Source organism: Cynocephalus volans, chromosome 10 (genome assembly GCF_027409185.1).
Source record: "Cynocephalus volans isolate mCynVol1 chromosome 10, mCynVol1.pri, whole genome shotgun sequence".
Taxonomy (NCBI): Eukaryota; Metazoa; Chordata; class Mammalia; order Dermoptera; family Cynocephalidae; genus Cynocephalus; species Cynocephalus volans.
This window is the reverse complement of record NC_084469.1, coordinates 105,372,857-105,433,252: the sequence shown is the minus strand read 5'-3', so window position 1 is coordinate 105,433,252 and position 60,396 is coordinate 105,372,857. Positions and strand designations below refer to the sequence as shown.

At 54.2% G+C, this 60,396-nt stretch overlaps 4 protein-coding genes across 7 annotated transcripts; all 4 read right to left on the bottom strand.

The window, feature by feature from the left end:
* Positions 1-9,893: 9,893 nt before the first annotated feature.
* Positions 9,894-29,018, bottom strand: ZSWIM4 (zinc finger SWIM-type containing 4). Of its 2 annotated transcripts, none has more exons than XM_063111960.1 (14): positions 28,688-29,018; positions 26,378-26,579; positions 24,155-24,511; positions 22,635-22,783; positions 22,394-22,544; positions 21,250-21,417; positions 20,118-20,477; positions 18,610-18,747; positions 18,097-18,351; positions 17,272-17,407; positions 14,172-14,326; positions 12,629-12,792; positions 11,390-11,471; positions 9,894-10,856 (listed from the first exon to the last, which is right to left on the bottom strand). In XM_063111960.1, exons 1-14 carry the CDS (start codon positions 28,838-28,840, stop codon positions 9,997-9,999), a joined length of 3,330 nt encoding a protein of 1,109 aa, XP_062968030.1. In that variant the 5' UTR covers positions 28,841-29,018; the 3' UTR covers positions 9,894-9,996. The 2 variants fall into 2 exon arrangements, with proteins under 2 accessions (XP_062968030.1, XP_062968031.1); XM_063111961.1 differs by having other exon boundaries at positions 22,704-22,783.
* Positions 29,019-36,237: 7,219 nt separating this feature from the next.
* On the bottom strand, positions 36,238-39,766 carry C10H19orf53 (chromosome 10 C19orf53 homolog). The gene is made up of 3 exons (XM_063110688.1): positions 39,446-39,766; positions 39,285-39,340; positions 36,238-36,703 (listed from the first exon to the last, which is right to left on the bottom strand). The coding sequence occupies exons 1-3, from the start codon at positions 39,582-39,584 to the stop codon at positions 36,557-36,559; spliced, it is 342 nt and encodes a 113-aa protein (XP_062966758.1). The 5' UTR covers positions 39,585-39,766; the 3' UTR covers positions 36,238-36,556.
* Positions 39,767-40,151: 385 nt separating this feature from the next.
* MRI1 (methylthioribose-1-phosphate isomerase 1) lies at positions 40,152-45,825 on the bottom strand. The gene is made up of 6 exons (XM_063110687.1): positions 45,663-45,825; positions 45,346-45,584; positions 44,658-44,833; positions 43,383-43,559; positions 43,080-43,304; positions 40,152-40,899 (listed from the first exon to the last, which is right to left on the bottom strand). The coding sequence occupies exons 1-6, from the start codon at positions 45,792-45,794 to the stop codon at positions 40,742-40,744; spliced, it is 1,107 nt and encodes a 368-aa protein (XP_062966757.1). The 5' UTR covers positions 45,795-45,825; the 3' UTR covers positions 40,152-40,741.
* Positions 45,826-46,859: 1,034 nt separating this feature from the next.
* Positions 46,860-59,857, bottom strand: YJU2B (YJU2 splicing factor homolog B). 3 transcript variants are annotated; one of them, XM_063111337.1, is made up of 11 exons: positions 59,785-59,857; positions 57,393-57,595; positions 56,065-56,118; positions 54,883-54,965; positions 53,342-53,397; positions 51,927-51,987; positions 50,831-50,973; positions 50,575-50,747; positions 48,103-48,180; positions 47,697-47,835; positions 46,860-47,567 (listed from the first exon to the last, which is right to left on the bottom strand). In XM_063111337.1, exons 2-11 carry the CDS (start codon positions 57,393-57,395, stop codon positions 47,092-47,094), a joined length of 1,266 nt encoding a protein of 421 aa, XP_062967407.1. In that variant the 5' UTR covers positions 57,396-57,595; positions 59,785-59,857; the 3' UTR covers positions 46,860-47,091. The 3 variants fall into 3 exon arrangements, with proteins under 3 accessions (XP_062967407.1, XP_062967408.1, XP_062967409.1); XM_063111338.1 differs by having other exon boundaries at positions 57,393-57,511; positions 59,785-59,820; XM_063111339.1 differs by lacking the exon at positions 48,103-48,180.
* Between the last annotated feature and the right edge of the window lie 539 nt (positions 59,858-60,396).

Sequence of the window (60,396 nt, the reverse complement as noted above, 5' to 3'; positions counted from 1 at the left end):
CCCAGAGGTCCCGGGTGGGTGGGGGAAGGTGCCGGGAAGCCTGGGGGGAGGGGACCCAGACCCAAGGATCTCCAAGCCTGGGGTCCTAAAGTCTTTTCTACGGTAGCAGGAGAGTGTTGGGTGGGATAAAAGGAGGGACTTCCTAAGGCTGGAGAAGATGCTGTGGAACTGGAGGAAGTTCTGCCAAACAGAATCCCACAACACCCAGGCCCATGCCCTCCCATGAGGGGTCTGAAGTGGCACTATATGACCTGGTGTGGGACTCAGCCCTTCCCAACTTCCATTAACCCGCTCACGGTCTCCTGGGTGACTCCTTCCTGCTCAGGAGAGGACTTAGGCCAACAGGGGCTCTAGAGGTGGGATGGGGGTTAGGACCCCCTGCTCCCTCCCTAACCCCCCGCAGGGAGAGTCTTGGCTTAAAAACCAGGGCTGGGACACAGGTTCAGGGTCCAGAGGGGGACGTTGGGCTCCTTTGGGGCCCAGGCAGATTCGGGACAAGGAGGGAGAAAGTTGGGCCCGAGTTGGGGGACGGGACTGAGTGGGGGGACAGGAGAGAGAAAGTGGGGGCGGGCCGGCTTCGGGGGCACATGACGGCGGCGCCCGCCCCGCCCCGCGCCCGCCCCCTGCCCGGCCCGGGGCGGGGAGGAGACGGGAAGGTTTTAAAAGCGATTCGGCCCCGCGGCGGGCCGGCCAGTGAGTGGGGTGGAGCGCGGCCGGTCTCGGGCCCGCCGCCCGCCTGCGTCTCGGCCGGCCGGGCCCGGGGCGGCGGCCGGAGCCCGGAGCGCCCGGCTCCCCCTCCCCCCGCGGTAAGTCCGGGAGGGACCGGGCGGGCGGGAGCGATCGGCGCCGCGGCGGCGGCAACTTTTCCGCGCCGGGCTCGTGGGCGGAGTGGGGGTGCGCCCGGCGGGTCCCCAGCCCTTGGCGAGGGGGAAGGCGCCGCCCCGCGCCCCGCCGCCGCGACTTGGGGGGGGCGGGGACGGTGCCTCTGGCGGCGGCGGAGTCCCGGGGCGCCCCCTACGGAGCGGGGGAGGGCGACCCAGCCTCTAGCCTGTCCCTGGGGGCCCGCCGCGCCCCCCCCACCCGGAGCCCTCAGGGAACCTCTGAGGACGTGGTGGGGAGGGCGAGTCCCGGCGCGAGTGGGGCAGGTCAAGGTGGGCAGGGGGTGGGCGGCAGGGTGGGAGGGCGTGTGCCCGGCTTGGTCTTGGGGGCGCGGGTGGGGGGGATGGATATGCAAGCGCCTGCTCCCTGGGGGTGCCCGCCTGGTCTTTGGACTGAAGGAACGAGTGGGGGGTCTCCCAGAGTTCTGTGGATAAAGGGGCAGTAGTTCAAGTTCTTGACATGTCGCCCAGTGAGTGCAGCGAAGGCCTCCCACTGGGGAGGGCCTGGTGGGAGCTGGGGAGCTGTCTCCCCTCCTTTCTTCTCCTAGAACAGGAGGGAAGGGCTCCTTCAAGGTTGCAGAGGAAGGAGGGCCAGGTCTGGGAGATTCCTGGAGGGCCGACTCCCCAGCCTTGTACAGCTCAGGGCCCCCGTGCCCTTGGGCTGCAGGAGGAGGGTGAGAGGGCCTAGACTGAGCCCCTACTCCTCTATCCTAGCCCCAGATGGACCTCTGATTCCAGTACTAGATTTGATGGCCACCAAAGCCCCCAGCCATAACTGAGCTTTCTGCCCTGCCCTGGCTAGCCAGGCCTCAGCAGTGGCCTCCTGAATGCCTTGTAGGTGCACTTGGCTCCCTGTCACCTGCCCCCTCCCCAGCCCCAACCAGCTGTCCTACTGCCCAGCCCATGACAGGTAGTGTATGAAGGTGAGGCGGGGGGCTGTCGGATCCCTGGCAGGAGGGGTGTCCTCTGGCAGCCCTGCCCATGCCAGCCTGAGCTGGAGGGCAGTACCCAACAGGTGCCCGGGCTTAGAGGCGAGGTGATGTAGGACACACCCTGTCCGCTCGCCCACGCACCCTCCCGGGCCAGCCTGGGCACATGTGTTCACATGCCGCCATCCTGGGAAGGCACGGGCCCGGAGGACTGGTGCCAGCTCTGTTCTGATGTCCAGGGGGCCACTCATTGCACCTTTGCCCTTGCAGGATGTCCTCTGGGAGCTCCCTCAAGACCCCAACCGGCAGGCCTTGCCTGTGGGCCTAGAAAGGGCCCTAAAATAGCTGCCGACTGGCCTGGGGCTGGCACGCGGAGCACATGCGTGACAGGGCGTGTCCAGGGGGTCGGGCTTGTCTGTACTGGCCTGGCCTCTGAGCCTCCGCAGACCCTTGCTCACTGGAGAAAGACAGCAGAGGCGGATACTCCAGAGGTCCTCCCAGGGACCCCGTGTGGTGCCCACCCCCTGCCTGACTCGAGTGGAGGCCAGATGTTCTGTGCAGGCTGCAGCTGCGGGCAGACCCCTGTCCGTCTGCATTCCCAGGGTAACTAACTGGCCCCATGGGTGCACTGAGATGATCTGCTTGCCCTGGTCCAGGTGGTGCTTTGATACATCTTAAGTCATTTATCAGAATTTGCCCTTCACCTTGGGAGGCTGCGTGGGGGTCTGTCAGTGGAGAATACTCTGGGCGGGCTTACGAAAACTATCTGCCCATCTTTTTCCCGCTTTAGGTGTACTTTATGCGAAGATCAGTCCTGGCTTTTGTTTAAACTTACTGTGTGACCTTGGGCCTGGCTCGGAATCTCTGTGGGCCTCAGTTTCTCCATCTGTAAATGGGGAGCATTGGGGAATCACGTGGAGAGAAGTGTGCCTCCCTCTCAACTTCAGATGCCTTTTGGGGTGCTCTGGCAACTTTCTCTCCTGCTGTCAGGTGTCCTGGGTGGACATGGAGGTGTATCTGGGGAAGGCCCTGTCTTCGGGGCCAGTCACTTGGGAAGGATGTGCGTGGAGGGCAGTGGGCGTGGGTGTGGGAGAATCCTTGGGCAGAGCAGGACGCCGCCATGCTGGGCACGGCTGAGTCACGCTCCAGCGGCGCCTTGCCCCAGGGTGCTGGAGCTGGCGCCACCCTGGGTGTGGTCACTGAGCTGTGGCCCTAGGCAGAGCAGGGCTGGGTGGTCTGGGATGTTGGGCCTCAGTGGTGAGGGGCCAGGAACTGACTTTTGAGATGCCAAGCCCCCTGGCATCCTCCTGGCCTGGCTTCTGGCATCACCATTCAGGACTGTGGTCGCCTACACCCTGGGAATGCCTAGGGGAGCCCAGAGACCTTGGGCCTTGGGCCTGGGAATTGCTGGGGTGTCAAGGGAGGAGGATGGGGCCTGGAAGCCAGTGACTGCTCTTGAGGCCAGTGGCCCCCAAAAGCCAGGCCAGGGCTGGGAAATGGACCTATCTGGGGAGAAGACAGAGGTGGACATGACCATAGGGTGTATCCCTCAATTCGGGGCTCTCAGTGTGGATTAGGGGGCCCCTGGGAATTCCGTGATTGGTTTGGGAGGGATTAAAGGCTAAGGAGGGGTTGGAATATGGAGTGGCTGGGCGCACTGGGGGCTGGGACATGACTTTCATGGTTCCCCTATTTATAACAAGTGATTCAGTCCTCACTTACTCACCCCTTCCTGAGCCCTCCCCCCCAGCCCTGGGTGGGCAGCAGGGCCCACCCACTTGCCAGTGCCCTGGCTTTCCCTACCCAGGTTCCAGCCTCTGAGGGCTGCCCGTCAGGACGGCTGTTACTGTTGCTGCGCTGGGATTGGGGTAAGGGGTGGGGGGCTGGTGGTCAGGCGGCGCTTGGCTGGGCAGCCCAGGTTGGCGGCTGGCTCGGGGCCCAGCCCACTGGAGCTTCTGCTGAGAGTCTGGGCCCATTAGGCAAAGCGTTAGTGACAGGCTGGGAGGGCGGGTGGCGGCGGCGGGCAGGGCGGGGCCTGCAGCCCTTGGTATTTTCCGATCCCAGCTGCTCTGTGAGGGTGGAAAGTATTTGGGGACCAGGCTTGGGGGCGGTGGTGGTGGCGCCCCCGGTGGAAGCTGCCCCTGATTCATTCTGGTTGCATAGGCTGGGGGGGGGGGGGGGGACCAGGACACGTAGACGTGTATGTCTGGTGCGTACACACTGTCTGTAGAGTATACTCAGGCATGCACGCGGGCATACATACATACACGCGCTGGCCGGGTGTCCTGGAACAGCCTGGGGCCTGCTTTGCTCCCCCAGCCCAGGGGCCCACCCTCTCCCCCACGCCTCCAGCCTCCAGGAGCGTGGCCCTCCCTGGACACCATCTCCCATGAGGCTGAGAGGCACACCATTCCTGGTATAGGGGGCCCCGGCTCCTGGGCACCTGTGTGGCAGTGCCCCCTCCACGCGAGACCCAGACCTTTTGTGCCTGTGGGGATGGGGAGTGGCCTTGGCCCTGGCCCTGGGCTCTGTGCAGGGGAAACCCCACAGGAAACGGGCCTGGCCAAATGGCCGCCCTTCCCGTTCTCGTCCCTGGGACACGAATGTGCTGTCTCACTTCCGGAGGCGGCCCAGGGAGGCCAGCCGCCCTGCGGGGCCTGGTCTGCTCCCAATTGGTGCCCCCAGACCCTAAGGGGATAGGGCTGGGCTGGGGCCCAATGGGAGAGAGGGTGGCCAGTGTGTGTGCGCATGCGCGTGTGTGGCGGGGAGGAAACAAAGCAAGACATCACTTGCACCAGTCTCCCGGTGCTGGGCACCACCGGATCGGGATGCTGGGGTCCCATAGTTGTGAGGTGTCCTGGTTTCCATTGTCTGGTAATGACGACAGTAGTGGGATCCTCACCACCACCAATAAGTAGATACTTATTATCCCTCTTTTGAAGATGGGGAAACTGAGGCCCAGAGAGATTGAGTGACTTGGCCAAAGTCACCCAGATAGGAAGAATCCGGGTGGACTTGCTCAGAATCTACTAGCTACTGGGCTGTTATCATAAGAGGCTCCAATTACTGCACACTTGAGACCAGCATCATGGGTGTGGGACCTGTGCAGTCTCAGGGTGCTTGGAAGGACCTGGAACTTGGTTTAATGCTCTTCTGCAGATGTCAGGAAATTCTTAATTTGGGAACAAGCAGCCCGAGTGTTCATTTTACACCAGGCCCTGAAAATTCTGTAGCCTGCCCTGGTGCTGAGCGACATACTCTCTGTTGGTGAAATCTGACTGAGCTACATGGTAGATAGAGGCTTTTGGCTCCATTTTACAGGTGGGGAAACAGGCTTGGAGGGCATTTGGGAAACTGCGGAGCAGACACTTGAACCTCAGGCTGTTTGGGTGGAGAGCTCTGTGTCTTCCAGCCGGGTCCTGTGCTCTGGGTGGGGGGGGTGCATGCCCAGGAAGAGAGCAGGGTGCTTGCTGCTGGCACCCGCTCTGGTGGGGTGTGGGCTGAGGGCTGGCCACCAAGGAGACTGGGCCTTGGGGGGGGAGGCCCTGGTGGTTTCCTCCTGCCCTTCAGGCTTCTAGGAAGTGGCGCCAGCTGGGGTGAGATCACTTCCTTACCCGCCTGCCGCCCCCCCTCCGCTTCCTCTCCCCATGGCCCCATTTGGCTTGCCCAGGGCTCAGTGGTGGGGGGAGCGGGGCGGGGGGGGCGAGAGGGGGGATCTTGGCTCTGGAAGTTCCTGCAGCCTCCTTGACCTAAATGGGTTCTCTGGACATCTCTACCTCTCTGGGGTAGGACCGAGGGCACATCTAGGGGCCAGTGATCCAGCCCTCCTGTAGCTGCTACTGCATATGGATTGAGGGCTTTTCTGCAAAATCTCAGAAGGAAGCAGGTGGGGACCTGGAAGGGAGGTATCCCCAAACCTCATTACCTCCTTTGCTCTCTTTCTCCCCTCTAGATGCCAGCCTCTGGCCCCGCCTGCTGCCCCCCCACCCCTGTGCCATGGCCGGCTGGGGTTCCTGGGGATGGGATTTGCTGCCTGTCACAAATCACATTGCCAGGGATTTCCAACCGACCCTGAGCTCTGCCTCTGGGGCCACCGCTGTCACCGAGGATGCCACCCAGGGATGGGGTGGCCGAGAGGCCGTGCCACCTGTGCATGGCCTGAGGAGCAGGGCTTAGCTGCTTGTGAGCAGGGTCCACACCAAGTCGTGTTCACAGTGGCTAAGTTCCGCCCCCCGGGCCCCCACCTCCACGGCCCTGCCGCCTCTCCTGCCACCACCTGCCTGTCCCGCTGCTCAGGCCTCCCTGGGCTCTGCCTCCCGTGCCTACTGAGCTGAAACACAGTTGATTTGTGCAGACTGGCTCAGTTCAGCAGGAACAGGAGTCAAGCCTCCTTGGAGCCTGGAGCCCCTGCCTTCCCTGGGTGGGCCGATGCCTGGAGGAGACAAAGACCCAGACTCAAACCTGTGTGTGGAGGAGGGACATGGGGAGGGATGATGTGGGTGGGCCTGGCTGGGCCCAGTTCTCTGCTGCAGGCCCCCTCCCCCAACTGTGCACTTGGGGACCATGCCACAGCCACACCTGGGCTGGGCTGTAGTCCCAAGTAGGATAGGTGGGGGTGGGGGGTGGGCAGCCCTTCCATAAAAAGAGAAGTCAGCTGTGTCCCCTGTGGGCCTAGAGCCTCAGCCCCTCCTCTCCCAATCCTGGCAGGGGCATGGGCCTGGCTGCATCTTCCCAGCAGCCAGTTACCCAAGAGGAAGCTGCCTTGGCCCTCCAGACCGTTAAATGCCAACTCTGGGCTTCCGGAATCAGGCTAGTCAGGCCTGGCCCTTTCTCTCTGGGCCCTGCAGCTTCCTAATTCAGGGGGTGGATGAGTGACACCCGCCCCACATGTGGGACAGGGAACAAGGTGCATTTGGGCCTAGAAAGGAGGACACAAGCAGGCCTGCTCAGTCCTGGGGCCCTGGCAGCAGCCGATCCTCCATTGGGTGGTCTCAGGACATAGAAGAGTTAAGACTGTCCACTGTCCCGACATCAGATGGAATGGGGGCTCAGATGGGACGGGGGCTTTTTAAGAGGTGGGACTGAGACTAAAGCCCCCCAAGTCATTGGAGCTGGCCCAGTGTCCCCTTTTCCCCACCCTGGGTAGGGGCAGACAGGAGCTTGGGATGGGAGGGAGGGGCAGAGTTTGTGCTGTGTGTCACATCTGTTGTCCAATTAAATAAAAGTTGCCCTGGCTTCATTCCTGTGGGTCTGGTGGTGTTCTGTGATTCATTCCTGCCTCCCATCCCTGGAGTTCCAGCTTTTGATTGGCCTGAATCTGCTGTCCCAGCTCCCCATCCCTGCCCCACCTGTTCCTTAGGAAGGTGGCAATTTAGTCACACAGATGGAGAGGGTGCCCTGGGCTTGGAAAGGTGTACTTGAGGGATGTCTTGGGGTTGTGGGGTGACCCTGAGGGAAACCCTGGATTGGAGGGACTGACTTTCAGTAATGTGATAGAGGGTGGTTCTGGAAGGGACATAGATAGAGTCACAATGAAGGATGCCCCATCCACCAGGGCCAAGGAGGGGAAGGACCCTGCTCGAGGGAGGATGGAACCCTTGCCTGAGGTGGTGCTGGGGTGACCTTGAGGGAAACGCTGGGCCTGAGGTCTTGAGCTAGGGACATTTGGGGGCAAGTGGGAACTAAGGGATAACTCAGGCCTGGGGGAAAGATTTGGGGTGCCTGATATATGAGAATACTGGAGGGGAACTTGGGCTTTAGATATGTTTCATGAAGGAAACCCTGTGCCCGAGAGAGGACATTTAGGTGTGACTGGGACCTTAGTGGTGCCCCAGGTCCACAGGGAACATCTGTGGGTGGCTGGCAGCTGAGGGGCACAGTAACGGGTGCCCCAGGTCCGAGGACGACATGTATAGGCAGCAGGGACTACAGAGGTGCGCACCCAGCCCTTCCCAAGCCTCCAGGCGGCGCCAAGGAGCGCGCCCCCAGCCCCGGATCCGTCCTCACATACCTGCGGGAACACGCGCGGCGGGGCAGGAGGTGGGGCCGCCTCCCATTGGTCCCCTCGAGCGGAGGGAGGTGCCACGAGCCAATCGTGGTGCCCAGCGCCGCCGGAGCCTCGCCCTCCCACTACCGGCGAGCCCCGCCCCTACAGGAAGCCTGTGTCCTCGCCTGCCCCGGCCCTGACAGTGACCCAAACACACTGTCCATTTGTCCGTCAGTCTCTAAAGGCAGGAAGGCCCCGAGGGAGCTGCTTCTTTGAGACTCAGGAAAGGAAGACGGCCAAGAGCCTTCCCGCTGTCCCCCAGATCTCTCACTAGTGGGGACTGGGAGCCTCATCTACGGTGTAGGAGCCCAAATACTTCCTGGCCACGCCCCCGCTGAGCGTCAACGTCTGGGCCACGCCCACCCTGCGTTTCTCTTAGCGGTCAGAGCCCCGCCTACAAGAGCTTAGTCTAAGCCCAGGGTTCCCGCCTTTAGGCGGGGTGTGTTCCCCATCCAGCTGCACCCAGCACCTGACACAGCCTGTCATGCACAGCAATTTGGAGACAAGTACCCTCAATAGCAGGTGACTGGGGCCAGGAAACCCCCTAGTGGCCATCGCCAGCAGCGCATGGGCCACGCAGCCTGGGGTGGCCCAGGGTCAGTGGCCTCAGAAGGGTACTAAATCAAGCTCCCTTGCTTCCTAGCTGGGTGCCTATCCCTTAAACTTTAGAGCCTCAGTTTTCTCATTTGTAAAGTGGGAATGATCATCCTACCGACTGGGCTGTTGTGATGATTAGACGACAGCTGTGAAGCACTGGACACAGTGCTTGCTCGTGATGAACACTCTCCAACCCTGTTTGCTATTACGATCACTACTGGATGAAACAAGCGATCCCTCCCATTCCACCCCTCGCTTGAAGCTATGACCAGAAAAAAGGCCAGAAGTTTGGAACGGGGTGAGGGGAGGTAGCCCTGGCCCCCGGTGAGGGGTGAGGGATAGGGTGTGGGGGAGGGAAGGGAGACGTACCCCAGTCTCAAAATAAAATTAAGAAGAAAAAGCAGCTGTGTTCAATCTTTAAAAAACAAACAAAAAAAAGGAAATACAATATACGGTTCAATAAATAGAAAAAAAGTTACAAAATGACGTGATCTTTTGTCCTTAATATACAAGAGGGGAGAAGACAGGCGGTGGGGGTGACTGGGGGTGAGACACTCTCTCGTCTCCTCCCTGGGCTAAGGCAGGGGAGGAGAGGGGAGGCCAAAGAGGGACAGCAGCTGGGATTTAAGAGACACACAGATAGAAAGGCAAGTAAATGGCGAGAAATACGGAAACTGACAGTAAGACGAAGGGGTGAAGTAGGGAGACACAAGAGGAGAAAGGGAGAGACAGACAGCCAGAAAATGTCGAGATACAGGCCTCTTTCCTTTCTAGATCAGGGTGGGGTTCCCGGCTCTCTTGAGCCTGTCTCCCCAGACACCAGGTTTGGAGGGCAGTACGAGCCTTGCTCGGTTCCTGAGTTGTATGTCCAGTGACTAGCAGGTGGGGGGAGGGGCAGAAATGATCCCACCCCTCAGCTCACCGTGGGACCCTGGTGCCCAAGGGAATGGGGGTCCTGGCCAGACAGGGGGTGAGGTATGCGGCTGAGGCCTGAGGCCTCTTCAAATCCTTCAGTGGGTGAGGCATTGGTCCCGGCTGGGCAGCCTGGTAGGTGGTAGAATGGGACCCCTGAGCAGTAGAGGGGAGGGGAGGGCACAAGGGATTCAGATGCCCTAATACAAGTCCCGTGGCCACCCAGAGTGGGGGTTCAGGGAGGGTCTGCTACATTGACTTGGAGGACAGGTTTTTGTAAAGTCCTGTTTCCCAGCCCCCCTCCCAGAGCCCAACCCAGGCCTGCGAGTTTGGGGAGGGGGAGCTTGCCTATTGCTCTTGGGGTGCCCAAGGTGGGGTCACACCAGCTGCCCAAGGACACACACCCTTCCAGGCTTCTGGGTAGTGGTATGGCTTCTGCTCCTGGAGTCTTGCACACTCGCACGCACACTCCTAGGCACGCACGTGGCAGGACGCCACCCCCTCCCCTTCCCTTTCCCCTTCCCCCTCCCATCTCCTGACTTAATACTGAAATGCCACCCGAGGTCCCCCAGTGGAGAGCAGGTGTCAGGAAGGGGGGGGCAAAGGGGGATCTCCCTCCCGCGACTGCTGCCCCTCAGCCAAAGCGCTCCCGCACAAGAAGCATAAGTTTCTTCTTGCCCTTGTAGGTTTGTTTCAGATTCTCCAAGAACCGGGCAAACTGAAGGTGCCCATCGGGCGCCAGCAGGAAGGTCTCACGGGCCTTGCCCAGGAACTCAATGAAGTCGCCGTAGTGCCGTGGGCTGATGTGCGTGAGGCGGGAGTGGCTGGTGGCGATGTAGGCCGCCACCGCCGCATCCAGGAGCTGGCAGAGCGGTGCCCGGTCAGCGCCCAGTGGCTTGGCAGCCCGGCGGGCCCCCAATGGGCCCAGGCCAGGTGCCGAGAGGGTCCAGCGGCGCAGGATGTCAGAGAGCATGGGGGCACAATGTATGCTGCGGATGATGAGGGGGACCAGGGCAGAGAGCTCGTGCCGGCCCAGCGAGTGGCTGAGTGAGCAGGCCCACAGCACGTCATTGACGGCGGGGTGGCTGTCCTGGTTGAAGGCGATGCTCAGCTGCGCCAGAGCCAGTGTCGCCAGCTTGTAGGCCCGCAGTGGCAGGCCACGGTGCTCCATATAGCGTGCCACTGTGAAGAGGTGAGCGTGGCCCAGGCCGCCGGCTGCCGCGTCCAGCACGATCTGGTAGGCCGCCTCGAAGGCCGCGTGGTTCTTCTCGCAAAGGGTCAGGGCGGGCAAGGCGCAGTTCTGAGGGTCCTTCATGGCGCACTGCAAGGCCAGGGTGCGGGCGCAGGCCCAGAGCTCCTCCCGCTGGGGCGTGTCCAACTGCAGCCGTAGCAGTGTGGCATGTGTGGTACCTGTCACTGCCACGATGGTGGCCGCCTCCACCGGTGTGAATAAGGAGTACCAGTTTTGCATGATGTTCATCAGGGCTTGTGGGCCTGGTGGGAGGTGAGAAACTGATCAGGAGGGGCAGGGACGTGTAGGTGGGTTTACCCCTCCACCGCCATCCTCCTCCACCAGCCAGGGCTGAAGAGAAACTCCCTCGACCTCTACACCATGCTGGATGGAGACTTCGTTTTATCTTTACAAAGGATTGGGACAGCTGGACTGGATAAGAACTCTGTGTGGCGGGGTGGGAGGGCTAAAGCTTCGGAGTCCTCCTGCTCTTCCCCAGCCACTTTTTATATTTACTTATTTATTTTGGCAGCTGGCTGGTACAGGGATCCAAACCCTTGACTTTGGTGTTATAACACCGTGCTCCAACCAACTGAGCCAACCGGCCAGCCCTCCCCCAGCCACTTAAACCTGGCCAGCCTCCAGGCCTTTGTCTAGCTGCATCCCTTGGCCCGATATTCCCTCCCAGCCTAGCTCTGAGCACAGGCTGGAATCAGGGAAAAGTCTTCTCTCTCATCAGTGGTACCTGCAGAACCAGAACAGGGAGGTGGCAATGGGTCCGGGTGGGGGCTCTCACCGATCTCCGTGGCACAGCTGACCAGCCAGCGCACCATCTCCCTCCGCCGCCAGGTCATGGTGTTCAGGGTCATCCGCATCACCTGCAGGGTGGGAGGGGGAGGAAAGAGGGTCACCTAGTGTCTTGTGCTGGCCTACGGAAAAGGGTTGGGAGCCTGTGGGGTCCAGAAAGGCTGGGAGGTTAAAGGCTGATCCAATGAACCTCGGCAAGTGACCTCATCTCTTTGGGCTTCAGTTTCCCCATCTATAAAATGGTGATAAATATAGTATCTACCTCACAGGCATATGGTGAGAATTAAACAAAATTACATAGGTAAAGGCACAAGGTTGCTTGAAAATACTCAGTTAACATCAGCCATTACTTTATTTATTTATTTATGTATTTTGGTGGTTGTTCGGTACAGGGATCCATCCTTGGACTTTGGTGTTATCAGCACCACGCTTTAACCAACTCTAACCAGCCAGCCCCAATACCAGCCATTACTATTGCTGCTATTGTTGGTAATATTCTGAGGTCAGGCCCAAGGGATCCTTTCCCATGGATCTTAACACTGGAACAAACCAACTTGTCCCCTCTCTCCCCCAAATTCCATGCTTCACATCAGCAGATTCCCCACTGGAGACCTAAACAAAGCACCTGCCCTCCAGCCCCACCTTCAGATCCCAACCCCCAATAAGCACCCTACACTGCAGGCCTCTCCCCTGAGGCCCCGCCCCCAGCTCCTGCCTTATGGACCCTGCCTTCTGCAAGTTCTTAAGTAATGGGTCCCTTCTCTAAAGCTCCGTCCTTGTCTTCCCCCGCCACAGTGGCTTCACCCCCGCATAGGAGACTGTCCAGGGCCAATTCTGCCTCTGCGGGCCCCTAGCTTACCTGTTTTACCTAGGAAGGCCTCACACCATCCTGCAAGCTGGCCCAGAGCTGTTCCTTATTTTCTTATTGAATTTCTGCCACCCTCCGAGGCCCCGCCCCCTAGGTCCATACCCAGGCCCCGCCCCCAAGTAAGCTCTTTATTGGTAGGCTCTGCTCCCACCCTCTGCTTCAACCACGATCACCCATGGTCCTTAACCAATAATACATCAGCCCCAGGCCCCAGCCATAGGCTCTGCTCCTTTTTGTGGCCCAGGCACATGCCAAAGGCGAAGTTAACCCTCAGGCCCCATCCCCCAGTGTGAGGCGGGGCTCACTCAGGCCACGCACCGAGGCAGCATCGCCCTCCTTCATCCACCTGGTGGTCCTCACCTGCAGGCCCAGCTCCAGTGCGATGCCCAGCAGTGTGGTGTCTGGTGGTGCGTTGGCTGGGGTGGCTGTCTTGCAGGCGTCCTGAGCCAGCTTGAAGAGCAGGGCTGGCGAGTGGATGTTCTGCTGGATGGAACCCAGTACAGCGTGCAGCCACTTGGGGTCTCCTGGGTGGAGGGAGGGACAGAGGGAACCATTGGACACACCCCAGCACCAGCCCCTGTAGCTGCACAACCTGTTCATATAGGTTCCTCAACCCAGAGGCTTGTGCATGTCTGAATGTGGAGAAACATGCACCAGGCAATGGTTCTATGAAGACTGAGACCCTCAGTGCCCTCCCCCCGAGCTGCCAGTTCTCTCCTTTTCCCCCACTTTCCCCCTCCTCTGTTCCAGCAGGAGGTAGCCATCTAGGGACCTACTGGATACCTAGTCATCAAGGGCATTGATTCTGGACCCAGAATGCCAGGGTTCAAACCCCTGCCCTGCCATGCACTAGCTGTGTGACCCTGAGCCAGTCACTTGACCTCTCTGTGCCTTGGCTGCCCCATCTGTAAAATGGATAATACTAAGGCAATGGTACCTGCCTCTCAGAGCTGGGTAAGGCCTTAACATAGCAAGGGGCTACACAAATGTTAACCATTATGACTATTACTATCATTGGTTCAGACTATCATTCATCCTCTCTTGGCTCCAGTCGCACTGGCCTCCTCTTTGTTCCTCAAATATAACAGGCGTGGTCCAGCCTCAGGGCCTTTGCACTGGCTGTTCCCTCTGCCTGGAATGCTCTTCCCAGATGCTATGAACTGAATTGTGTCCATCCTTCTTCTCCTCCTCCATACTCATACATTGAAGCTTTAACCCCCAATGTGATAATGGTTTTTGCAGATGGGGCCTTTGGGAGATAATTAGGGTTAGATGATGTCATGAGGATGGGACCCTCATGAGGATATTAGTGCCCCTATAAGATACACCCAAGAGCTTTCTCTCTCCCTCTCTCTCTCTTTCTCTCTCCACCCTCATGATATGAGGACAGCAGGAAGGTGGCCGTCTGCAAGCCAGGAAGAAAGTCCTCATCAGAACTGACCATGCTGCCACCTGATCTCAGACTTCCAGCCACCAGAGCTGTGAGAAAATAAGTTTCTGTTGCTTAAGTCGCCCAGCCTATGGTATGTTATTATGGCAGCCTGAGCTGATGAAGATGCCAGATATCTGCATGGTTCCGCCCTCACCTTTAGGTCTTTGCTTAAATGTTCACCAGCTTTATTTGCTTCTGTAGCACTTATTTCGTTCTCATTTACTGCATCACTCTCTTCTCCACCTTGTCTATTGCCTGTCTTCTCCCACTAGACTGTAACACCACAGGGCAGGGCATTTGGGACAGTTTTGGCACCTGCTAAATCCCCAGCACCTGAGACAGTGCCAGGTGCATACTGAAGGTGCTCAAGGACTATTGGTAGAACTTGGGAATAGTCTAAAAGGAGGTAGGAAAGGCAAGAGGGAAAGGAAGGAGAGGGAGATGGGGAACGGGGACAGCCACCACCCTTACCCTTGGCGGCTGTCAGCATGGTGGAGGCCAGTTCACACTGGCGGGTCTCCAGGTGGCCGAGGATGAACCAGCGGGGGAAGTGGTTGCTCATGATGGAGTCCAGTGGGTTGGGGTGAGGTTCTCCAGCTGGAAAGGCTGTCTCCAGGACGGGCAACCTGGGGTGAGGGGAGAAGTAAGCTTGTGGTGAGGCAGGGCTGCTGTCTCCATTCTTTCTAGAAAAGAAAGTCTTTCTGCCCCAGCCCCAGCCTCCCCTCTTGGGCCAGCAGAGCCCTGGGCACCCATAAAGACAGAAGATGTGTGTGCAAGATGTTAGCTTCAGTGTTGTTTATAAAAGGGGACAGGAAATGATCTAGATGCTCATCACTTGGGAGTTGGTTAAATAAATGATACTCTCAGGGCCGGCCTGTGGTTCACTTGGGAGTGTGGTGCTGATTACGCCAAGGACACGGGTTCGGATCCCTATATAGGGATGGCCAGTTAGCTCACTTGGAGAGCGTGGTGCTGACTACACCAAGTTAAGGGTTAAGATCCCCTTACTGGTCATCTTTTAAAAAAAACAAAACATGATGCTCTCTGCATGCACTGAAAGCCACATGGCTGATAAAGAGGTGAGGGGACTACTTATGTCCTGATGTGGCCCCCCATTTGTCCCTCTGTGACCCCCCTTCCCCTCGCTGGCTCTGCTCCAGCCACTGTTTCCTTAAACATCCCCTAAACACACCAGGCACAGTCCGACATCTGAGCCTTTGCACTGGCTGTTCCCTCTGCCTGGGATAATCTTCCCCAGGTACCCTGATGGTTCCTCCCTCACCTCCTTCGGGTCTTTGCTCAAATATTTTTCAGTGGGCTGGCCCATGGCTCACTTGAGAGAGTGCGGTGCTGATAACACAAGTTCGAATCCCTATATAGGGACGGCCGGTTAGCTCACTTGGGAGAGTGTGGTGCTGACAACACCAAGTCAAGGGTTAAGATCCCCTTACTGGTCATCTTTTTAATTACAAGCACATATGAAATTACAACTTCCCACTACCAATGCTGTTTATCTCTTCCTTATTTTCTTTTCTCCATCACATTTGGCACCATCTAACATACAACATAGTTCACATATTAATTTATTTACTGTCTGTCCCTCACTAGAACATCAGCTCTATGAGGGCAGGAATTTTTAACTGTTTTTTTCACTGCTGCATCTGCAGCAGCCAGAACAATGCCTGGTACACAGGAGGTGAACAACTAATGTTTGTTGAATGACTTAACGTCCCCCACTAAGGTATATTGTTAAGCGGCTCACTGTACATGTGGTTTTGTGTTTACAAAGTTATTCTAAGTTGCTAGATGTTATTAACAGTATGGAAGAGGAGTCAAGATTATTCTGGTTCCAAATATTACCTAAATTGCATTGCTGTGTGACCTTGGGCAGTGGAAGACATCTTAAGCCTGTTTCTTTATGTGTGCGGAGTACACAGACTTATTTTGCTGGGTTGTCTTGAAGATTTTATGGGGTACTATGAGTCATAAACTTAGACTAGGGGTCAACATCTTTTTCTGCAAAGGGCTGAATAGCCAATAGTTTTGACTTGGCAGGCTATTCGGTCTCTGGTACAATGATTGAATTTTACCACTGTCGTACAAAAGAAGCCACAGACAATACACACATGAAATGAATGTGGCTATGTGCCAGTAAAACTGTCTGGACACTGAAATTTGAATTTCGTATACTTTTCACGTGTCACAAAATATCCTTGTGATTTTTTTTTTTTAACCATTTGAAAATGTTGCACTGGCTGGTTAGCTCAGTGTGACGTTGATCACATCAAGGTCCAGGATTCGACCACTGTTACTGGCCAGCTGCCAAAAAAAAAGTAAAAACCGTTCTTATCTCATGGGCTGTAAAAACAGGTGGTAGGCCAAACATGGCCTATGGGCTGTAGTTTCCTGACCATTGGCTTAGAAAAAAGTCTTGCTTATAAAGGCTGTTTTCTAAATCATGGTTCTGATTGGATCCTCATACCAGCCAGCAATACATACAATAAGAAAAAAAAGAAAAAAAAAAATCATGGCTCTGGTCTGGCCACTTAGCTCAGCTGGTTACAGAATGGTGATAAAACACCAAGGATAAGGGTTCGGATCCCCATACTGGCCAGCTGCCAAAAAACAAATAAATAAATCATGGCTCTTGCATGTTATTCTTTTCAAATATTCTGGAAAGACACGTCCCAAATTGTTTGTTTGCTTTGGTGGCTGGCCAGTAGGTGGATCCGAACCCTTGACTTTGGCCCAAATTGTTAATAGGTATCTCTGAAGGATGGGATCAGAGGATAGGGGACAGGTTTCATTTTATTGGTTGGCATAGTTTACTACAGAGAGGACTTTTAAATATTCTGCTTCTGTGATCTGCTAGTACATGTGAGAAATGATAATGTTATTCATTGCCATGTTTTTTTGAAATATAGCATAAATGTCTACTGACTCCAGACTGGTTCTTTTATGGGGCATCCCTCTAGTGGAATACTATGCAGTGAGTCACATAGTATGTAAAACGACAGAGCCTCTAAGATGTAATCGTCAGTGAAAACAAGGCACAAAGAACAGGTATAGGATGTGCCACTGGTGTAAAAGGAGGACCAGCTTTCAATTTCCAGATTACGGGTTTGCGGAAATCTGGACTCTTGCAGGATAGATAAGAACGTGGTAACATTGCTTGTCTCAGGGCCAGCCCGTGGCTCACTTGGGAGAGTGTGGTGCTGACAACACTAAGTCAAAGGTTAAGATCCCCTTACCCGTTCATCTTTAAAAAATAAATAAAAACCAAAAACCAAAACATTGCTTGCCTCCAGAGAGATTTGGGTAGGCTGAGACAAATCTGCCTAGAAAAGGATTTGACATTGTGTACCTTCTGCCAATTTCCTGAATTTAAAATAATATTACACATTTCTATCTAACAATGAAAAGCACGTGGCAGCATCGACTGTCAGGGTAAGGGAGACTGAATTAACCAGGCTGTGAGGTCAGGCTGGAGGGTGGGGCTCCAAGCCATCCTCCAATCCCCCTCCTGCCGTTATCACCCACCTTGTCCGTGTCCCCAGCTGCCTGTCCTTACCTCATGGCTCGGAGCGCGAGGCGATAGGCCAGGTCGGGGTCATGGGGCAGCAGCGCGGTAAACAGGTAGCGGGCACAGGTGTGCATGGGCACGCTCTCCCGGAACAGCACCTCTCCAAAGCCGCTGAAGGGACCCCCTGCAGGGACAGCCCGAATTCAGCCAGTAGGTGTGGGCTCACCTCCGCCCCTCCCCAGGTCTCCCAAGACCCCAGGCTCCAAGTTGAGGATGGGCTGGCTCTGGGATAGAGTGGCTGGGGACAGAGAGGTCCTGAGGTAGAAGCTCAGAACTGAGACTGGGACAAGCGCTCGGTAACCCAAAGAAAACAGGGGACCCCGTGTGGGCAGGACTCAGATGTGCGGTGGGGCCGGAGAGTGGCGATGGGGTTGCACACGCCCCGGGGCAGGGCCAATGGCCCAAGACCAGCAAGGCCCAATAGCATAGAGGAGAGCCTGGAGGGGGCGAGGCCTCACTGCACACAGGCCAATAGGGCGAGACCATGGGCGGAGTCAATGAGGCCTGGGCCGAGTCAGGCGCGGTGCCTTTGTGGGGATTGGGTGGAGTCGTCTCCCAGTCCAGCATCATCCACTAGGCTAATTGGCTCCAAGGTGAGTACGGGGCAGAGCCTCACCACTAGCCGCAGTTATTGGCTGCCAGCACGTGCTAGGGGGCGGGACCAACAGATGGATCGTACCTTTTAGGAATTGCAAAGGTATGAGTGGCCAGTAAGGCCCAGGAGGCGGGACTAGGGGCGGGGCCTCTCTATCCAGTAGCGACCAGGCCACTATAGGACAGGGGGCAGGACCCTCCCTTTCGGGAATAGCTCACCTTCCAACAGCAGCCCCGCCTGCTTGCGCAGCACCTGCACCAACCGCTCGTCCAAATCCACCTCCTCCAGCAGGGCCAGCAGCTGCTCCTCGTTGCGCACCACCTTGTCCTGGGCGTACAGCCCCTCCGGCAGGGCCCGCTGCTGCCCCAGCCCCAGCAGTGCCACCTCCAGCGCCAGCGCCAGGTAGGACTCCCCAGGACTCCCAGGCACAGGCACGTGCTGGTAGGCCACCTTCCGCTTCTCGGGGCTTGAGTCTGGGGGAGACAGACCAAGGCTACTGAAGGCAGACCCCCTTCCCAGGGAACCCCCTGGCCCCTGGCCCCAAGCGTGGAGACTGGGGGCAGGGTGGGGTTTACCAGAGCCCATAAGCTCCCATCACTCATAGGGGATGGGGCCCCTGCTAGCAGCAGCTAGGCCTATGGTGGCCTCACTTTCAGGAGAAGCTAAGCCTACTGGCTCCCCACACTGGTGGGGATTGTCCCAGTTCCTTCAGGGGTCTCCAATGTGGGTACCTGGGTAAAGGACGAGGGCCTCCTCCTCCAGGCGACAGGCCTCCAGGAGTGCCCTGCAGAGGCAGCCGATGGGGTCCAGGGGGTGGCCCACCCATCCTTCCGTGTTGGTGATGCAGGTGGAGCCTTTCTGGAGCAGCTCTGCAGGTGGAAAGAGGGGGCTTAATACCCACCCGCTCACCCAAGCCTGGGGGAAGGGAGCTTCCTGTTCCTAACTCCCAATCCAGTGCAGCCCAGCCTCCCAGTACTCCCCACCTGCCCACTTGCTGGCTATCCTCTCTGCCCTTGGGTTGTAGTTGTACAGTAGCGCTTGCAGACCCAGGCCTGGCAGGGCACTTTCTAAAACACCCAACCAGGTGTCATTCCCCTCCTCGTAGCCCTTAATCCCTCCAACTTCTCTGAAGGTGAAGCTCAAAGAGCTCTCAGGGTCTCCAAGGGCCAATATGCAGTTCCTTCATATGGTGGTCACCTGCCTGTCTGTAACCCCATCCTCCAGCCTCCTCCTCCAAACTGTGCATTCTCTTGCCTCTGGGCTCCCGCACATGCTGTTCTTTTACCTGGCATACTCGTCCTCTTCACTTTGCCTGGGGATTTTTTTTTTTTTTTTTTTTGTGGCTTTTTTTATGGTTGGCCGGTACAGGATTGAACCCCGAACCTTTGTGTTATCAGCACCGTGCTCTAACCAGCCAGACCCTCCTGGATAACACCTGGTAACATCTTAAGGGTGTTAAGATCTCAACTTAGCACTCACCTCCTCTGCGGGGCTTTCTTTGATACCTCTAGTCTGAGTCAGGGCTCTGCCAGGGTACCAGAGTCCCCATCCTTCCCCCATTACACTCTTCAATTTCCTGATAATTGACTCATCAACCCCATTACCCGGAAAACTCAACTGGTGGCTTCCTTCCTGTCCTCTGTCCACAAATGTTTTTCTTTTTGCTCAGTGTGTTTGTTTTTTAATACAAATTTGAATTTGTTGCCTATGTTTGAAAATCAGTAAATTCCACATCAAATAATCCAGATTTCTGGCCTCTCTTGAAAAATCAGAAGATCTGGCCACCCTAGGTCCGTGTCCCTGAAAGGCTTGGGGCTGGCACCTGCCTCTACCACAGGGGCTGGAAGCTTAGAAACTACATTTCCCAGATTCCTTTGCACAAGATGCTGAAGAGCAGAGAGAATGAAGCCATTATTCCCCTACAGCAGCCATGAGCAGGTGTGCGGCCTCCTGCAGGGTGCAGACATGAGGTTCTGCTGGCAGGTTCTGGGTGTCTTCTTGGGAACTGCCCCCTAAGGGGCATAGCAGTTTGCTGTGATCCCTACGCTTTAGAGTTCACGAACCCAAAAAGCTGCTTCCATCCTGCAGCCCTTCCAATGGTTTCATGAACCCTCAATCCCCTGTATTAAATTCCTTTCTGCTCAAGATACCTAGAGTGGTTCTGTTTTCCTGGTGGGACCCCAAGCGGTTGCATTTGTGTCTGCAGCCCCTGGGACACGATGACACCATTACCGCCCACCTTTTTTCTGCTGTTTGTAGCTCTCAAGCTGGTGCCGCCGCTGTAGCCGGAGCGTGTTGACTATGGCACCTGCCAGACGCAGGGCCTGGCGGGGGTATCCATGGGCACGCAGGGTGTCCACACGGGCGCAGGCGGTGGGAAAAGGTTCGCCCAGCCAGAGTGGGCGGCCCTGGGGGTCGAAGGTTGGCTTGTCACCACCCATGTTGCCTGTGAGGCTGGGGCTATAGGAGTCACTGGTCAGGATCCTCTGCAGGTGGGTGTCACTCCAGTGCAGCTCTCCAGCTTGTAGGGCGCGGCCAAACACTGTGTGGCGGGAACTTGTGGCTGCCACCTCCTCCTCTTCCTCCTCCTCCTCCGGGCCTGCAGGAGAGGTGCCAATAAGGCCCAGTGAGGGGGGCACTAGCAGTCGAACTGTGGCCAGCTTCCCCCACCAAGTGCCGACTTGGGGTTAGGCCCTGGGCAGAGGGATGGGTATAAGTCATCTTCCCAAGCCTGGAAGCAGCTCTTCAAAGATGTGTATGTGTGTGTCAGGGGGCGCTATTACAGCCCCATCATACAGGTGGAAACCTGAGGCTGAGTAACTGTCTTTCTCTCCCTGCTCACCCTGCTCACCCTCTCTGTCCCGTCTCCTCAATCTCTCCCTCTCTCTCTTCCCTGCCGTCTACTCTTCTGTCTGCCTCTCTCTCTATCCCTTTCCCCATCATCTCTCCCTCTCTTCATCTTCTTTTTTTTTTTTTGGCTGCTGGCCAGCATGGGGACACGAACCCTTGACCTTGGTGTTATAACCTCTTTCTCTTCTCAATATCTTACTTTGTTTCCTCCATCCCCTGTTTGACTCCATCTGTCTTCTCCCTCTCCCACCCTCTTTGCCTCCATATCTGGTAGGAGGCCAGGCAGGGAGACCAGCCCAGAACTGCAGGTGTCTTAAGCCTTTTGCCTCCCTGTCCCTCGGGCTGCCACTGCTCCTGCCCTCAGCACTTGCTCCTGCCTGGCTGCGAGGACAGCCAAAGGCTGGGGCCCCCTTTGCTCTCCCCCACGCCGTCTCTCTCCTGGGACAGAGTTCCACAGTGGGAGGCTGGGTCACTGTCAGTGGTGATGGTTTTGGGGGGCATGGCAGGGACGCCTCTTGTACCTGGGCTGGGGGCTGAGGTGGGCTGCAGGCTGGGGCCATCAAAGGAGTACTTGCCCTCTTCCAGTGGGCACACGTCCAACTTGTCCCACTTGCCAAGCAGCTGGAGCCAGGCTGCCTGCTCCTCTGGTTTGCAGTGAGGGCTCAGTACGACACAGACCCACAGGGCTCCTGAGGAGGCAAAGGGGAGGCTCAGCATTCATGCAGTGCTTAGTGTGTGCCAGGTACTGTTCTACTTAATCCTTACCTCAACCCTCTGAGGTTGCAACTAATAGTCTGTTCAATTTACAGGTAAGAGAATGGAGGCACAGAGAGGTAACACCACTTGCTCAAGGTCATTCAGCTGGTAAGATGGAAGTCAGGATTCAAGCCCATGCCACCAGGATCCTCTCAGTATTTTTTCCTTTCTATAGCATTTATCACCATCGAACATAGGGGTCAGCAAACTACTGAGCAGGAAGAAAACTGAACCCACCACCATGTGTTTTTTCTTTTTTTTTTTGGCAGCTGGTTGATTCGGGGATCTGAACCCTTGATCTTGGCATTATAACACTGTGCTCTAGCCAGCTGAGCTAACCCGCCAGCCTTTACCAGGTATTTTTGAATGGTCTGCAAACTAAGATTTATTTTTACATTTTTAAATGGTGGGGGGGAGGCAACCAAAAGAAAAATATTTTTCAACTCATGGAATTGATATGAAATTCAAATCAATAAATAAAGTGTCCATAAATAGAATTTTATTGGAATGCCACCACTCCCACTCAGTTACATATGTCTGAGGCTGCTTTCCTGCTACAAAGGGTAGAGCTGAGTAGCAGCAACAGGGACCAAATGGCCTGCAAAGCTGAAAATATTGACGATGTGGCCCTTATAGAAAATGTGTGTTGACCTCTGATCTAATGGTCTAGTGATATTTTATTGTCTGTCTCCCCCTCCAGGTGGTAGCTCCGTTAGGGCAGATTTCTGTGGATCTTGTTCTCTGCTGGAGCTCCAGCGCCCAGTACAGTGCCTGGCACAGTGGAGGTGCTCGGTAAATGTTTGTCAAATGAATGGAGAGTGAATTACAGGGACAGACCCTAATCTCAGAGCAAGGAAGACCTGGGAGCTGGAGCACCAGTGTCAGCGTGCCCTGGAGTCTGGGCCTCACCCAGCTCGTCCCATAGCTGCCGACACTTGTCCGTCATGCCTGCACCCTGCTGCCGCCACAGTGCCAGCCGTGGGTCCTGCAGGAACTGCTCGGTCATGAGGATCAGCATGCGTGCCCCGTTGGAGTCCCGCATCCGCAGCATCTCCCGCACCTGCACTGGGGACAGGGTGGTGAGGAAATGGGGGGGCGCCGGCACCAGGGCCTTCTGATTCCCTGGGCCCCCCCCGAGCCCATGCAGCACCTTGCTGAACATGGAGCGCAGCTGCTGGCTGGCCCCGTAGTAGCCGCCGTTGGACAGCAGCTGCTTCACCTGCTCCTGGATCTGCTCCTCGTCCAGGTGCCAGCAGTTGGCATCCTCAATGCCTGCGCCTGCTGTGGGGTCTGGGGCGCCTGTGGGGAGGGAGGGAGGGAGAGAAAGCTGAGGCTGGGGTGGGGGTGGGGAGAGGGTGTCTGCACCTGCCATCCATCCATTACTGCAAATTATGCAACCTATCCCAAAATTCCATGCATCCCACCTGAAGCACCACCCAGGTATCTGTCTATCCATCCGTCCATCCTGCCCACAACATCATCAACTCATTCATCCATTTAAGTCATCCATCCAATCCATTCATCCATCCCACCCAAACCACCACCCACCCATCCATCCCACGTCATGCCAGCCTCTATCCATCTATCATCCACACACCCATATCCCTTACACAACTACCTACCCACCAGTCCATCATCCACCCTAACCGCAGTCCACACCCACCTACTCACCTATATACTCAGCCCATTGATCTATCCACCCACTCAACCACCCCACTGACCTTCCCAAACCATGTGCACCAACCACTCAAAATACTCACCCCCCCACTCATCCACTGACCCACTCAACCATGCTGTCCACCCACACAACTGACCCCAATTCTCTATCCATCCTTCCCCTATCAAACCAACCATTCTCAAAACACCCATCCACTCTGTCCATCTGCAATGTCGGTCCACACATACGAACCTTCCATGTGCCCATCAGCTCACTCCCAATCCATGTACCCATTGGTCCTTCCATTCTTCCACCGCCATCAGTCTACCTCAAAGTCCTCCCACTCAACCACCCATCCCCACCTCCAGTTACCACCAACTCCCATTCACCTCTGTCATACTCAATCCCCCATGCATTCAGTCCACTCGTTATCCCACACCATCAGCTCACCCCAACACCCCATCACGAACACTTTCTGCTCCCACTCAGCCCCACCCTCAGTCATCCATCCATGCCTCCACCCACTCCTCATCCATCTCCCTGCCCTCCCACCATTACAGCTGGGCAACACAGCCCCTTGGAGCCCCCAAATGCTCCCAGTCCTCACAACATCTCCTGGTATGTTCCTCCCCCCGGATACCTCACCCCTGACACTCACTAAAGTTCACCTATACCCTTCGTGGCTCCACCACACCCACGTCGTGTGATCCTGAAACACCCCCACGCTGGGGCTGAACCTCGCATATGTTCCCTTAACTGAGGATCTCCCCTCCTGCCTTTGCCCTCTGCCCCTTAACTAATTTCCAACCAATCATCTGCCCCAGGGCCAAATTCTATTCAGGATCTGCCATTTACTAGGTGTATGACCTCAGATCATGCAGGCAAGGTCGCTGCCTCCCCCACTGATGTATCCAGGGGACAAGAAAGTTCCATGACAAATGCCTGGTGCACAGCAAGTGAGGGGGCTGTGAGCTGGGGCCTCACTGCCCCCATCAGACCCCAGTCACCCTTACCATGCACCAGGTTGATCTCAGAGCCCAGCAGGAGGATCTCATCGGCCAAGCGCTGGGCGGTGGGTAGCACCTCGGTGTGGTGGGCGCTGATGAGGTACTGCACAAATTTCTGCAGCTGGTCACGGTTCATCTGGGACAGCGTCTCAGAGATGGGCAGACGCAGCTCCACCTGGCGGGCATGCCGGATGCGGTACAGTGACAGGGCCACCACGTGGGCGCAGTAGAAGAGGTCACGGTTGTCGCAGCCACAGCTCACGGATGTGATCTTACAGCGGTCAAAGCTGATGGAGACGTGGTAGAGGCGCTCGGGCTCACCAGGGCCCCCTGGCTCCCGGATGTTTCCGCTGAGGTGGAACCCTAAGACCGATCAAAGCCATACTGTCATGGCTGTGTCAGCCCAGAGACAGGCGGTGTTTGTCCACGGTGCACAGCAAGAAGCAGACGCAAAGCCCAGCTGAGTAACCCAGCACAAGTCACTTAACCTCTTTGTGCCTCAATTTCCTCATCTGTCCAACTGGAATAATAATAATCCTCCTTGTGTGGTTGTCATGAGAATTAAATGAGTTAATACTTGGGAAGTGCTGAGAACACGGTTGGCATAAATGGAAGTCCTAAGGAAACGCTTGCTCTTACTATAATTACGAATCATAATACTACAGAGATGATGTTGAAGGTGGTTTTCTCAGATCTTGGGTTACCATGGATACAGCCAACTTCCTGGGGAGATGCCAAAGGCCTGTGATACCTGGGGGCAATGGGCTGACGTGGCAGGCCAGGGGCCAGGTCACCCCTTCACCCCCTGCCCCTCCCTGGCCCCCAGGCAGCCCAGATGCAGGCTCATCTGACTGGTTGGGCAGCTCGGGCCTAGCCTGCGTCACACAGGGAGATGGCTTCCTCATACCGGCAGGAGGTGGCCAGGAGCCTGTGGATGGCTGGGATTTGTCCCGTCAAGGGGGCTCCAAGGCTAACAGGGACCATGGAGGGTCATCTTGGCTGAGCCCCTGCCTCCAGCTGGGAGATGTGGCCTGCCTCATGGGAGATGTGCAGCCCCAGGTCCCACTGGTTTTCTGGCTCAGCCTCTACTGGTCCTCTTCTGAGCCCTGCTGCCTGAGGTCTGAGGCTTTCTGCCCCCCTCCGCTACTTCTTCTCCTCCAATCTGGCCTCTGCAGTCCCTTCCTTTCCTTCTGGCTCACAGCCTTCCCCCAACCCCCACTTGGGCCCCACTGCCTAAGGTCTAGGATCATTTTTCACCTCTAGCTTTAAATCTCTTTCCCCTACCCTTACCTGGACCCCGCTGCCTGAAGTCTGAGGTCTAAGATAATTTTTCACCTCTAGCTCTAAACCTCTGCTCCCTACCCTCACCTGGTCCCCCGCTGCCTGAGGTCTAAGGCCAACCCTCAGAACTGATCCTAAACTTCTATTCTACATTCCCATCTAAGCCCCATTGCTTTAGGTCTGAGACCATCCCTCAACAATGGCTCTAAACCTCTGTCTGATCCCAACTTCCACCCGAGTCTCTCTGCCTAAGGTCTGAGACTATCTCTCACCTCTGGGCTCTAAATGTTTGTGTCCAACTTCTGCCTGGGCCCTGCTGCTTAAGGTCTAGGATCATTCTTACCTCTTGTTCTAAACCTGTGCCCCAAGACATCACCAGAACCCTCTGCCTGGGGTCTGGAGCCTCCTCTCACTTCTGGTTTACAATCACTCCTCTGACTCCCACCTGGGACCTGCCCACCTCCCCATGTCACCACATCTTTCCCCGTGCCCCATCTCACCTGTCTGATGTCTAGGACTCTGGGACACCTTTGGCCTTTAGCTAATCACCTCTCACCCACACCCATCTGGGCCTGAAGACTGAGGTCTAAGACCTTTATCATCATGATCCAACCTCTACCCCCACTCCTATAGTGGCCTCCACCTGGGATCTGGGACTAGCCCCCACCTTTGTCCTCAACCCTTATCTGGGCTACCTAAGTTCTGGGACCTTCCTTCTTCCCATTTCTGGTTCACCACTCTTTCCCCCACCCTCCATCTAAGGCCCACTGCCTGAGTTCTAGGCCGATCCCTTAGCTTTAGCCCCTAATATCTTGTACAACCCGACATGGGCCTCGAAACCTGAGGTCTGTAACCTCCCCGCCTCCGGCCCAGGCCTCCCTCTAGTTCCCCCTCCTCCAGGCCTGCTCCAGATTTCCCCACCTCCCTGGCAGGGGTGGGGTCACTCACCCACTTGCAGCACTCGGTCTACGGCCCCACTCTGTAGCAGGTGCAGCCCACGGGTAAAGGGAACCCGGGTGTCCTGCTCGCCCTCCAGGGGCTGGTAGCCCAGTGACGAGTACATACATATCTCCCTTTCACTGCGTGGAAATGACCAGAACACGATGCGCTTCTGGACCGGCTCGGGCACCCGGGAGAAACGCTCCTCGACCTGCGGGAAGGGCGCAGGGCCGGTGGTTAGAAACCCGCCTGGGCTTGAATCCTGGCTTTGCTGCTTACAAGCAGTATGGCCTTGGGCAATTCATCTGGCCTCCCTGAGCCTCAGTTTTTTCATGTGTAAAATGGGCATGTTAACAGCCCTGACCTCCTGAGGATTGTGAGGATTAAATGTGCATTAATGTATATAAAGCAATATACAATAACACCTGGCCTATAGTTAGCATTCTAGACCTTTCTGCCACTTCCCTCCTGGATGCCAGGTCCCAGGGTCCTGGTGTAATATCCTCCAATCTCCCAGGCCTTGACGGAACAGGAGGAAGTTAGACAAAAGCAGTAAGAATAATGATCTAGGGCTGGCTGGCTACCCAGCATAGTCCTGATAATACCAAGGTCAAGGGTATGGATCCCCAGACCAGCCAGCCGCCAAAAAAAAAAAAAAAAAAAAAAGAATAATGACCAAGGTGTACATTTTCTTAGCCTACACTATGCTAAATGCTTTACGTATGTGATTTCCCTTAATTGCCACAACATCCCCATGAGTTGATACTAGATCATTACCCTGTTTTATGGTCGGGGGAATTTGAGGCTCAGACATGGGGTGAATTCACTTGTTCAGAGTCCCAGAGCTGGCAAGCTCCAGCTCCCAAGACAATCTCCATTCCCTAGTTTCCTCTCCATGCCCCTCCCCTGGGAAGTTCCCCGAGGAGGGGAGGGGTGTCCTGGCCACCCCCGTGGGCTCCAGGCAATGAAATGAGCTGGTTGAACCTGAGTTCCAATCCAAGCTTGCTATTCACTGGCTTGGTGACCTTGGGCAAGTTTCTCAACCTCTCTGTGCCCCAGTTTCCTCAAAGTGGGAGTGAGAACAATAATTCTCAAAGGGTTGCAGAGGATTCCATGAGCTTCTGAGGGTCAAGGGCTTTCTTAACACCTGGCCTGGCAAGAGCAGGTACATGGGAGCCTTGCAGGTGGTTTTGGGATTATTCTGTGTGCCTCACACACGATGAAGGGGCAGGGGCCTTCCTTAGCCCCAGTCCTGCCTGGGTTTCTGGGGGAAGTGGGAGAGCCAGTGACTGGCCCAGGGATGACTAAGGAGGGATTTTCCGGTCTGTGAATCAGAGCCTGCCCCATCCACACTTGGCCTAAACTCATCCATTCTAGTCCTACCTCACTCAGTAGAGGCCAGGGAGCAAAGAACACCCCCCAGGGCTGGACAGAGAACAGAACCCATGGGGGGCTACGGAAGGCTTGGTGGAGTCCAGGCCATGCCTCCAGCTCCTTGGGGCCCACATTGAGTTTGGGAAAGAAAAATTCAAGAGCCCCAGCCCTGGGGCACCCTGGCAGTGCCCTCAGAAGCCACGGAGGCGGGGTCCCAGGTGCACCTGTCCAGGTACCACCACCCCAGCCCTGCCCCTGGATGCCTGGCTGGGACAGGGACGAGTCAGCAGTGGTGGAGGGGGGAAGGGACCCCAGCACTTGAGTAATCCCAGCAAGGAGGGGCTGGGAAGCCCCAGGTGGGAGAGATCTGGAGGAGAAGACGGTCCCCAAGGGACAGGTGGGTTCTGGAGATGGGAGGGCAGGGATGGAGAGGACGAAAGGGGTGTCTTGAACTAGGATCTTGAGAGATGGAGGACCTGGAGGGCAAGAATGGGGGAGTGTGAGTCTCTAGGGGCTAAGATCAGGGGAGACAGGGTGTCCTCAAGTGAGGGTTGCTTTTAGGAGTTGGAGAGAAAAGTGAGGTTTGAACGGGGTACCCTTATTGGGGGACGAGGATGAGGTGGGAAAGAGGGGTACTAGGGGTTGCGGGTGGACCCGGGGGTTGGATCTCAGGAATCTGGGGCGGGAGGAGGAGAAGGAAGTGTCCTGAGTCAGGGTCTGGGGCGCTGAGGGGCAGCGATGGCAGAGAAGGTATGGGGTGTGTTATAAGGTCTGAAGGGCTGAAGTGAGAAGATGAGGGTGTGTTTCGGGGCAGGGTTAAGGAGGTGGAAGCTCAGGGGGGTCTCGATAGGGGCTAGGTCCGGAGCCTGGGGGTTGGGCAGGGGGAGGAGAAGGCATGTCGGGGAAGGAGCTGGGGGTGCGTCCCTCCCCCTCCCCCCCGGTCACCTGCTCGAAGGCCCAGCTCTCGGCCACTCGCTTGGCGCTGAGGTCCAGCAGCGCCTCGGGCCGGCCCCGGCCGCGCGCGGCCCCGGCCCCGGCATCGCGCTCCTCCGGTCCCGCGGGGCAGCCGCGGCTCCGCTTGGCCGCGGGGGGGTCCATACAGCCGGGCCGGGGCCGGGGCGGGGCCTGGGGGGGGTCGGTACGATGCCCGCTCCGCTTCGCCGGCTCCTGCACGCCCTGCCCGGCTTCGCGTCCTTCCTCCGCGCTCGGCCGCTTCGGGACCCCCGCCGCACCCACCCCCGCCCAGCGCCGGGCCGGCCGGGTGACGCGGCCCCTTTAAGACTCTTCACAACAATGAAGCTGCCTCGGCCGCCGCTTTAACCTCCGCCGTCGTCCCGCCCCCTCCGCCCGTCCCCATTGGACTCCCCCTCGGCCTCCTCGACCCTTTTACGCCATTGGCTGTGCCGTCAGAATCTTCTCCAAGTCGCCGCGGCTCATTCGGTTACTGAGATGCCAGTCTCTTTGCATCCACCCAATCAGAGTGCGCAGCGAGAGACGCTGTCAATCACGGGGAGCCGGAGGCCAATCAGAGCGGGAGAACCCCCCCGCGGCCCAGGTCTTATGCGGAGTTTCGGGGCGGGCCCTGGATTCATTCACAACATTCCTCCCCCGCCCCCCCCCCCCCCCGCGCTGGACAGCGCGCCCCGGGCAGCTGGGGCTGCGCCCACACACGGCTTTGTTTACTGAGGGTCGCTTCCGGGCGCCGCGAGGGGACAATCAACACAGCCGGGCCGGGGAGCGAGACAGGGCGGCAGGGTTCCCGGGCACCGGTTCAGCCCTCCTCCCTTCGGGCTGTGTGACCCGAGAAACTTACTCAGCCTCTCTGGGCACAGGATCACGTTTTGATGTTTTGGGGGCTGGGGTTGGGGTGTTGTTGTAGGCTCCTTGGTAGAGCTTATGGGGGCTGCGGACCCCTCTCTAGAAATAGAGCTCAATTAGGGGATTCATAGACCATCCTTCAAGCCTATCCTTGAGCCTCAAGCTTTCTACTCCGTCCTTTCTCCGCCCTAAATATTACGTTGAATCGTGTGAAATCGACATGTTTTGACCATTTTTGACCAATTTCATAAATTTTAACCTAACTTAGGGAGGATTGTGGGGGGTGTTAGGATCCCCATTTCACAGATGGGAAAACTGAGGCTCAGAGAGCTGAAGAGACCTTCTGAAACTCACACAGCCAGGAAGTGCTAAACCTGGCATAAAACGCAAGGTGTAGGGTTTATCCAAAATCTGGGGCTCTTGGCTCCAGCATTAATGGGAGGCTGTTTGGAGAGGCCCACTGGATGGGACCGAGGGGGAATGGGTGGGCTGACATTCCACACCCCATGCCTGCATATATGTTCAACCTAACATATATCAAATCCCACCACCTCTGATCATTTTTTCTGACTCAGCTTGTCCAGGCCACCTCCTCTAGCTTGGAAGCAGGCCAGGTCCCCATCACTGGTCCCCCCCATCACCCCAAGTGCTCAGAGTATCCTGCGTTTTCCATTTCTCACACTTCTCTCCATTAGCGTGTATTTATCTATTTTGGCGATTGTTTAATTTTTGTCTCCCTCTAGACTGTGAGCCCCACGAGGCAGGAGTTTGTCATATGGGTGTATTCCAGTATCTGGAACAGCACCTGGCATAGAGTAGGTGCGCACTCTGTAACTCGTTGAATGAACCACCTCGTGCTTTGGCCCCATTCAGTTGCAATGATCTGCAGAGCAGGAAACACCCAAGCTGGCGCCTCCCTAAGTGGCCTGATCGTGCCCCCTCCATATCCTCGTAGAAACCCCAGCTTTTTCCTGGAGGAACGTCCAGTCTCACAGCTGCACTTTCTGGCCAGTCCCCAACCCACCATCTAGTAAACTCTTCTCTAGACCTGCACTGTTCAGTACAGTACGGTCACTACTGGCCATAAGTGGTCTTTGAGCCCTTAAGATGGGGCTGGGCAGGCCCAAATTGGGATGTACTGTAAATGTAAAACACAGATTGGATTTCAGAGACTTTGTAGGGAAAAAAAAAGGTGAGATATCTCATTAATAATCTTTTATATTGCTGCAATCAAATACACATGCAAAAAAAAGGGATTTTTTTTGTATTGATCATATGTTGAAATGATGATATTTTAGATAAATTTGGGTTAAATAAAATACATTAAAATGGATTCCATCTGTTTCCTTTCATTTATTTTTAAATTTTTATTATATTTTCTTCTTTTTCTTTTTTGTTTGGTGGCTGGCTGGTACAGGGTTCCAAACCCTTGACTTTGGTGTTATCCTTTATTTCATTTTATGTGGTATCCGGACATTAAAAATTACATATGTGACTCGTGGTATTCTATTGGACAACGCTGATCTTGAGAAGCCACAGCCTGTCACAATGACAATGACAACAACAGAAACAGCAGTAATAATAATGTCCTGGACTGCTTACACAGTGCTGTAGCTGTGCAGATATATTCTCAAGTTGAAGTCTTCCAATAGTGGTGCAAAGTGGGGACTGTCACCTCCATTTCTCAGATGAGGAAACTGAGGCCCGGAGAGGCTGAGCCACTTGCCTGAGGTCATCCAGTAGTAACAGCCAGACTGGTAGAAGCCAGGTGGGGCTGCTCTGGAGCCCCTGGCTCATTGGAGCATCTCTTTCTTGCAAAGGATTTGGGCAAAGATAGACCTATGGGGAAGGAGCAACTGGGGTCAGGGGAGAGGTTGGGAGGACTTCAGCAAAGCGTATCTTCCAGGTGCTCCCCTTACAAACAGAACCCAGGGTCTGGCTTTTCCCAGCATCTGCTCCGTGGCTGTGTCAGCTAACTCCAAGTCCTCGTCCTTGAAGAGGCTTCGGTGGGTGTCCTGAGATGCTGAGTCAGAGAAGTCACTCTAGGCCAGTGGGTTAATTTTAGGAGGAACAGAGAATGTGGTATCACAGGGTGAGGACATTTTATTTCACCCTTTAACAACAGATGCTAATATTGACACCGTCCCCATCTCAGATGAGAAAACCGAGGCACCAAAAGGTCAGGTGACTTACCCAAGGTTCTCAGCAGGAAAACGTAAGTTTGGGAAAAATGAACATTCTGCTGTGATCCTCTGTTTACAGCTGAAGGAAATGAGGCCCAGAGAGGGTGAGAAAGTTGCCCAAGGCCACACAGCAATCAAGGGAGAATGTGGGAGGTCGGAAAGGCCCCTGGCGGGGGGTGTCCTCAGGATAAAGTCTCTAGGCTTATTTCAAGCCAGCCCCCTTCCTATCTTTAAGAAAGGAGGGGTGTGGAGTGGGGGAAGATGGGGTACCAGCCACCTGCGTATTATTCCCTTTTCTTTTCGGTGGAGCCACCGAGCTTGGGCTTCAGGGAAATGGAAGCCACATTTATCCCTCCCGACGCCTGGTGTGAGCTCACTGTCTAGGTATTTGCAGCTCCTGACCCCAAACCCACGTGTCCTTTCAACCCATGGGAAATGGGGCTACCCTGGAGGCTCAGATGAGGGCGCAGACATAGACCCACAGCGTTGTGGACCTCCCCACCCCAACTTTTTGAGAGTTTCTCCCTTCTGCCAGCCCCCTGCAGCCCCCTGTAGCCCTGTTGATTCGGGCAGGAAACCAGCTGAGTCAGCTTCGCTTGCTTCCTGGTCCGGAGGACAAGGACGCAGCCCCTCCGGCCCGCCCAGCTGGCAAAATTTGCATCTTACATTTCTTTTCCTCCTTTTGAAACTCCAGTTCAAGGGCAAAGTGTCAAAGCCTTGCCAGGAAAAGTGGTATTCCAGGCCGAGGGGGAAGGTGGAGGCAGGAGAGGAAAAGGCTTGGACAAGAATAATTGTGTCTCAAAAGCTATGCTGAACGACTCTCCTGGCCCCAGGGACAGGGGCAGGGATCCAGACAAAGACAGAAGTGGCTGGACTTGGGTTCCCACATCCCCTCCCCCAGGACACAAGGGTAGTTCACAACTGGTGAGTCTCAAGCCTGATTGTCCACGCTGGCTACCGAGGGATTGTTTGGGGTGTTAGGATACCCATTTCACAGATGGGAAAACTGAGGCTCAGAGAGCTGAAGAGACCTTCTGAAACTCACACAGCCAGGAAGTGGCAGAACCTGGCATAAAACGCAAGGTCTAGGGTTTGCCCAGAATCTGGGGATCTTGGCTCCAACACTAAAGGGAGGCTCTTTGGAGAGGCCCAGTGGGTGGGGTGGAGGGGAATGGGTGGGTTGACATTCCACACCCCATGCCTGCAGCGCCTGAAAATCTTTACTAGTGCCTGGGGTCCTCCTGAAAGGGGTGGAGTCAGAGCCACAAAGAGAATCAATTTACGGGATTCCTTGGCTCACCCGGGCGCCATCAGCCTGTGGGTGGGCTTGGCCCGGGTTCAAGGCGCCCCCTGGTGGCAGAGGCAGGTGCCTGATGGCACTCATCCTGTCCTGGCCCTCCCCTTCCTGAAACTCCAGATAGAAAGGTTAAAAGATCATTTTCAAAACCGGGTGAGATTATGACTCTCATAACATAAAGATAAACACGTGTTAAAGTTTTTATTTAACTTATATGGGAACCAGGCAGATGTTATAAACGGTTCAAAAGAGAGTCTGAAAAAACCACTTTTACAGATCAGGCTATTCAAGGAAATGGGCAAATGGAGGCAAATTATTTTTTCCCCAGTTGGACAAGGTTGTCAGTTGAACCTCTCCTGGACAGGACAGCATTTGCACATCCATAGACAAGAATTATTTTGTATTGCTATGTTGCAGGAGTCGTTAAATAGTTGAAAGACAATGATGTGAAGCAGGTTTCCCGGAAGGGCATGCTGTATATAGATAATGCATTGAATGATCCACTGAATGATCATAACTGATTCACTGAGACACAAGATTTTCCTTGCAGAAAAAGAAAACCATTCATTTCCTTCATTCAACACACACCTGTTCACCGAGGGCCTATTGTGAGCTGTTCTAGGTGCTGGAGACACAGCAGTGAACGAAACAAAGACCAGACCCTTGAGGAGCAAAGCAAGGCTGGCCAGCTGGCTCCGTTGGTGTTATAACACCAAGGTCAAGGGTTCGGATCTCCTTACCGGCCAGCCGCCCAAACAAAAGAGAGAAGCAAGGCAGAAACAGCAGTGACCTCTGCTAAGAAGACTCTAACACCAAAGTACAGTCCTTCTCCCAGGGGAGGGAACTGCAGGTGCAAAGGCCAGGGAAAGGGGAGGAACGTGGGGACACAGCTTGGTTTCCTTCTTCCTATTCTCACTAGAATGTCAGTTCTTAGCTCTCCCTCGCCAGAGTTGGCAAAGTGAGTGCACGAATGGCCCCACCTCAAAGGGCAGATGTCACTCATTGCCAGAAGTGGGCAGGTGGGGCCCAGGTCCCTTAGATGGGGACCAAGGGTGTGCCCTGGGGGGTCACACAGCCAGGCCACAGCCCTCCAGCCAGAAAGATGGAAAAGCTACCCCATCCCCCAGTCTGGGGTCTGGGCCTCATCCTCCGGTCACTTCCTGTCTGCAGGAATCAAGGCTCGAGGCACATGAAACCCCAAACTGGCCAGTCTCGCCATCAAATGCGGGTTCCCAGTTGGTTAGAACATGGTGTCACCTCAACCTCTTGGGTGTATACCTAAGGTCAAGGATTTGGATCCCCACACTGGCCAGCTGCCAAAAAAATATGCAGTTCCAGGCTCACAATTCCCAATTTTTAAAGATGTTAAGTTAGGATTTTTGTTGTGAAATTTCATTTTTTTGGTGGCAAAATTCACATAACACAAAATTCATCATTTTAAAGTCTACAGTTCAGTAGCATTTAGTGCTATCACAATGTAGTATTATATGAAAGGAGAGGAGGTTAATATTATCACAATGTGGTGCAGCCACCTCCTCTATCTGGTTCCAGAACATTTTCATCACCTGGAAAGGAAACCCCATCCCCATTAGCAGTCACTTCCCATCCCCCTCCCACAACCAGTCAATCACCCATCCACCCCCTGTAGATTTGCCTGTTCTAGACACTTCATAAATGAATAAATGGAGTCACACGCTGTGTGGCCTTTGGTGTCTGACTTCTCTTGCTTGGCATGTTTTTGAAGTTCATCCACGTTGCACCCTGGATCAGAGCTGCATTCCTTTTCATGGCTGGCCCACATTTATCCATTCATCAGTTGATGGACATGTGGGTTGTTTCCATCTTTTGGCTACTGTGAATTGTGCTGCTGTATACATGGGTGTACGTGTTACCTCTTTGAATATCAGTGTTCCAATTTCTTGGATGTACACCTAAGGAGTGGAACTGCTGGGTTATACGGTAATTCTATGTTGAACTTATCACAGACCCACCAAGCTGTTTTCCACAGCAGTGTCCCTCCCTTTATTTTTTCTGGCCGGCTGGTACGGTGATCAGAGCCATTGACCTTGGTGTTATAATACCATGCTCTAACCAAGTGAGCCACTGGCCAGTCCCCTTGTTTTAAAAAAAAATGTTGGCAGGGCCGGCCCGTGGTTCTTTTGGGAGAGTGTGGTGCTGATAACATCAAGGCCACGGGTTCGGATCCCTATATAGGGATGGCCAGTTGCTCACTTGGGAGAGCGTGGTGCTGACAACACCAAGTCAAGGGTTAAGATCCCCTTACCGGTCATCTTTTAAAAGAAAAAAAAATGTTGGCAATTCAAAAAATCTTGACTACCACCTTGTGGAACCAAGAAAATACAGCTGGGGTGGGATTTGGGGGCAGCCACTGGTGACCCAACACCTCGGTCTCCTCAATGGGTGAGGTGGCTGGGAAAGGACAGGCCACCAGTGGACCAGTAACCCTGTGTTGGGGGAGCAGCTGTGTCCACATGCACTGCCCCCCAACTGCAACAGCTCAGTGTCACCCAGTCTGCAACTGTCTGCACCCAGAGCTGTGACCTGGCTCCAGCTAAGGGAGGAAAGGAAGGTCATTAGGCCAGAGCTCCCAGCAGACTCCACAGGCACCACCATCCAGTCCAGCAGACCTGAATGACAATTTTGGGATGGGGGAGTCTCAGGATGGACAGAAGAAGAGAATCTTGGTCTGGAAAGAGAGGCTGTGGAGGGCCACCTGCAGACTTAAGTCCCAGCTCTGGGATGTCAACAATACGACTTAACCCGGGTGTTGGGAGGGTTGAGGTGATTCGCAGAAAGCACTAGAACTGTGTCTGGCCTGTAGGCAGTGCCACATAAACACTGACATGATATCTCTTTATCAAGGTAGCACCGAGTGGTTTCCAAGTGCATTCTGGTTTAGTCGGCACCTGACCTGCAGACTCCTGGCTCATCCCTGATAATGTCCCTAGTGCTGAAGACTGGCCGGGCTAAGGGAGTGAGTGACCTGGGTGTGTCAGTGGAGGACGTGCAGTGAGGAGGAGGCTGGAGTGAGTCACCCAGGGCCACAGGGAGGAAAAGACTCATTGCTGAGGGTGGTAGGGTAGGGCAGGACAGGACAGGTCTCGTGGAGACCAGTGGGGCTCGCCTGGTCCCAGCCCCGGCGCTGGCCTGCTCACAGAACCATGGGACTGCAGGAGGAATGACAAAGCCAGCTTTATTGCTCTGGGTTAAACCAGTGGACACAGGACCTAGGGAGGGGAAGGAGGGGGACAGAAGAAGTCGGTGCACATACCCTCCTGACCATCATGGGCTTCTCGGCATCCCAGGAAGGTGACCCTGCAACTGCAGATCTGCTGATCGCCTCCTCAGGGGCCAGCCTCCCACTGAAGTTCTAAGTATGACTCCCAGTGCTGGGGGCTGGGTCCTCTTTTAAATGGCACAGCCGGTGGGGTCACCTGCAAGGTCTGAGAGTGGAGGTGGGGGCCGCAGTGTTGGGCTCCACTGAGGCTGGTGTTCTTAGGAAGGAGTCTTGCTGGAGGACGCGACAGCTGCCCTTTTCTTCTTAGCCGGGGCCTTCAGCAGCACCAGCTTCTTGGGCAGACTGGTGCTGGCTTTCATCACCATGTCATGTTCGATCTTCTTCCGGATCCCGACCTCCAGGTCCTGGTGGGGCAACCACAGGGCAAGCACACTGAGACCTGAGGCAGAAGGAGGGCCTGACAGGTCGCACACTCCCCGCCCAGAGCTCGCAGGGGGCTGGATCAGCAACCCTCTCCTCAGACAGCACTCTCCTGGGAGTCTGGTGGCTGGGGGTTAAGTCCTGCTTTTGCCCCACACACTCTGGGGCCAAAACACACAAAAAACCCTTCTTGTCTCTGCACGTTGGCTTCTAAATATCTGCTCATGCCTATTTCACAGATGGGGAAACTGAGGCTCCTGCAGTGAGGAGGCACTGCCCAGGGTCCCCAAACCATGTGGGTGATGGAGGACTGGGACCCGACATGCCTAGAGCCTCGGTCTTGGCCTCCAGGTGGGCAGCTCCCTCCTGTCCCATGTTATCTCTGTTTTGCAGATGATGAACTGGGCCTCCAAGAGGGATGTGAGCCAGCAAGTAAAGGCACAGGGGCCTGAAGCCAAGTGCATTTGGGTCTCAAACTGGTAGCTTAATCACCTTCCCCAAACTGCCCCCTGTCCTGCCTATGGGTTCCAATAACTTCAACCACTGTCGCTGTGGCAGCTAACTACGTACATGGGCGCAGGGTGGCAGCAAACAGGATGCAGAAAGACAGAAAAGACCCCTGCCCTTGTGTAGCCAGCATTTGGTGTGTGTGTGTGTGGACAACATGAATGTCAGTGACAGATGATGTTCAATAATGATAAATGCCGCTATGGAAAAAAGAAAACAAAGATGCGTGAGGGGTGGGGGCCCCCATCAGGACAGGCCTCTCTGAAGCTGAGGCTGCTGGGAGTGAGTAAGGGGGACAGTGGAAGGAGGTGAGGGCAGAGAAGTGATGGGGCAGACCGTGCGGGGCCTTGTGGCCGAGGTGAGGCCCTGGGCTTTCCTAAGTGAGGTGGGAGCCATGGAGGGTTCTGAGCAGGAGCAAGCCCCGATGCAGGTGCTCACAGGCGCCTTCTGGCGGCTGAGGGGGGACAGGGTAGGAGCCAGGAGACCAGGGAGAAGGTGACTGCAAAGGTCCAGGTGAGAGGTGATGCTGTTGGGATCAGATGGGGGCCAAGGAGGCGGGAAGCAGGTGGATTCTGGATCTAAAGGCAAAATGCATGGGATCAGACCTGGATGTGTGAGAAAGGGGGGATTCAAGGATGACCCCCAGCACATGGAAGGATGGAGTTGTCCTGAAGCAAGACTGTGGCAGGATCATGGGGGTAGAAGGGGAGAATGGGGAAGGGAGGATCAGGAGCTTGGTTTTGGACATGCTGAGTTGGAGATGCCCATGGGATCCCTTCCCCACTCCCCATGGAGGTAAGCAGCCTGCTGGGTATCCAGTTTTGAGAAAACTGATGCTCCGGGGAGACTAAATAACTTATTCAAGATGGCAGGGCTGATTAGTGTGGAGTACAATTCAAACCCAGGTCTGACTCCACCAAAACCACATTGTTTTTTGTTTTGAACCTTTAGTAAAAGTGACAAAATTAATGTAAAAAGAACACAATATCGAAAACTTAGCGTGAATGCGCATCTCACTAGATGGTACAGTGCAAATTTTGTTCATATTATTTTATATTTTTACAAACTCAAACACTTTGGTTCATATATCTGCTATAAACTATTGGTAAAAAAAAATTCTTCAGATTCACATTTTTTTGGCTATTATTTCTAACAGATACAGATTATTTCCACTTTAGGAAAAAAAAATACTCATTGCTTGTGCATAATCAGGTATATTGTAAAGATTCACCTACTGTTTTCATCAAACAAATTCTGTTTTTTCCTAAAATGCTGACGTCTTCATTGAAATTTTTTTCACATTGGCCGGCCCATGGCTCACTCGGGAGAGTGCGGTGCTGATAACGCCAAGGCCACGGGTTCGGATCCCATATAGGGATGGCCGGTTCGCTCACTGGGTGAGCGTGGTGCTGACAACACCAAGTCAAGGGTTAAGATCCCCTTACCGGTCATCTTTAAAAAAAAAATAAAAAAAAAAAGAAATTTTTTTCACATAAGTAATCATTTGTTTTTATTTTCAGAAAATTTATGAGACCACTCCAAAGTTCAGAACGAGCCGATTTTCTTTTAAACAAAACCACAGATTTAGGTCTCTTTCCAACTTCTTTAGAAGCTCAACCCTACCCATCTACGTATAAAAGCTGCACCTAAGGACAACCACAAAAACGACAATAACCGAGGCAGCTAACATTTACTCTCGCCTCGTGCTGTTCTCAGCGCTTTGCAGGTGCCCTACCGCATTGAATCCTACAACTCTAGGAAGAAGGTGCTTCATTTCACAGGGAAAAGGCTCGGGGCGAAGGAACACTACTCACTGAGGAGCACCCAGCGCTGTCTCCTTGCAAAGCTGTGGGTTTCAGCTCCTTTCCCGTGCCGCCTCCCCTCCCGAGTTCAATGCAGGGGAACAGCAAGGGCAGCTGATGTGTTCTGAACACGTTTCGAGCTCCCGGAGAGTTGTACGGTTAAGTGCAGTTCCTGTACCCATTGCACAGGGGCGGAAACTAAGGCTCATAGAGCCAGGAGTCCTCCAAGTTCCATCCCTCGCACGCCCCCGCTCACCTTCTTGAGCTTTCGCTGCTGCACGACGCGCGCCTTCTTGGGAGCGATAACACGACCTGGGGAGAGACGCAGGCGCGTGAGGCCGGGGATTCCCAGGACCCCACGCCGCCCCCGCCCCGTCCCGGTCCCGGCCCCGGCCCCGGCCCCGGCCCGCTCCTCACCGCCTTTCCTAGGGCCCCGGTTCCGCTCAGAGGCGGTTGCTGACGTTTTGCTCTTCGCGGGTTTGTGCGCTTGAAACTTGCGCTGCCCCTGCGCCATGATCGGGCACGAGCCGGAACAGACGGGGCTGAGAGCCCTCATAGGCGGAAGGCGCAGGGCACCATGGGATACAGCGGGGCGGAAGAGCGCGAGAACTCACGGGATCCAACGTGGCATGGAGTTAGAGGGGCAGTACTCCGAAAGGGTGGTCGATCACAGCGTTTTGCAAAAAATTGGAACGAAAGGTGATGATAAGCTAACACTTACTGAATGCTGATGTGTTTTGTAAAACTCCTACTGTCTTATGGACTTTATTTTTATTTATTTATTTATCTATTTTTTAAGATGACCGGTAAGGGGATCTTAACCCTTGACTTGGTGTTGTCAGCACCATGTTCTCCAAGTGAGCCACGGGCCGGCCCTGTCTTATGCACTTTATACATAAACTAGGATTAGTATGAGGCAGGAGAGGCATTTACCTCTGGTGCAAAATTTAAGGGGGTGCCAAAAACTTCAGTAATCCTGATAAATTGTATTTTCAAAGTTTAAAAATATTTTCGTATTAAAAACAAATAAAAACAACAAAGCAAAAGAAAACAAAACGAAGAAAATGTTTTAATAGTAAAAGAAATCAAATAGTCAGCTACAGTCTGCAGACTGGCTGCCTGATTTTGTAAATAAAGTTTTATTGGAACCTCAGGTGTGAGGTGCTCAAGCTCAAGTTGTACAAGTGCACACAAAGTCCCATTCTCTATTTAAAATCTTGATTTTTTTTGTTGTGCATTCTTTTGCCTTAATTCTGATTTTTAAAAAATATTGCATTAAAATATTTATCTTGACTGAGCTTTTTTGGTGTCTCCCTTTTAAATTTAGGGTGTCATCCTAGTTCCAGCCCTGATGGCATCCTTAAGAGGGAGGTACTAGTATTATACCCATTTTATAAATGAGGAAACCAAGGCACAGAGAAGTCACCTGCCCAGGATCACACAGTGGAAAAAGTGGCAGAGCTGGGGTTTGAACTTGGGAGCCTGGCTTCAGCTGCTGGGCTCTTTTTTTTTTTGGTGGCTGGCCAGTAAGGCCGAACCCTTGACCTTGGTGTTTACTGCTGGTCTCTTAAAGAGTCATACAAGGCCCTGTCCGCTCTCCCTGCTCTAGGAAGATGTGTGGTTGGGGGAGGAAGGTCAGCTTTTGGGAAGGCCATTCAAGACATTTATTAGAAAACCCGGGGGATGAGGGCAGGGTAGGGAGAGCCGGGATGTTTACATCTGGGGTCCATCTAGAGTCCCTTTCTCTGAGATGGTAGTGTTTAGGGCTGCCCGGAGCTCCTTGGGAGTAAAGACACCTAGCTCTGTGATGATGCCACCGGTGATGAGGTCGTGGGGGGTGACATCAAAGGCAGGATTCCAAACCCCAATCCCTGCAGGAGAGAGAAGGGAGGCAAGGAAGCAGGGATTTGCCTCTGTGAAATTCTCAAGCTATTGTCACCTGTCTCTAACATAACGGTTCTTGAGGTTGGGAGCCCTCAAGAATCTGGGGATCCCCGTGCCAAAAATGCACAAAAGCATAGACACTGCACCCAGTAACGAGTTTAAATCCCTACCATTCCTGGATTGTCACTAGCCAAGAAAGTTTCAAAGTCTTATACACATCTACCCCACTTTTGCCTGCTGCAAGGATCTCTTTATGAATCTCAGAATGTACCCCAGGGCCTTTGTACCTGTTGTCCCCCCATGCCTGGATGCTCTTCCCCAGATATGCACATGACTTGCTGTTTCTTCTCCTTTAGTTCTTTGCTCAAACGTCACCTTCTCTGTGAGGCCTTCCTTGACCCCCCTACATAAACCTCCCTGTTGGGACACTTCCTATATCCTTCGTTGCTTACTTTATTTCTCCAGTCCTTAGTCCCTTCTAACACACACTACAAGTTCATTATTTATCTTGTTTTCTGTCTCCCCATCTAGACTGTCAGCTCCCTGAGGGCAGACACTTCTGTGTCTTTTTTACTGCTGTGTTCCAGCACCTTGCATGGTGCCTGGCACAAGCAGGCACTAAACATTATTTGCCAAATGGATTAATGACTATAGATAACCCTTTACACAAGAGGCTGCAAACTGGTGGCCTGCAAATGTGTTTTCTTTGGCTTAATTTTTTTTTTTTTTTTTGTCTTTTTTGTGACCGGCCGCACCACGCTCAGCCAGTGAGCACACCGGCCATCCCTATATAGGATCCGAACCCGAGTACGCCACGGGATCGCCATTGGCTTAGTTTTTTTTTTTTTTTTTTTTTTTTTTTTAAAGATGACCGGTAAGGGGATCTTAACCCTTGACTTGGTGTTGTGAGCACCACGCTCAGCCAGTGAGCGAACCGGCCATCCGTATATGGGATCCGAACCCAGGGCCTTGGTGTTATCAGCACCGTACTCTCCCGAGTGAGCCACGGGCCAGCCCGGCTTAGTCTTTTAAGATCACTGAATTAGCTACTAGTTTTCAAAAACTGGGAGATTTCACATATAAGAAAAAACTAAGGCTTCTTTTGGAAAAATCAGAAGAAAGACCCATCCCTCTGGGGTCTGCATTATGCAACCATTGGCCAGAGCAGAGTATCGGGGCTCACAGTCTTCACCTGGCCTGTGTCCCTCATCCTTGTTACCCTACTGTTCCTTGTGTGGGGGTGGGACGGTTGCCAACTCTTGTTTGTTTGTTGGCAGCTGGCTGGTACAGGGATCGATTGTGTTGTGTTATCAACACAATGGTCTAAGCAACTGAGCAATTGGCCAGCTTATTTTTAAAAACCTATGAATACTCGCTGTAGGAAACAATAGAATTTGACATTCTTCTGCTTAGTTGTATAGTATTAATTTTACTTTGACTCCACCAATGTGTGGCTCCATAGTGTGTTCAGTGCTTAGGGAATTTAGTGTTTCTTTTTTATAAAAGGTTTTCAATCATAATTGTTATTCTTACCATAACTGCTAATATGTGTGTGTGTGTCTGTGTGTGTATGTATGTATATATATATATATATATATATATATATTTTTTTTTTTTTTTTTTTGCGGCTGGTCAATATGGGGATCTGAACCCGTGACCTTGGTGTTATAAGGCGGTGCTCTAACCAGCTCAGCTAACCAGCCAGCCCTCATAATTGCTAATATTTAATGAGCTAATATTTAAAGGGCCAGGCACTGCTCTAAATATCACATGGATTAGTTCATGGAAGGCCCTTGGGTTTAAGTGGCAGGTTCTACCAACAGTGGGGTTCTTAGGGACTTAGAGAACTTAGGGAACTTGCTTATGGTTGCACAGCCAGGGAGTGTGGGAAGCTGAGAAACATCTCAGTTTCTGTTCATATGCACTTGCTTAGCAGATATTCTTACTTCTTCTCCAGGTGCAAAAACTGAGATAGACAATAGGAAGACAATTTGCTCAAGGCCATACAGTTGGCTTGTTAATTGTACATTCTGACCTTGAATCTGACCTCCAAAATTCTCCTGTTGAAGGAGATGGTTATGACCCAGAAGGCCGATGATGCCCTAATGCCACCTGTCCCCGTGAAGTGACCAGGTGCTGTGGTGTCCCCTCTGAACGGCCAGCTTACCGGGTGCTGCAATCCTGACCCCATTAACATCGGTCAGCTCCTGGCCCGGGCGCTCCTCGATGACAATCTCCTGGCCTGTCTCCAGGCGGAAGTCACACGAGGAGCTGGGGGCAGCCACATAGAAGGGGATGCCATGATGTTTGGCGGCGATGGCCAGCTGGTAGGTGCCCACCTTGTTGGCTGTGTCACCATTGGCAACCACACGGTCGGCTCCCACAATGACAGCTGGAGGGCGAGAAGTCGGGTGTCATGACCTGGCCTTGGATGCCCAGAGCCCCACAGGCCTGCACCCAGCCCACTGACCTGATATGCCCCGGTGGGCCATGGCGGTGGCTGCCATGCTGTCAGCAATGAGGGTAGCGGGGATCTGCTCATAGACCAGCTCGAATGCTGTTAGCCGGGCTCCCTGGTTGTAGGGCCGGGTCTCTGTGCAGAAGGCGTGCTCCAGGCGGCCCAGGTTGTGCAGCGAGCGGATCACACCTGTGGAGTCCAGCCCACCAGAAGGGCCGGAAGGGGGCAGATGGGCAGGGTGGTCCAGTGGTTAGGGGCACAACAGACTTCTAGGCTGGGTGTGGATCTCCAGAGACTCGCCAAGCAGTCCCACCCCTGGGCCCTTGCAATGGCTGTTCCTTCTGCCTGGCACACTCTTACCAGATGCCGGCAAGGTTCCTGCATCATCTTCACATCTGCTTAGAAGACACCTCGATGAAGGCTTCCCTGATCCTTTCATCTCATATAGCAACCCCCACACCTCCGATCCCCTTTCCCTGTTCTTTGTCCTCAGCATTTGTCAAATCCAAACACCTCCTAAGTATTTATTTATCTTGCCTATTGTCTGGTCTTCCTACTTCCCTGGGACCTCTCAAGAGCATTTTGTCCACTTTATTCACTGCAGTGTCCCTAGTGCCTGTAGCAGTGCCTGGCACACAGCAGGTGCTTAATAAATGTGGGTTGGGTGAACGTATCACAAGGCAGGTGTCTTGCAATCAAGAGCTCATGTCCCAGGGATGAGGGCGGAACCCAGGCAGGTAGGGAAATTTCCTGGGTAACTTAAAGTCAAGTGGAATATGTTGCCTTGACCCCTATGACCCATTCCCCCTTTTCCTGGTCACAGCTACCCCAATCTTTCTTTGTGTGTGTGGGTCACTCCCTTCTCCTCAGTCCTCTTGCAGTCCACATCTTGCCCACTCTATAGGCTTATGGCTCAGGCTGAGCCCAGTGAATGATTGATCTGGGATGGGCAGGTGATCCTATCAGAGTCCCTGAGTTACAGGAGACTTTTCTGGAACTCTTAGCTCTTTTCCTCATGATCTGAACCCTGGTAGTCCCCCTGCCAACCTGTGAAGCCTGAGGATGAAGGGGGGCAGAGCTGAAGGACAGGGAGAGATGGGTCCTGATGTTATTGGTTGAGCCCCTGGATCTAGCCACACCTGAAGCCAACACCCTAAGTGTTTCTGTACAAGAACTAATAGATTCACATTTTTTTGTGAGTAAAAGTGGTTTAGGTTGGGATTTCTTTCTCTTGTATCCAAAAAAGGCCATAGGAGGCCCTCCCCATCTCTGAGGATGCCCACTCACCTAGAGCTGTGCCATAGCCAGCAGTGGCCAGTGCACCGGTGTTACAGTGGGTCAGCACGATCACCTTGCCACCCCTGGGGGCCACCCGCTCCAGGAGGTGGCGGGCTCCCAGGTCCCCGATACTCCGATTGTCTCTGAGGTCTTTCTCCAGCATGTCTTCAGCGTAGCGGATCACTCTGGGGCCGACAAGGAGTTTTCAGCACTAGCCACTAGGCCCTGGGGCTCAGATCGGCCCCTCCTCTGAGCACTCCTGCTCAAATACTCTTTGCTGTAGGGCCTGGGCCCTTCTACCCCCACCACAAAACTGTCACTCCATTTGCTCATGCAACACATGTTTACTGAGCACTTCCGGTGTGCCAGGTGTTAGGGGGCATGGCAGTAAACAAGACAAAAATCTCTGTCTCTATGGCTGACAATGGGGTGGGGAGGCACAAGCTGGCACCAAAAAGGGGCTCCACTGGCACACGGGGTCTGGGCGTGTTCAGGGCAGGCACAGTTCAGGGGTTGACTGCAAGGATCCCGGGGCCAGGCTGCCCAGGCTCGACTTCCAGCCCTGCTTGTGAGACCGTGGACAAGGGATTTAACTGCGCTGTGCCTCAGTTTCCCCATCTGTAAAATGGGTCGCTATGCTTAAAAACTGACTCAATAGCTTTTGCTCAGAGTGGTGCCTGGCACAAGATCCCCCTACCTCTCCCGGACCACCTCCTCGGTGGCGCCCTCCCGCTCGGCTTCCTGGGCCGCGGCGTCGGCCAGGTCTCGGGCGGCGCGGGCCATGTTGACAGCGGTGGGCCGGGCGGTGACGAGGAAGCTCAGCTTGTCGCGCACGAAGTCCACGAGCGCGGCGAGTCCCGGTCCCCCGGCGCCCGCCTGCAGCTCCACGGCGAGGCTGAGGCAGCCCACCAGGGCGATGGCCGGGGCGCCGCGCACCTAGACCGGAGGGCTCGGGGCGTCAGGGGCTGCAGGGCCGGGCGCCCTCCCCCCACCAGCTCCGCCACCCCGCCCCACCTTCATGGCGCGGATAGCCTCCCAGGCCCGGTGCACCGAGTCCACTGCCTCGTAGTGGCTCTGCTGGGGAAGCAGCAGCTGGTCGAGGATGTGCAGCGATCCCCGCGAGTAGCGGATGGCCTCCAGGGGCATGGTGTCACCGCCGCGCTCTCACCGCTCGGGGTACGCCGGGAACCGCGCGGAGGGGGCGGGGCCGCGGGCGGGGCCTCCCGGGCGGTGGCGCGTGCGCACACGAACCCAGCCCTATGGGTTCCCGGGCCCTGCGGTCCACGTGGCCGAACCCATCCTAAGCCCCAAGCCAAGCTCGGACTGACAGTTGGTGACCTCCTCGGAACCACAAAAGTGCACACCGTTTATGTGGTGCCTACTGGATACCAAGCCCTGTTTAGCGGTTGTCCAGTTAGGGGTCACAGCATTGCCCCCAAATCCCCGGAGGATACCCTTAGATTTCTCCAGCCAGAACGAGTGCTGCCGGTGGCCCCAGGTAGACGAAGGCACTGACTGGGGATTCCAAGGAACCGACCGGCTTTTAGTGGCTGCCTCGAGACCTATCCATTCTCGTGGGAAGAAAAGGCGGCAGTGGCCAAGGCTAACACCTTCCAAAAGCTGGGCAAATTTCGATTTGCCCAGAGCCTCAGCCCCACGAAGGCAGGGTGTTCCCCACTGTATTTCTCCACTGTACTTCCAGGGGCAAGACCGTGCCTGTGCACATAAATGATCTTTCTTCAAGGTTTAGAGGGAGGTGGTGGTCCTACGTCCCTGGGTGGACGCGTGGCTGTTTCTGGGTCATTTTCTGCCTGGATTTCTTCAGAAGCAGCAACATGCTGGGGTTTTTTCCATGACCCTTCCATGGGCGTCCCCATGGGCTGAGGAGAATGAACAGCCCACACATGTGTGCTCCAGGCTCAGCTGCACCTGGCATGGATCCTGGGCACCCCGTGTCCCCCAACCCTGGCCTTCCCTGTGTGGTTCCTGGTGCCTCCACACTTCACACTCAGCCCATGCCGCCACCTCCAGGAAGTCTGCCCTGATTCCAGGCCAACCTGAGCTCCTACCTTGAAACCCGTATCACACTGGGTGGGGACCTTGTCTGTAGTCACAGCTGTGCCCCCAGCATCAGCATTTGCTGATGAGAAGCCTGCCAAGGTTGTTTGGGTGGCGGGGAGGGCAGCCCATGGGCACGTTTAGTAACACAGGTCACAGGCAAAGATACAGGCCTTTAATGTCTGGTTGTCTGGGGTCCCACAAGGCACAAACGCCCCAACCAGAACCAAATAAATAACAACTCCATTGTTGCAGGAAGTCGAGGTCTGGAGAGGGGGCGGCATCTGAGCTCTCCAAGGGCTGGTGGGTGAGTGAGGTCTGCAGCCTGTGAGGGGCCTCCTGGGTGTGTCCCGGCCTCAGCAGTGGGTCCAGTCCCCGGAACCGCTCACTCACTCTCCGAGTCGGAGTAGTCAGCCACGAGGGAGGAGCCGAGGCTGCAGGGGTGTGGCGTGTCCGGAGCGTCAGCGGTCTCCTGGGAGGAGCCTGGTGGGAACAGGGACTTTTCCTGACAGTTCCCCTTCTGCCCACGAGGCCCACTGGTCTTGGGGGTCCAGGCTGTCTCCTCAGGGCAGTCTGCGGGCCTCTCCTGGGCAGACCTTTCTGGCACCTGTGGCTCCCCAGACTTTGGGGTCTCAGCCGCAAGGTGGGGGCTCTCAGGGACTTCTCGGGATGGCCGACGCACGATGCCCAGGTCCCCCACTGTGACAGGGGAACTGGCGGGGGTGGCTCTGCGGCTCTGGACTAGCTTCTTCAGGACGCTGCTGGCCTTGCTGCCACTGCTGGTGCTGGGTCCTGGGGTGGAGGGGAACCAGGAGCGGCTGATGATCTCCGTCCGCTTCAGCTTTTGCTTGTCTTCGTATGCTGCAGGGGAGAGAACATTTGAGGGTGGAGTGGGGAAGGAGGTCCGAGCTGCCCTCTGCTAGGTCTGCCATAGTCCACTCATGGCGGGAGACCCCCCAACTCTCCCCTGCCCCCGTACTCCTCACGTACAGTCCAGGGTGTGGAACCTGAGCAGGGCGGCCAGTCTGCGGTCATCCTCTGTCTCCGGAACCAGCGGGATGGCCAGGCTGGCCTTAGCCTGCAACGCCTGATCTCTCTCCTCCTCTTCCTGGATGGCTTTTTTCTTTTCCTGTGTGTGGAGGGAACAGCACCGGGGATGGGGGTGGGGGTGTATGTTAAAAGCCTGCGTCCTTCATGCCCCGTGACCCGGGGGGCATCACTCTAGCTCTTGGAATCTCAGATTCCTCCTCTTTTAGCTCCTTAAGTGTGCAGGAAGGGCCTCACACAGTGCCTGGGAAACAGAAGTCACTCAACAAGTGGGAGACACGATTGTCATCAATACAGGTACCATTCAGCCCTTCCTGTTTTTGCTCGCAAATGTTTATGGGACACCCACCTCATGCCATGCCTTGTTCCAGACACTGGGACACAGCAGTGGGCAGACAAGAACCCCTGCCCTTGCGGAGCTGACATTCTGGTGAGTAAGAGAGACAAAGTGGTAAAGAGAGAAAGAGCGAAGGGAAGAGGGTAGGGTGTGACTGGCTGGGGTTCAATTTTAAATGTGTGTGGAGGGGCAGGAGGGTCAGGGAAGGTCTCCCTGAGAAAGTCATGTTTGAGAAAAGACATTTGAGGGAGGGAGCCACATGGGTATCTGGAGAAAAAGTGTTCCAAGGTGGTGGAACAGCTTGTGCAAAGGCCCTGAGGCAGAAATGTGCTTGGAGAGGCTGAGGAATAGCGAGGAAGCCCGTGTGGCTGGAGCAGAATGAATGAAGGGAAGATGGAGGGAGGGGTGGGGGTGGTGGCAGGGAGAAGCAGGTTTTGCAGGGCCTGGCTGGCCATGGGGAGGATTTCTGCTTCTATTTTAGGTGAGGTGGGAGACATGGAGGGTTCTGAGCAGAGGGGGGGATGTGATCTGACACAGGTGCGCAAAGGCATCCTCTGGCGGCTGTGTGTGAGGGAAATAGATGGTGGGGGACTGGGTGGAAACTAAGGGACCACGAGGGAGGTGCCCATGCTGGTCCAGGCAGGAGATGACGTGGTAGGTGACAAAAGTGGTCAGATACTAGATATTATTTAAAGGTAGAGCCTGAGAGAATTTACTAACAGAAAGAATATGGGGGTGGGGGGTCGTGATTATAAAAAGAGGAGTCCAAGCTGACTCCAGGCTCTGGGGCCCACGCCTGGAAGAACGGAGCTTTCTCTGTTACTGAGAAAGGGAGAATGCAGGTGGGGCGGGTTAGGGACCAATCAAGGCTCACTGGGATATTACGTTTGAGGGGGCCTTAGACCCCCCCAAATGGAGATGCCCAGTAGGCAGAAACACACAGCTCTGGTCAGAGGCCCGGATGGAAGGTTACACTTTCACTAAGAAATAATTAGTAAGAAAACTTGTAATTTTATTCCTAATAGTAATGACCACAGAATCATCAGAAAAAGGACGGGAGCAGTAGGATGGGGAGACCAGAGCTTGTGCCCCACAGGGTGGCCTGGACACTTCTGCTTGGGCTCTGTGTGAGGTGCCCGGGGATACCAGCCGCCCCACAGAGCGAGGGAAGAAGGAGAAGGTTCTTACGTCCTGCAGAACTTTCCAGTGCCTCTCTGGACGCCCTCAAGGGTGAAAAACCCCTTTATATTATACTCCTCTGAACCTGGACCCTAACTCATTCTGATAAAGCTCCATGAAGTATTTTTGCTGAACTTTAGTGGCTATTGTGGTCACTGACAGCAACAGCCCTGGTGTCCTCCTCACCAGGACAGTGCCCCTGGCAGCGTGAGTTGACAGGTGTTTGTACCTGCATCTTCAGGAACTCAACACACAGGTTCAGGTGTTTCACCCGACATTTACATATTGAAGTCTGCATTGTTTTATTTTATTATAGATGACTTCTCCTTTTTTCTGTTCTGTTTACAGCACTCCAGGGATGGTTCTGCAAATTATGTGGGGGCGGGTTGATGATGTAGGGATTTCATTTCAGCATGGTTAAGTGGGCCCACGAACTGTGCTAGGAGCCGACCACCCAGGTCACTGCTCTGCTGGGCACAGTGCTCTAGGTCTGGCCTGGCTGTCCCACAGGCCCCCTGGGCCTCATATATGCCCCAGCTTGAGGCTTTCTTTCCCTTTAAGACTCTGCTGAGAAGGAGGCTGTCTCCCCAGGGGAAGGGATGACGTGCTCAATAATAGCCACCTGGCTAGGCACCTGTCACAGGCATGGTGAGGTAGGGGCATGCTGTGGTCTGAATGTTTGCATACCCAACAAATTCATACGTTGAGACTTAATCCCCAATGGGATAGTATTGAGTTGGGGTCTTTGGGGAAGTGATTACATCACAAGGACTCTGCCCTCATGAATGGGATTAGCGCCCTTATAAAAGGGCACTAATGCTCAGTTGGTCAGAGCACAGTGTTGTTATAACATCAAGGTCAAGGGTTCAGATCCCCACACCTGTCAAAAAAAAAATAAATAAATAAATAAAAAGAAGCCCAAGGGAGCTTGTTTGGGAGCTTATTTGTCACTCTGCCATGTGAGCTAGAAGGCACCATCTATGAGGAAGAGGCCCTCACCAGATAGTGAGTCTGTGGGCACCTTGATTTTGGACTGCCCAGCCTCCAGACCTGTAAGCAATAAATTTCTATTTTTATAAATTACCCAGTCTATGGTGTTTTTGCTATAGCAGTCCAAATGGACTAAGATGGGGTATGAATTCCATGCTGCAGATGGAAAAACAGAGGCTTAAAGGGTAAACTGACCTGCTCACAGCTAGGACATGGTGGGGCGAGGACTGGACCTACTTCAGGTCTGCCTGGATGCCAGCAACCTGAGACTCCTGCCTGCCTGTAGTCCTGACTCTGGGTCGGAGCCCTGCTCACCCGGAACTGTCTCCGCAGCATGCTGTTGAGGGCGAAGTCGTCCTTCCAGGCATTCTGGGCCTCTTGGATGTGGCTCAGGGTAGGCAGTGCCTTCTTGAGTGTGCTCCGGTCAGCCTCGCCGTGCTCCAGGCGGAACATGGCATCTGTCTCCAGCTTCTGCTTCTTCTCATGCTCTGCAACGATGAGAGCTCAGCTGGGCCTTTGGAGCCCCGGTGTGGGGTTGGGGCTGGCCTGGGACATGCTGGGCGGTGCTCACCTGTGGTCAGCACCTGCTCGTTCTCCACCATGTCCCAGCGCTCCTCCTTGCGCTGGGCGCCACTCACGATCACATAGTCACAGTTGGCGGGGTCTGTCTGCATCTCGATGTAGTTGACGCAGAGGTGGCATTTCATCCGGAACCTGGGTTGAGGGGTGGCAGACGGGACTCCAGGATTCTATGCCCGCGTCCCAGGATACCCGTGAATCCCGCCTGCCTCCTTCCATCTGCCATCCTTTAAGAATTCACTGAGAACCTACCACGCCCTGAGCTCTCTGTCTGGGAGTAGAGCTGTGGGAAAGACAGACACTACAGAGAGGCTGAAGTTGGCTCATTCGTTCATTCATTCACCTGTTCATTTGTTCATTCATTCATTCTTGGTTCATCTTTCATTTGTTCACCCATTCGTTTGTTCATTCATTCATTCCTTTGTTCATTCGTTCTTTGTTCACTCACCTGTTCATTTGTTCATTCCTTCACTCATGCATGTTTGTTCATTCATTTATTCTTCATTCATTCATTCAATAAACCCACCAAGATAGGTGCTCTGTGGCAGGCTCTGTGCCAGCTGCTGGGGACACTGCTGAGCAGTGGAGGGAGCCAACTTGCTCTTGGAGGGGCTGATGTTTCAGCAGGGGGCATATCAATGGAAAGGACAAGCAACGCTAGCATCGAGTGCTGCTTTAGAAAAGGCTTCTCTGAGTAGAAACCCAAGGTGAGGGAGGGAGCTTTGTTGCTATCTAGAGAAGAGTATTACTGGTAGAGGGCACGGAGGTGGGCGCATCCCTGGGGTGTGTGAGGGACAGCATGGAGTCTGTGTGGTTGGAGCAGAGTAAGTGAAGGGAGAGTGGGAGGTGAGGACAGGAAAGGGATGGGCACAGCATGCAGGGCCCTGTGAGCAGGGGGAGGACTTGGGTGGGAGCTATGGAGGGTTCTGGGCAGAGCGACATGCCCTGACTGACAGCCCAGGATGGTTTCCAGGACAGTCCTGCAGGGAATGGCCAACAGAAGAGGGTACGAGCTTCTCTCCCACTCAGACTCTTTGTAGCCTGTGGCCACCCCACCTGACTCCGAGATGCCACCAGGCTGCCCTTACCTGTAGATTGGGGTTGTGTAGTAATTGCCAACCTTCTTCTTCTCTGCGTTGTAACGAACACCTGGGAGGGGAGGAAAAGAGTGGAGACTCGGGCTGGGGCCACCTCCAGCATCTTTTCTCTGGGTGGAGAGGCAGATGGGGGTGATATTTCACTGCCTGGAAGCAGGGGCATCTTGAGAGGATGCAGAAATTCAAGGAAAGAGCTGTGTTGACAGGTATTCAAGCCACAGAGGAGAGTGGGCTGAAGCTGGAGGGCCTGGGTTCAAATCCCGACTACACCACCTATCTGTTGTGTGACCTTAGGCCAGCTGCCTTGCCCCTTTGTGCCTTAGTTCCCTGTCTATTCAGCAGGGATGATTATACAGCCTCATGCACAGGGCAGTGGAGAGGACTGCAGGAGCTAATACACAGGAATTGCTGTTAACAGGGCCTGGTGAGTGTTTAAGAAGGGGTGGCTTTTGTTATTTTTTTAGAGAATGTTCAGATTTTTTTTCTGGTTAGATAATATTTATTCTTGACTCTAATCTTGCTTATTGAGTGAGAAAAGCTTAAACTAGAAAAACAGAGCTTGGGCTGGTGGATGGTGTGATCTGGCTTGGTTTTCCTTTCCTAAGTGGCTGCTTTAGTTCACGGCCCTCAGGGTGACCTGTGTGTGGTGTCAGGGGCAGTCCCAACTTTGTCTGTCCCCTGAGCGCCTAGTGGCTTATGGGGCAGATGCCCAACTGGCTCTGATCAGAGGGACATGTTAGAGGCTCACTCATCCTTCCTGGCAGTGAGGTGGCCTGTCCCTTCCATCCCACACTTCTGCAGCTCCTGAGAGAGGGGCTGGACCCTCCTGCCAAGAGCTGACAGCCCGTTTACAGAGTGAGCTGCTTCCCTGGGCTGAGAGCTGCGTAAAGGGCTGGCCAAAGCTGTGCTTGTACTCACGGCCGTCCTGTGAGGAAGGCATTCAAGGTTCTCTGGATTGCAGAGGAAGAAATGGAAGCCAGGAGGGTCACCTGCCCGTCTGCTCATTTGTGCACCTGTGGCACAGTCTGGGGCTCAAATGATAACAGAAACAGTAAGAACAGTGGTAGTTTGTATTTACCAGGTACCGTGCTAAGCTCATTATATACCACACAGGTGGGCACTTGTACCATCTGAATTTTACAGATGGGTAAACTGAGGCATAGGGAGGCTCAGTTGCTTGCTGAGGGTCACCTGATTAGAAGGTGGCAGAGATGGAATTTGAACTCAGAGCCCGGCTTCCTATTGCTCTGCAAAGATGCTTCCATAGCCTGCCAGTCACTCGGGCACCTGATCGGGGGCCCCTGGGAGAGATGGCATCTCGCAGCACCCAGCAGCTGAGGGGCTCAACATTTGCAGGACTGCATGAGTGGGGTAGGGTGGGGAGTGGAGGGGCTGGCAGAGCTCACCCATGCCGATGTGGTTCTTACAGCCGTCGCACCAGATGTTGTACGGCATCTCGAATCTACAAAGACAGACAACGGCTTATTTGCACTTGGGCTCTCCCTGGCTCTCCACACCACGGCTCTGGCTGATGCAGTTGTGCAATGAGGTGTGGGGCAACAGATGCCATGTCCTGACGTAAACTGCTGCAGTCACATTGCAAAGGGCACGGACAGGGGGAGAAGAATCGCAGCCACTCCTGCAACCAAGCGGCTCTGCCCTGTCATGCTCACCAGCCGAATGACAGAGTCCAGGTGAGAGGCTCCTTTGGGTCCTGCTGTGTCTTTCATACCTCGCCACATTGGCTAAACAAACTTGAGGGCAGAGGAGGAAGCAGGCCACAGGGAGCTGTCACTGGGCAGCAGTGTCTGATTAGAGTTAAGTAAAGTTGTGTTGTTGCTGTACTTCTTTTTCATGGTTCTTATGATATGTGATTTTGTTTTTCCGTGGACACTAGTGATATTGCTTTCCTTTTAAAATAAAACCATTAAGTCATAAATAATGAGTCGAGTTAAAGACGTTGTACCGATGAGATGAGGGCTCAGCAGACAAGTGGACAGAGGAGGTGTGGGCAGGGCCAAGGTGGGCGAGTTTGGTTGGCTCTGGAGTATGGAGACGTGGTGGGAGTTTTGTGGTGTCCTTCAGCCCTGTAGCCTCTGAGGCCCCTGCTAGAACTCACCATCTTGATTCCTTTTCTACAGACATTCCCACCTCTTGTCATTGGATCTTCTGCTCAGACCCAAGGTAGACCCTGGAGATGGAAGACAGAGTCCACCAGGGAGGAGAGTTGGACAGAGGAGGAACAGTAAGGGGCTCGCCCTTCTGGGGTGACACAAGCTGGCTTCTGTTTCCTGCCACGGACGACCCGATCTGGAATGCTGGCCAGACACAAGAGAACCTGGTGGGAAGGGCCATTTTCTGTCCTGGCTTGACTGCACCAATGACTTTGATCCTTCATCCTCTGCATATCCATGACCCTTGCACTATGACTCTGTGGCACTTTCCATCAAGAGGTGGAGTCAGTTGCCCCACCCTGGAATCACGAACTACTCTGGGCAATTGATGAGACAGAAGAGACAGTGTGCCAGTTCTGGGTCTCTTCTGGAGCCCTGACGGGGTGCTGTGTGAGCAAGTCCAGGCTGGCCTGCTGGAGGATGAGCCACAACATGGAGCAGAGCCCAGCAGTCTAGGTCAAGGCCCAGCTAGAACGGCCAGTCCCCAGCCAGCCAACCCTGAAGCCATGAGAGAGCCCAGCCCACATCAGCCCAACCCAGCCCTTCCAAAGCCCAGTAGAGGCATCCAGCTGAGCTGCAAACATGTGAACAAAAATCAATGCTGACTGTTTTGTTACGCAGCAGGAGCTAACTGATACAGAGCCTTTCTGCTTTATTATTTATTTTTTGTTACAACCCCACAGCATTGGGCTGATCAGGGGAAGCTGAATTCTCCTTGAGATTGATGCAGGGTGACATGCAGGTGGGGTCCTCAGGTGATGCTGGGGCCTTACCGGATGATGAGGATGCCTTGCGACAGCTTCCGAGCCCGCTCGCGGAGGGGGTGGCTGTTGTGGTATCGGTTGAGAGAGCCATGCTGTGGGGAAAGGACAAGGGAGCAGATTAGTGCAGCTGAGCTGGAGACATCATGCTTTCATCATCCCCACTGTGTTGGTTACTTGCCTCACAGTTGGGGAGATTCTTCATTTTGATGTCCTGCAGGGTGTGTTCACAGCGGTACAGGGGCACTAAGGTCTTAGTGAGGCATGTGGGCTTGGAATCAGGACTACATGAGTTTAAATGGTCCCTCTCCCATTTGTGAGCTGATTGATACACTTGTGTGACCCTGGGCAAGTAACCTCACTTTTGCCTTCCTGAGCCTCAGTTTCCCTTATTTGTCAACTGAGGATAATGACAGTCCTTCCTTCCAGGTTTCATGGGAAAGATTAGGTGAGACCACAGTACTGGCAAGCATTCACTGGGTCCTTAGGTGTATCACTGTATTTTAATCCCCCAATGATTCTGTGAGGTCAGTCAGGTCATTTTATTTACCCCTTCTGACACTGGGGAAACTATGGCAGAGGAAGGCTGATTCCTGTGCTCAGGACCATGCAGCTTGGACACTGGGGCCCTTACTGAGTACCTACTCTGTGGGGACACAGTCATGAACAAGACAGACGAACATCCCAGCCCTTGTGGAGCAGATGCTCTAGTGGGGGAGACAGAGAATACACAAATAAACGAATGATAAGTCAGGGAGTTATAAGGTTTAGGAAGATAAATAAAGCACTAGGTGATATGACAGAGAATGAGACAGTGGTCAGGGTGGATCTCTGTGAGGACCAGTGTGAAGCAGTGTGGTTGGAAAGGAAGAATGGGTTCCAGGCAGAGGGGACAATGATGAGGCCAGGACCTGGAGCTGGGAGAGCATGGGGATCTGACCCACAGCCTGTGTGCTCCATATCCTCCTGAGCTCTGCTACAAACACACGAAACCCAATGCTGGGCAGAATTAAAGGTCTCTGAGTGAGGACAGCCCTGAGACTCATGTGGCAAGTGGAAGGCCCTTAGAGCCCAGGGGCTGCCCATCCCTTCTGCAGTCACGGCTCTGACTCCAAGAGGGGACAATGTGCCATGTGGCCCCTGCCACATGGGGTCTCTTTGCAATTGTGGGCATGGAGGAGGAGTTGCCCTTACCTTTTCAGGGTTGAAGTCTGGCGGGTAGTACTTGTTCACGCCTTTCCTCTCGCCCTGGAAAGCAGAACACACACATGACTCAGAGAGAGCCCTCCAGGAAAGCCATTCGTGCAGCCTGCGGGGGAAGCACCTGGACCAGGAAGACTGGAGGACCTCCTAGAAGGTGATACTGGGTTCAGTGTCTGATCAGGGAGTGGCCCCCTGGGTGAGAAACCCGTTGTTGCTTTGGAAAATTCCATGAGATTCAGACTCCTATAGAAGTGGCTTTCATGCTTTTACTTGGACTGTGACTGACCATAAAAAACATTTAACAGTGCTACTGTGCAAACACACGTACTGCAGCTGAAGCGGGTCTCATAAAAGAACACTAATGCTAGCTTTGAGTCTCTCTTTTTACATGCTGGCAGCTACCCACTGAACTGACTTAAAGACCCAGCAAAGCAGTGGTTCTCAGATTTGGCTGTGTGTTACGACCACCTGACAGGTTTCTAAAATATGGATGCCTGGCCCCCCTCTCCCCTCCAGACTCTCCTGACACAGCACCTGCTCTGAAGCGTGGCACCTGGACACAGGGCTTTTAAAAATCTCCCTGGAAAACAGGTGCTCAAATAAATCCTAGTACATGCATGTTCTCGTAGCACTATTCACAACAGCCAAAAGATGGAAACAACCTAAATGTCCATCGATGGATGAGCGGATAAACAAAATGTGTCCATCCACACAATGGAATATTATTCAGCCTTAAAAAGGAACGAAGCTCTGATGTATGCTACAACGTGGATGAATGTTAAAAACATTATGCAAAAACAAAACAAAACATTATGCAGAGTGAAAGAAGCCAGACGTGCAAGGCCACATAGTCTGTGATTCTATTTATATGAAGTATCTGGAATAGGCAAATACGTAGAGACAGAAAGTAGACTGGTGATTGCCAGGGGCTGGGGGCTGGGAAGTGACTTCTGATGGGGAAGGGGTTTCCTTTTGTGGAGGATGAAAATATTCTGGAACTAGACAGAAGTGGTGGTTGTACAACATCGTGAATGTACTAAATGCTGCAGAATTATACACTTTAAAATGACTGATGTTACGTGAATTTCACCTCATTAAAAAAAAAAAAAAATATATATATATATCAAAAAAGAAAGAAAAGGAAAAAAAAACCTCCCTGGGTGATTTTAGTGCATTGCAAAGTTTCAGAACCACTCAAAGATCATGACCCAGAGTTTGAAGTTACCATCTTAGAGCTCAGTGAGGGGAGGAAAGGGGCTACTCTGGGGTCCAACAAAGACCAGGAGAGAAAACCAGGGAGCACAAGGCTGTCTACTCACCATCTTGGAAGCTGCCTACCAGTCCTCGTCCTCAAGGCAGCCAATCTGAAAGTGGCCTCGTTGACCCGCTGCCCAGTCCTGCCCTCCTGTGGAGCCTGGCACAGGGGCCACAGGCTTCCCTGCAAAGATGTTGTGGACTATGTGGTGCTGCTGGCTCAGACGAGACTCCTAGGTGTAGAAGGCATCCAAGCATCTATGTGTGTCTGTTTAGAAAAAGAGTGTCCTGTCTACTCTATGGCCAACATGTATTTCATATCTCACACTTTTCATCTTTCCATGGCCCTGACCTGATCCAGCCCCTATCATCACTCTGCCTGGACCAGTGCAGTCTTGCCCTATCTCCTGGTTCTGCCCTTGACCTCCCCACCCCTATTTGCTCACCTCACAGAAGCCAGAGGGGTATCTTAAATATGAACTGACATGTCACTGTCCTGCCTAAATCCCTTTGGTGATTCCTATCGCTTTTACTGATTGATTGATGGATTGATTGGTGGCTGGCTGGTATGGGGGGATCCAAACCCTTGACCTTGGTGTTATAACACCACACTCTAACCAAACGAGCTAACCCCCCCTATTTGCTTTTAGAATCAAGTCAAGACCCTCCCTATGGCCTGTGGGACACCTGCCTGCCTCTCCAAGCCCACTTCTTACCCCTCTCCCTCTCACTCGCTCTGTTCCAGCCATGCTGACTTCCTGGCTGTTTTCAAATGCCAAGTGCAGCTGGCCTGCACCAGCTGTTCGTCTGCCTTGAATGCTCTTCCACCAGCTGCCTGTTCTTTGTCACAGGTCTCAGCTCAAATATCACCTTCATCAGAGTCCGACCACCTGATCTAAAGTCAGTTCTTCCCCGGAGTTCCGATCTCACCACCGTGTGTCTGTTTATTTGTCTGCAGTCTATCTCCCCAGCCAGGTCAAACTGCGCTGCATCCTCAGCACCTAGGACAGTGCCTGGCCTCCGATAAATGCTAACTGGGTGAATGAGTGAGATAACTGATAGAGGTTCCATAAAAATCAGTACAGGTGACACAGGCACCAAATGCAGGAGCTACTTAAACTTGGGGCAAGGAGACTCCCCTCCCCCATGTTTGGAGGAGAGACTTTTAGGTAAAATAGAAGGAACTTCTAGTTTACAATAATTTACTATTACTATTTACTATCATTTCCAGATGATGATGAGGACATGGGGGTCATGAGAAACTTGTGAAACACCAGAAGCTGATGACAGAGCTGGGGTAGTGGTGCAAAAGCCGTGGATGTAAACTGTGCAGCACCACCCTGAATTGCTCTTCATCTTGGACCCTCCATCTGTAAAGTAAAGGGATCTCATCCCTTGGCTTGGTGTTGTCAGCACCACGCTCAGCCAGTGAGCCAACTGGCCATCCTTATATAGGATCCGAATCCATGGCCTTGGTGTTATCAGCACCGCACTCTCCCGAGTGAGCCACGGGCTGGCCCTGGATCGGATTTTTCTAAGGACCTTTCCAACTTAAAAATATTTTTGCCAACAAACCAGCCACGTGCCTACCCTGGCTTTGGGGGTCACAACTTCCTGGGCTGAAATCCCAGCTCCACTCTTCACCAGCTGCATGAGTTTGGTCAGTACCTGAGCTTTCCTGGGCTTGTATTTCCTCATTTGTAAAGAGTGAATGGTGACGACAAGACTGACTTTCTGGGGTTACTATGAATGAAGTAACACTGGAAACGCTTGCATAAAGTATAAACTCAGTTTACAGGAGCTTGGGGAGGAGGTTTCTTAAGATGGCTTTATCATCCCAGTGAATAGTACAGACATGTCTGGTCCTTGGTGTCAAGAGTAATTATTAACCCCATTTGTCCTGGGCTTACAGCATGGGCTCGAATCTCGACTCCGCTGCTTCCTAGCTTCTTGACTTTGGGCAAATTGCTTATTTTCTCTGATTCTCAGTTTCCTCACCTGTAAAAGGGGATTTTATAAAAGTATCAACCTGATAAGGTTGCTGTCAGGACTCGGTGAGTTCAAGTATTCAGAACAGCGCCGGACGCTGAGTTAAACGTCCGCAGTTGGGTCATTTCTCTTGCCCACCGTTTTGCAAACATCGTTCTACACCATCTTCACCACAACCCAGCGAGGTAGGGGCTTGCTGGCCCCATTTTCCAGATGAAAACACCCAGGGGCCCTTCAGGCATCGTATGTATCGGAGATAGGTCGGGGGTTGCAGCCGAGGTCTGGGCACTTGGGTCCGGGGTTCGCGGCTGGGACGTGGGCCGGCTCCGGGCATTCGGCCAGTGTCCCCAGAGCTCCACGTCCCCCTGCGCGCCTGTCCACGTCAGCTAGCTCCGAGGCCAGGGTGAGGCGCTGGCCTGACCCCCGGCCCCGCCGGGCCTGGCCGCCCCTCCGCCCACCCGCACCTACCTGCCCTCCTCCCGACGTCACGCCGCGACTGTGTCCGGAAGTGCACGCTGGCAGCGCCAGGAAGAGCCGGGCCTCTCAGCGTGACGGGGACGTCAGCGCGAGGCGGGGCGAGGCAGCAGCGCCGCGCTCATTGGCTGAGTGCCGCATCAGCCGCCAGAGTGGATCAGTCCGGGACTGCCCCGCCCATCCGCGCTTACGTCACGACACCCCACCCTCTTCCCCGCCCACCACGCAAGGTCCAATCCGAGGCCCGCTTCCCGACACCGCCCTCTCAGAAGCGCTGTGTAGCGCGCAGAAGCCGTAGAGCGAGCCGAGCTGCAGCCGGTGGGCCGGATCAAACCAGCCCCGTGATTTTGAATGGCTGCTGAACTAAGAATTGTTTTTCTAGTTTTAAGTGGTCGGGGGAGCCGGAGAAGAATATTTCATGACTCCTGAAAAGGATAAGAAATTCACATTTCAATGTCTATAAAGTTTTATTGGAACATAGCCACACCCATTAATTTGCCTATTATCTACGGCTTCTACACGGGCAGAGTTGAATGGTTGAAACAGTATGGCCCAGAGAGCTTAAAATATTTGCTGTCTGGCCTTGTACAGAAGAACTGGGCTGGC

Coding starts and splice junctions, on each gene's coding strand:
- ZSWIM4 (XM_063111960.1), bottom strand. CDS start 28,840: ATGGACCCCCCCGCGGCCAAGCGGAGCCGCGGCTGCCCCGCGGGACCG. Junction 22,545..22,634: donor TGCGCTCCATGTTCAGCAAG/GTGCTGCATGGG, acceptor TCCCCAGTGCAG/GTGCGGGAGATGCTGCGGAT. Junction 12,793..14,171: donor CATGCTGACAGCCGCCAAGG/GTAAGGGTGGTG, acceptor CCCTCCACCCAG/GAGACCCCAAGTGGCTGCAC.
- C10H19orf53 (XM_063110688.1), bottom strand. CDS start 39,584: ATGAGGGCTCTCAGCCCCGTCTGTTCCGGCTCGTGCCCGATCATGGCG. Junction 39,341..39,445: donor CCGGGGCCCTAGGAAAGGCG/GTGAGGAGCGGG, acceptor GTCTCTCCCCAG/GTCGTGTTATCGCTCCCAAG. Junction 36,704..39,284: donor AGCAGCGAAAGCTCAAGAAG/GTGAGCGGGGGC, acceptor TTGCCCCACCAG/GACCTGGAGGTCGGGATCCG.
- MRI1 (XM_063110687.1), bottom strand. CDS start 45,794: ATGCCCCTGGAGGCCATCCGCTACTCGCGGGGATCGCTGCACATCCTC. Junction 44,834..45,345: donor GAGGAGGTGGTCCGGGAGAG/GTAGGGGGATCT, acceptor TGTCGGCCCCAG/AGTGATCCGCTACGCTGAAG. Junction 43,305..43,382: donor GGCCCACCGGGGCATATCAG/GTCAGTGGGCTG, acceptor CTCGCCCTCCAG/CTGTCATTGTGGGAGCCGAC.
- YJU2B (XM_063111337.1), bottom strand. Junction 54,966..56,064: donor CAGACTTCAACCCTGAAAAG/GTAAGGGCAACT, acceptor CTTTCCCCACAG/CATGGCTCTCTCAACCGATA. Junction 53,398..54,882: donor CAAGGCATCCTCATCATCCG/GTAAGGCCCCAG, acceptor CTGTCTTTGTAG/ATTCGAGATGCCGTACAACA.